We start from the raw sequence: 62,437 nt of genomic DNA, 5'->3' as shown, positions 1-62,437 counted from the left end.
TGTCTTTGCCATTTTATTGGCTTATTTGATTGTCTATCGTACCAAACACCCGCCCAGGCTTCCTTCCTATTAGCTCTGAAAGGAACCCGCTAGGTTTTATGTGCCAGAGATAAGAACAGCTAGAGGCTGAGACCTGGCACAGATTAAGCACTGGTGACAGGCTAACATCTGGGGTAAGAGACACTCCCTCTCTTCAGCCACTCAAACAGGCAGAGTTTGGATGATGCCCATTAAGCAGGGGTCAGGATGTTGGGTCTCAGATGCTTCTGTGGTAGTTTAGAAGCTGGATCCAGTGAGCCCGTGATAGGGGCTGCAGCTGGATGGTTCCCCCATCCCAGTCAGACGGCGGGAGATGGGATAGTAACAGAGGAGAAAGCAGAAGAGCTGCGTCCTGCTGGGGCTGGAATCTCTCCCCCCCACTGGCTGGCTAGCTGGTTTGTTATGAAAGTTTAAAAAAAAAATTGCTTGAGCCCCAGCATCTCTTTCATTACAAATTAAGCATTGCATGACACCCCCCCCCTGAGGGTCGAGAATAGAAACTGAAGTGTCTCTTCTGCTTCTCTCTAAAGGCCAACATAGTGCAGAAGAAACAGATGGTTAGTTTCCCAAGTCTCCTACTCCTTGGCTTTCTCTGGCTCCATTCAACCTGTTGCTTCTCATGCTCCACTTCAGGACAAAGGCACATGGCTAATTCTGCAGGGTTTACAGATATATGAAGGAAGAGCCAGCTGGTTTGGTAATAGGTAGTGTGGGGAAAGGAGAGTGAATGGGTGAATACAATACCCAGGTTGTGAGCACTAGATATGGAGAGGACAACAGGGGATGGTGTACAATGTTAAAGGAGATGTAATGGTGTACAGAAATGGAAAATCAGCTACAGAAAGATCAGCGCTGAGCAGTGCGTGGCACGATGAGGTGGAGAGAAGCGCCAAGGCTGCTGACCCGGGATCACTGGTCAATCGAATAGGACAGGGAAAGGAAGTGAAGGGCCATGCAATCAGGTGGGGCAGCAGCCTGGAAACTGAAGTCACCCAGGATAAGGATGAGTGGAGGAAGGAGAGTTGGAGAGCCAGGCTGTCAACAGGTGAGCACCACAGGCAGAGAGAGGGAGCGAAGCTGGCAGGAGGGAACCTTCTTCAAAGGAGGGGAAGGTTTGAGAGGGAGGAGCTAGGATAAAACCTTGTTTCTGATGCAGGACTCAGTCCTGTGGTCCTTGGCCATATGTGTCACTGGAATCACTAGCTCTTCTGAGGTAAGAGCTGCAGGTCCAGCCCCAGGAATCATGTCAGAGAAGGAGGGACTGGAATAAATCCTTGGTCCTGTGGCTCTTGGCCATGTGAATGTCCCTGGAATTACTGGCCCTGCTGAAATAAGAACTGTAGGAAGGAGGGAAGGTATCATTCCAGGGATATCACTTAATATGTTTGCCTGACAGTGGTCTCAGTCTTACACAGCTGTAGTTGATACACATGCAGGGAAGCAACAAGGGGGGTGGGCACAGGTAGGCACTTGACCAGAGCTGTCGTAACAGTAGAGCCCTTCTCTGCTGGAATGACAGGAAAAGCTTCTTTCCTGACCTCTGTGCCAGTCAACTGTTGCCTCATATGCCTCATAGCTTTTGAGAGCTACCTTCTCTTAACAAATAGGTTAATAATAAAATTTAGCAGCTCCTTTTAATATCCAGCCACAGTATTTAAACTGCTGACCTCCTGAAAAAGCAAAATTCCATGGGTTGATCACCCACTGTGTGAAAGAGCATTTATTCTAAATGTAGACAATATTAAATTTCACGGAGTGGCCCTGGGATATCACATTATGGGTTAAACAGAGGAAATAACTAGTTTTCATTGTCTTACATACCATGTTTCAACAAAACCCACTCTAACTCTTCTCCTTAGCAGACTAAATATTTGAAAAGCTGAATCATGGGAATCTGGTTGTTCAGGAAATGAACCGCACTGGGTTTGAATCTCTCTCTCTCTGCTTTTCTGTGGTTCAACACGTGAGTCTGTGAAAGCTGAGCCCCAGTGAAATACAAACACTCTCATTGCCCTCCTCTTTGAGGCTACTGGAGGGAGTGTAGTACGTTTCTATGTTGTTAAAACCCCTTTAACAAAGTATGTAATGCTTGTCATCTACTGCTACTTTGGATTACAAGAGCAGTTCAAAAAAAAAGAGGTATTTCATGGAGACTAGACAATTCATCCCACTCTGAGCACGGAAAGATTTGGGGGCCAGATACAGATTACAGACTTCATAACAAACTACAGTCTGTCAATAATGGTAGATCTTCCTGCACTTGTCATACAATGTTTCAAAGGGCCTCACAAGGCAAGAATGAGACCTTTGTGATGGAAGCAGCAAGAGAAAAAACGGCTGCCAGTGCCATTACACACACACACTAGCATCCTACATCCAGCTGTGACCATCTGCATTAGCAGAGAGTTTATCTGTGATGAGATGGCCTCTGCTTTTCCAACATTTTTAACTTTCTAGGTCTCTGTCTCTCTGTTCAGTTGTCCTTCCCCCACTTCTCTCAGTTTTCATTTTGATAACTTCATTGACCTAACAAAATATATAAAATGTAGCCAGCATTAGTACATCCAGTATATGTTCATAGGGAAGTTTTCCCAGTGAGAATGGGGTGGGTAGGTTTTATACACAGTGTCCATTTGGCATTACTGTTTTTTTCTGATTCACTGGCAGGAGTCAACATACTTTAAGGCAATTGCTCCAGTCTCTTTCCTTTCTCCCAAAATTGTAGTTTCCCTTCCTCCCCTTTAGCAGGAAGCTGTTTACTACTCCTGGAAGGCTGAGAAATTTCTAGGTCTGTCTTTATATTTTGGGCTGTAGATGTGAAAGTGTCTCTCAGATTCCATTTTTCTTCAGTCATACGGGTTACCAAATCTCACCTTCTTGGGCTTTCAATAGACTGTATACCGCTCAGTTCCCAGTTTCACATTGTGATCCTTGACTCTATATTTGGTGAGAAGCTGTCTAGGTCTGATCATATCTTCATGTATAAAAATAATGTGCTAGCCCATACTATTTTTGTTATCTGGATGGTATTAATTGTTTCCTGAAAGTCTTTCAGCAAAATCACAAGATAATTAAATCATTTGAGTATGACTCTCTTACACTTCTTATTGAAATTCCTGTTTAAGTTGTACTTTCCACCCCCAAAATGCAAATCAAGACAAAAATAATTCTGTTTTCTCCATGGCTAAAGTAAAATTAATGATGTACCCCCAGCTGGGTCCCTCCCTTCACCATCGTACACTATATACTGCTAGTTTCTCCTCTGGGATGGAATCAGAATGACTCAAAGTGTCACAGACCCTGTACTGCTAATAGCTATCTAGTGGAGAGCCTCCTTCAACTCGAGCACTAGGGACTTACGATTTTGGAGCAGAAGAATTGGAGTTTTACTCTCACTATCTCATTGAAGTTCCCAGTGGTCATAGTATATTGCAAGTGGCATCTGTGCAGTCCTAGATTTCATACAATACATTACATACAGATTTCATACAATATATTAAAGGTACAATCCTGCTTCTATTGAATTCAGTGGGAATTTTGCTGTTGACTTTACTTAAAGTAGGACCAAACCAAAAGGACCATATTGTTTCCCATGGTCCAGCCCTTTTTCATTACTCTGGCAGTGCAAAGGAGCTGAAAAGCCATTTGATCTGCCGACCTGGGGATTTCTGCAGCACAATGATCACATGAATGACACAATCATCAGTGTGTGCATTGGACCTGATATCTGCTAGTGTGAGTCTTCTGTGCAGGGATAGATAACCACCTACACTGACTTGTTATGCTTTTTCCTCTCTTCTTTCCAGAAGGTGACAATGTTTTTTAAAGTATGAAGTCTTATTCTTCTGTGGTAGCAATTTCAGGGCAGGGAGGCACTCTTATGCAGAGATGGGAGAAATCAGGCCCAGGTGTCTACATCATTGTTAATTTCTTACAAGAAGGAACTGTAATCTTTATGCTGCTTGGACTTTGAGGGGCAAGGATTACTAGGCATATGCAAAAGATACCCAGTACTTAGCCTGGATTAGCCCTAAAGGACATCTAGAACTCGCGTATTACAGAAGCTTCTATTCTATTACTTTCTGAAACTTAAGATTGGAACTCATTTGTATTTATATGTGTTTATTATCTGCTTTAAGCTTGTAAATAACTTTCTTGTTTCCTTTTTCATGTATCTTCAGATAGTTTATTATATGATTGACTATAAGCATTGTCTTTAGTATGAAATCTAAAGTGCACTTGAACTGTGGTAAGTGTCTGGTCCTTTAAGACTGGGAGTAACCTGAATATTGCTGTGATCCTTGGTGTTAGGGACCATCTATCACAAAGGTAGGCTTACCTGGATGGCAAGACAAATTGGCATAACCAAGGGACTGTCTGTGGCTCCACAGTAAGGCTGTTATAACGCCTGAGGAGTTTACACTTGATAATTGGTTGTTGAAATTTAAGTATAGAACTCACAACCAATTTGAGGTTTGTGCTCTGGTTCTTGATAGTCTGCCCCGAGGCTGATACTCACGCCTTTGAACCACCACTGGAGAGCTTGACACAGCCTACCTGGCCTGATGGCAGTTCCTGACCTCATTCACGAACATGTCAGCAAGGCTTTGTAAGGCAATCATCTGAGCTGACATCAGGTGGACAGCTGGAAAGAGGAGAGAGGAAATCAGTTAGAGAGTAGGATATTGTAGGAAAGTTAGTGAATTTCAAGGGAGTCAGATCTTTTGGAGAGAAGCAGAGGAGTGGCTCATCAGCCAGGAGACATCCACACTGCAAGTCTTGGGGGGAGACGGTTCTGAGGATGAGTATCATACTTCACTTTGGTTCATGTCCTTGAGGTTCTAAGTATAGCATTAACACTTTGCCAAGTTGAGCAGCAAGGAGTCATTTTGCTAAATTGTTCAGATTTCAAAGCAAAGTTTGAAGGTTGGAAGGGGAACATGTTACAGCTGTTGATACTCACAGAACGTAAGGAAGATGAAGTTCTCATTAACAAATTAGTCTATATTTACATCAGTACTGACCTTTATCTAATGCAGTTGCCAGTAACCAGGGCTTTTCTTCACAGAAATAATGACGTAGTCTGTAATTCCATAGTTAAGGAAAATAATCCAAATAGTCTTAATGTCAGAATCTTTTAAACAGAAAGAGTACATTTCCCCAGTCCCACAGAGAGTGGACATTCCCCTGACTAGTGATACAACCACATAGAAAAAGTTGGAGAGACCAGGAGTGAGAACGTATTAATCATGCAACTGAACTGAACTGAAGGGGAAGTCCCCAGGATAGTGAAGAGTTAGGGGACAGTGGCCTCCCTTAGTGACTGCACCAGTGTTCCTGGTTCCCCAAATAGCAAATATCCATACCCTGGCCTCTGAAAAATTAATATCAGAGTTTTGTCATTTTGTAGCACTTGTCTTCTACCATACAAAAATTTCCCAGTATTCTTCGATACTTGGCATTCATCTGAGACAAAACAGAGGGAGCACGAGTTCACATTAAAGACCTGTACTCATGAGGGGCTTTTATAGATGTTCTTATCCTATCTACCTTTCCTGAGCTGTTGCTATGTTGACTGTTTCCAATCAAAGGCATCTGGGTCTTTATAGGGCTTTAAAATGTTTCAGTATCAAGGTTATACCAAAGATTGGTCTCACCTACACAACTAGCTAAGATGGATCATAACACAACTGGGCAATACTGTAATTATAACATGGTGTCCCAGCTTGGTAAAATATCTTGTCTAAAGAGGGCATCAATTTGTGATGTTCCCTGTGTAGGATTCCCTTCCAAGTTTGTTTCTTACTATTATGGCCATTTGATGTATTACATCTTCAGAAATACTAAATAAATAATAATAATGTTGGATGTCTTGGTGGAGGTGTGACTTTATAAATAAAGCAATTATAATTATTCTAATTAATACCATTTCTGACAAAAGATATGTTTTGAGTTGGTAAGACAAACATTTTCTGTCTTTTTCAGAGCCTCTTCTAAGGGTCAAAGAAGGGAAGGACTCTGCACAAAGAAACATTAAAATAGATGTGTGGGAAATAGGGGACTAAACTCTGCTTTCTTGGCATCCAAGGCAGCCTGCACTTTGACCTTGGTAATCCGCATGGCTTATCCAATGCCCATTCTGGAATGTAAAACTCAGGCCAGCAGTGAAAACACAATGGGACTTTGTCTTCTGTTTGTTGGGCTTGTATAGCCAGTCAGTTCCAGCCCAATGTCTCATGGCTGAGAAAAGCAGTGCCAACTCAACAAGATTTCTACAAAGGGCTGGAATATGTCACTAGTTGGCACCACACATAGTTTGGATTTAGTTTTGTCCTCAAATCAAGCAACAAAAAGTATAAAAATACATCAGCCTAGAGACCGATAATGAGCCAGAACCAGTACCTGGGTAAGTGCTAGGTAACAATCCAGAGACAGCACCATGGGTAAGCGCTAGATATCCAGTCAGAGCCGGAATCCAGGGTGAAGGCTATATATGTGATCAGTGCCATTTACAAGCACTACCACAATACCCAGTCTGGGGTGAATATTAGATATAAATTCTTGTGTGTCTAACTGTTAAGCTCCAACCATTAAATCCCTGTGACTAGGAGAAATTTTACCCCTTGAAATGTTATTGTGTAATTGCCTAGTATGGAGGGATTAAAGTTTCTTGTGAAGAATCTTAAACTGGCAACTGTCAGAGACAGGACTGGATGGACCATTGGTCTGATCTGATAGTAACACAGAAGTAGCTATCATGCGAGAGTTGCTATTCAGGGTGTGTGCTAAGTATCCAGACTAGACCCAGTACCTGGGCACTGGAAACAGAGTCTGTAATAATGTGTTTGGAATGAGGAGATGGAGGGCAACTGAGGCACTTTCTCCTGTGACATGTAAGACATTGTTAAGAATTGGTATGTTTAAATAAGATACTTCCTTTGCTTTTCACTGAAATGACGTCCCTTGATTGAGTTAAATGGAAATGTAGCTCTTCATCTCCATTCTCTCTCCCATGTCCATTCGCTCTGTCTTGGCCTCAGTCCCCCAATCTCTTGCTTTCTAACGTTTTTAGAACCAATCCTTTTAAAAAGCCAGTCTATTTACCTACTGACAAAGATACCAACATGCCTCAATACTTTCCCTCCAAAAACAGACTAATCTATGCCTTCAATTTCTTTCATTTCTCACTTGTATATTTCAAATTCCCCATAACAGATTATACAAGTACATTTCATCACAGCAACATGAATCCCTGTGACTACCTCCCAGAGATAAGTCATCATTGCCAAACTTCTGAACATGTGGTTTCACCAGGAATGGAAGAAGCATCCCTTCACAAACCAGACACAGCATATATATCTCACTGGATGCCTTTTCCTCTCCGGTCTCTGTCACTCTTTTCCTTTTGTTCTCTTGCTCTCTCCCCACTTTTTCTGTATGTAACCCTTCTGCCAGACCAAGTCGGCAGCAGCAAGGGCCGGGTTCTATATCTAGGGGTCCCTCTCAATGATACAACACCAAACTGGCTCGAGCCCCCACCCAGTCACCTGGGAAATTACACACTATCCCCTGGGCACCTTCCAAAGGGCAATACTTCCCCTCTCGCAAGCACAGAGTCTGAGTGTAGAAAGAAACCTTTTAATAGCAAAACAGAGATAACACCGCACTGGTTTGGGAAACAGTGCAAACAGAGTTCATGAACTCAATGAGCCCAAACCCATCCCAGAGTACAGGGCGTGTCCTGCGCCTCTCCCTTCCTTCTTGCCCCTGTACTGACCGTCGTAGTTGCAATATCCACCTCTCAGGTGTGGCTCCACCCCGTATGCCGCACCAGTCCAACACAGGCCTGTCCAGGCCCCCTCTGCTGCCGTCTCCTAGCGCCTGTGGGCCTCACGGAGTCCCCCACTGTTGGCAATGACCACGCCGATCTCCCACCGACTGCGGGCACCAACCGCACCTGGCTCCTGCTGACCACTGGCTGGGCTGGCACCGACTGTGCCGATCCCCCTTGTTGACTGGGCTGGCACCGACTGTGCTAGCCTCCCACCAGAGTTGCCTGTTACCCACTCAGTTCTGTTAGTGGTCAGGCAAAGTTCAGCTCTTAGTGATTTCAGCTCCTAATGATTTCAGCTCATAGGTAAACCTTCTGCTGTCATACAGGAAATGTCCCTGCTTTCAAGAGACAAAAGACTCCAAGGTGAGTTATTAAGTCTACCTTTTAACAATGGGAGGTGAGAGTCACTCCCTGCCTGGGGCAGCCCTTTCACTTGGCCCCTGCAATCCCCATGGGAGACTCCTCTACCTCTCTTTTTCCAGGCTGAAACATCGGCCTGCCACCCTTGGGGAGCTCTGTTTAGTTTAGGGTGAAGTGTTCTATCATAACAGACTAAACACAGTTTTGCTGACATCTGTTCATACAATTGAAGGACAACATTTCATTACCCCAGCAGTTAACACAAAAGTGGTTTGTAACCCAAACCCAGCCATGCTAACCATTTCCCATTATGCTCCACACCTAGGTAAATTATGCTAAGTACTTAATTGTACTCATGCAGATACCAAGCCCATGCAAATAATGTGCCCCCTTTACTCAGACACTCAGACCTTGCTTTCCTCTCCGGTCTCTGTCACTCTTTTCCTTTTGTTCTCTTGCTCTCTCCTCACTTTTTCTATATTTATCTCTCTTTCAGATCCACTCTTTTTTCTCCATCTCTGTCTGGTCTGAGTTTCTTGGAGAAAGAAAAAGACAACTAAATGTACACAGAAACAGTCATCTGTCCTGATGTAAGTAACGCTGGGAATACAAGGTTCAAGTCACGTCACTGTGACATGCTAAGGCAAAGAGCTCTGCAGCCTTAAAATCCTCTGTCTGAAGGGAGTGAAACAAAGGTCCCTACCCAGAGACAGGGTGACAGCTGAAGAGCAGAGACCTGACTGGAGACTCCTGGAGTGGACCACCAAAGGGAAATACAGCAGCAGTTTTCCTTGAAACTCTGATGATACATTTGTAATTGGCTATTGGAATCAACTGCTGAACAGGTACATTTTAGAATACAAAGGCCCAGTTCTGAAATCAGATATTCTTGTGAAACTCTGCTACAATCAATGCGTATTGCATGTGGATATTTTAAGTAATATATATATTATTTATAGGTCTTCTGGGAACAGAACTGAGCCTTGGCCCCATTCTTCTCTCACTTACAACACAGGTGTGAATCAGAGTTTATTTCAATGAGTGCTAACTGTTTCATGCCATGTTTCTCATCAACAGAACTCTTAAATATTGAAGTTGCAAGGATTTTTCCCACTCATGCAACCACATTGTTTCCACTCAGGCAGCACTGGTGTAACTGAGGGTAGTTTGGCCTGCAGAACCTTTATTACCAGTCATGATACACAACCTAAAAAGAACCCAGCTTGATTTTCAGCTCCTAGGGTGAGTTTCTATGGCTGACTGTGACAAAAAAATCCCAGCTTTTTACTTTTAACCAAGTTAATTTATTCTGGAGTCACTGAGAGACAGTAATCATGGAGCTTCCTGATGCCATTTTGACAGGGTAAAACCACACTTTTAAATGGTTATAGTCATATAAGTGACTATGTAATTACAACACCTTCTTACTCATGTCTGCCTCCTGTGTGTCAAATCACATTTACTTACTTTATAAAAGTTTTACTACTCTTGGAGCTACAGAAATAACATAGCCATGGAGGTGGTAATTGCATTCTATTATGTCTGATGAATCATTTTATGAGCTAAAATCTTACTACAGAATCTTTGTTATCATGAATATGCCAAAAGCAGAAAAGGAACACTTGACTTTTCAGATCTTTAACTGAGTTTCCAGCAGTTAAACAAATCATTTTTATTTGCAAACTGAGTGTATTTTATATAAAATAATTTAAAAATATAAATATGTTACGGAGAACCATAATGAACTGGATGGGCCTAAGTCCTTTGTTTCACAGCTTCAGTTGCAGATGACTTGATCCAGAGGTAGATAGGTGGCTGAAACTGAACAGGATTGAAGACAAAATGGATTCCAAGGCTTCTGCCTTATATATCCTCTGGCCCTTGCCATGCTGCTTGTGGAATTTTACAGGAACCAAAATGGAGTCCAGAGTCACATGGGCAAGTCCTGGTGACTCATCAGGTATATCTCTGGCTTCTCCCCCTGGGCCCCTTGCATTTGGGAATGTCTTAATGGGCCATTAAGCAGACTATTGTTCTGCAGCCATCCTGTCTGGGCTGTGTTCCAGACAGCACAATTTGAAATACAGATATCTCAAACATATCCATAACTTCCATTACACATATAACACATGAACATAAACATCCTCATCTTACTTAGCACGTTATAGCCTTTCTAACAGTACCTGACATGGCATATCTTACATGAATTATTATGATTTTGACAAACTGATGTCAAACAATATCATAAATGCTCCCCATTCCCCTCCCCCCCAATCCAGCCAGTGTGACAGTGTGTTTCAGTGGTTAATCACCTTCACTGTTAAAAATCTGTGCCTGATTTCTAATTTGAATTTATCTGGCTTTAACTTCTAGCCATTGGTTCTTGTTTTGCACTTCTCTGACGGAGTAACAGCCTTTTAGTACCTGGTACTTTCTCCATGCGAAGGTACTTATACCATACCATTTAAATATCATAATCAAGTCACCTTTGGGGTTTTGATCAGATAAGCAGATTACAGATGGCATTAGAACAGATTCAACTACTTTGGCACTGGCAGCCTTTTTTCTAGGCTCCTCACATCCCAGTTTTCAAATTTCACATGCTCTCTGGACACACTTCATTCGGGCGCTCACAGCCCCAATGTGCAAAACAGTACAAGAACAGAAATTAATATGCAATGTAATAATCACATATTCACAATAAAATCAAATGAGGTCTCAGGAAGATAGATGTACAGAAGTAAGGTGGCCAGCCAGGGTTCAAACAGGGCTGATTTTCAAACACTGTAGCACCCCAAAGTGTAGAAAATGTCATTGTTTTAGATCTGGAATTTTGATTCAGCCTTCTCTCTAGTTATTAGTATGTACTTTTATAATTTATTATTTGTATTACTGTACTGCCTAGGAGCCCTAGTCATGGAGCGGGACCCCCACTGGGCTAAGTGCTGCACAAAAACAGAACAAAAAGACAGTTCCTGCCCCAAAGAGCTTGTGATCTAAGTATAAGACAAGAGACAACAGATGGATATTGACAGATGTGGGAGAGGGTACAAGTGAACAATGAGGCAATCCTGGTAATGGTCTTGGTTCTAGTTCTAATCAAATATATTCAAACTTTAAATGGACCAACATAGGAGTTAATAAAGACAAGTTTTAGCAGGCTGAGTTTCCTGTGGACTTTTTATTGAAACAAAAGCTACATGGGGAGTGGCTTAATGTGCCTAAATAACTTTGTTAATACTCAATAGAATTGCCAAGCCATGCTCCAGGTGGAAAGGAAGCTGAAAGGAGATCTCATGGTAACATGCAGTGGGATCATTAAACATTCACATAAGCAAAAGCCCCTCCCCTTGGACCTTCTTAAAAGGGAGCTGAACCTCTCCTTTGGCCCTATATACAGTTATGAAATATTTCCGGCAGGTGCTGTCTCACCCTGCCCCTTTGAAGGGCTCTAATATCATCCCAGCACAAATTATTATTTTCCTTTCTTTGGCCTAAATAAAGCCAATCTGGCAGCCCAGCCAAACAATGATCCAGTCCAGACAAGTGAAATGCTTGGTAATTACTGCCTACTCTCAGTACAACTGCTGACCTGCACCTAAATTTCTTGGGTGCCTTTCTGGGTGACTTATCCTGATGGCTACCTGGCTCTGAATTCCCCACAGCATGCTACACATACTCCTCTGGACTATAGCATTGACTCTCAAGCCCATTTGTCTTGTCAGCGCAATTCACTGCCTGAGAGAGAGGAATGTACTCAAAGTGGGAGGAAGTATTGCATTTCAATTATAATATTCATGCTAGTAAAAACCACAAGATAGGTCAGGAGATCATTCAAAAACTCTCAATCCAGGATCGGGCAACCATTCCAACCCCCAACCCTCCTGGGTCAGGCGGCCATTCCAGCCCCTCCCACCTGTCCCAATTAACCATTCAACTCCCCTTAGTCCCAGGGTCAGCAGCCCTTCAAAGCCCTTCCCCTCCAATTGCAGGGAGAGGCAATAACCCAGCACCTCTTTCCCAGGTGGGTTTCTCAGGGCTAGATTTTTTAAAAGTGTTTGGATGCCTGAAGATGCCGATAAGTGCCATGGCCCTTTTGAAAATCCCACTAGGTGCCTCTCTGCATCGGTAGGCGCCTAAACACCTTTAAGAATCTAGCCTTCAATCTGCGTTTCTCCCACTTTCTCCCTGGGATTGATGGTTTCCCTTATTCTCCTTCCCCATTCCTCATATCCCTGCCCACCCCCCCACACACATGCCCCAGCTCCTTATTCCCTCCACATCCCTCTCCCCATTCCCATGTCTCCATCCTGTGGCCCTCCCAATACTGTCTTCATGTTCCCCCCTCCAACTGCCACTCCCAACTGCCAGGGAACCTTCTGGCCCCAACGTTCTGCCCCATCCTCGGCTAACGGGGCATCACGCAGAACATGCCGCCACCTGTTTGAGCGGCTAGAGGGAGGGGACATGTCACGCCCTCACACACTCATACCAGCTACTCACATACTGGGTGGGATTTCACCTTGGTGTAATGGACTGTGAGGAATGTGATTTAACAAAGCCAGTAACCATGGATACACTCATAGGCTATGTACATAGTTGCTCCCCTAGTCCAGTTTTTCTGGAGCTGTGCTGTTTATTTCACAGCACTGTAGGAAACCCCAGTTGGTCCAGTTATAGCTCAGGCCACACACCTGCTGTCCCCTATCGATGCTGCTTGAGCACAGCACACTTTACATTCTCCAAGGTTGCAGGGAGAACATTAGGTACATTGCACTCCAGGACTTTAGGACAATGTTTGTTGCATGTCTTTGCTACCCCCTAGTTTAATTTACACATGTTTACTTCCTCCTATTAGTTGTGTTTTTGCCACACTCTTCTGATCCCTTAGCCTGGTGATACACCAATTTAGACTCCTCTAGACTCACTGAGCCATATTCCTAGGTGATGTGTAAGGTTGCATAAGTGACACCTGCTTACTGATGGGTATGCGTGAGTCTAAGAATCTGAGATGCTGAGTGAGGAGTCCTAGAAGGTATAAGTTCCACCAGTTTGAACGCCATAGAATCATCTCTGAATCTCCCTCGCTCCTCTCATTTTCATCCATCTGGAAAAGTTTTATCAAATTTCATCAGAATGACATCTATGGGGTTTTACTGAAGTTTAATAGGATTCTGCAGAAATTATCCTACAAACTTTAAAAGAGAGTGAAATCCTTTCTCATTTTTTTAAACAATTCTACCAAATGCTAGAGCAGGAATAAAAAATTCTATAGATGAGATTTAAAAAATAACCTCACTCTTTCTTTCTTTTGCTCTTTCCTCTCCATGCTCATGTCCTCCCCCATCTCTATGTCTTTCTCCTGCCCTCCAATACACAGGATCTTGTGTGTAATTAAAGCTACACTGTGCCCAGCTCCCAAGTTGCAGCAACAATTAGAGCAGCCTTTCATCTAGTTGGCTGCTGAACCTGTTGTCAGAATAAATAGGCAGTTGATTTCCACCTCTCCCCTGACTGCTTTCTGCTGATTGAACCAAACCAACTCATGTCAAAGCCTTGATGTTGGAGAGGGATGCAATGCTTCCTGACAGTGCCAGAGGGCTGATTTGTATAATGATGATAATGCTGTTCCTCTGGCAGTTACTGCCAGACAGCTAGGCACCTTTCAATTATTTCTGATTAAATTAAGTAGCCACCACTGTAAATCATCCATCATGACAAATGGACAGGTATGTGCACAGGTGCTACAGCTACTATATCTGCTTTCTCATCAGCTTGTTTATTTCAAGAGAAGATCTGCTCATGCAGAAGAGGCCTGAGGCTCAGAGATTAAATATGTAACCAGCCCCGCTTGGACTGTCAGCACGTTTGAACTGAGGGCTTTTGACACTAGAAAGTGGAACCACCCCAGACTAAGTCCACTAGTTGGAAGAAATAACACTCAAACCATTTATGCAGATCAGCCTCTAGTGGGGGACAAAGTTGTGGGAATGGCTATTCCCTCATGCTTAGCTTGTCCCTAGAGAGAAAGAGGGAACTTGATCTGCATGGCTTAGGACCGAGCTTCTGTGGCATTGTGGGAAGGTGGTGCAGAGCACTAGTCCCTCATTCCCATGCACTTCGGGGGAGAGTCACTGGACCTGGGCTACCAATGCTTACAGAAGCAGAGGGGGCGATCCAGCTCTAAATAGCCTGAGAAGACCACTCACATGAGATATCTGACAATTTCCTTACATGTCCTCTGAAACATCATCAGAGAAAAGGAAAGATGAAATACTGCAAACCAGGAAAGTAGGAAGAGAGATCATGGATTCAGCTCTGTAAGCTACAGGAACACAGAGATTGCCATGCTGGATCAGAATCAAGGTGCATCTAGTTTAATATCCTTATTCCTGGGGGAATTCTGCACCACTGCACACATGCAGGATTCATGTCCCCTGCAGAAAATAGATTCTGCTGGGGAGGCGCTGCAATTACACCTTTCGCTGAAAGTGGGCTGCTGTGGTGCCAGAAGATAGGGCAGCTAGCCACGGAGAAGGAGGATGAGAGGCTGTTTCCTCAGAGTGCCCGGTCCAAGCCCAGGGGCCAAGTGAGGAAGCATGGGATGTGGGGGATGAATAGCACATATGGCTGCTGGGCGGTTCAGAAGGACTAGTGAGGGAAGAGGCTGAATGGGAGTGGAGGTGCAGGGACATATGGGAATGGGGCAGGTGCAGGGACACATGGAGACAGAGGGAGGAGATGCAAGACCACATGGGGAAAGGGAGGAGGGGGGTGAAAGGACACATAGGGCAGGGGGAGGAGAGGTGACTGAGTGTGGGTGTGGGGAGACATGCAGACGGGAGGGGGGTGCAGGGGCACACAGGGACAGGGGCAGATGTGCTTGACTGAATGGGAGAGGCTAGGGATCAGCCAGGGTCTTAATGGGGGAAGATCCTCAACTCCCTAACAATCCACCCCTCCCCCCACAAAAAAAGTGTGGTCTCCCAACCACACCCAAAAACTCTTCAGGTTCACTCCCAGGCTCTTGCCCAGCAATTACTTCCCTGTCTCTCAGCTTCTCTATTATCTCTGTCTCCCTCAAGCCTTTGCACTATTACTGAGGGGTGTGAAAAATACATTTCTGTATTGTAGTTTAAAGGAATTATTACTCAAAGTTCTGTATTAATATGCCTAGTAAGGAATCTATTTGTCAAAAAACATTTCCTGAATCTTTTTTGTTGTCTGTATTGTTATAGACAGGAGTTTTGAAATACATTACCAAAATAATTGAAACGGGCATGATTATATTATGTTATTTTGACACATAAGATATGCAGAATTTTAAAATATTGTAAACAGAATTTTTAATTTTTTGGCACAGAATTTTTAACTTTTTGGTGCAGAATTCCCCCAAGAGTATATCCAGGCTCCAACAGTGGCCAGAATCAGATGCTGCAGAGAATAGTGTGAGAACGCAACAGTAAGCAGACGTGGGATAATCTGCCCTCCACATAGATCTCACTCCAGTCTCAAATAGTTAGAGATTGTTTTAACCCTAACGTGCAAAGTTTAATATCCTTTCCATAATTTTTGTTGTCATTAATTATGATAACTTGAGATATTCTGTAGGCCCAACATTGCCCTTACCCGCCCTCTCCACCCTCACCCCCATCCCCAGCTTCTCAGTTACAAAACACTCAAAAATCCAACCTGAGCGAATTTTGTTGAAATAGGTAAGATATCAAGATGCATCTGAATAGATTTAGCCATGACAAGGAGACTATACAAACACACAGACATTTCCCTTGTATTTGAATCTCCATTTGCATAGAATTGATGTATAAATTTTAGCTGGCAAAGCTGGAATATCTTATTTACAGTTTATGGTCCTTACCTGCCATGTGACTCCACCAAAGAGGCTTCCTCTGCAGATGCTCAGCCATGCTCCTCAACCTGCCATCTTGAAGATATAGAGGGCCTACTTCACCTCTTATTTATGGCCTAATAATCCAAAGCCCATTGAAGTCCCTGGGATCAGGCCCTTACATAGTAACCAGGAATAACTCCATTGAAGTCAATGGAGTGACACGTGTCAGATTTGTTTTAGAGGAGAATCAGGTCTGTAGCTTTTCGTACAAACTCTCCATAGATTAGAGACAATCTGCTCAATGAAGGAACTGGGTTTTCCTTAGAGAAAGAAGCCAATATAGCCAGAATCCATAAACTAGCTCAACAGCAGCTAGGAATAGTGGTTGTTGATATGCAAATTGATCACATGCCTACATATCCAGCAGGGAAAAGAAAACAGTGGGGCACATGGAAGTGGGCACAGGGAAGCAGCAGCCAAAGCCACAGAAAGGGCTTTTGTGCTATACAGAAAGACATATGAGGATAGAAATTTGCCCAGCAAAAATGTTGTCTCAATGGAAAATGCAATAAATGGAGCTCACTTTACAAAGGGATCTGACTTACACAAAGCTGTGCATGCTATTGACCAACAGGTGGCACAGATCCACACTGGTTATGTCATGCACAGCCAGCCCCTTCTTTTCAAAATACTCTTCCAAAATACTCTGTTTTAGAAAACCAATGGACACCACCCATTATAATCTGGATCATGGCCTTATAGCGGATAGCCTCTCAGAATGGTAGGAACATTAGCAGTTAGCCTCAGCCCATAGACACTGATTAACTAGTATTTTATTCCTTACTATTTCAGCTTGTAACAACACAGACATGCCATGTGTATTTATCTAGGTGGTTATATGGCCCTCAACATCACTGGCAGACCGACAACAAAGATTAGGTCCTATCATAGATACAGGAAGCTTCATGCTATTATGCTCAGCATCTTGCTGGACTGGTTTATCTAAAGCAGGAAGTCATCCAGAAAAAGCCTCTCTATCTGCAAAAGTTGCAATGATGTTGAGTCTATACACAGACTCTAACACCCCCTATTGATGCTGATGTGACAACACATTTGATCTACTCATGGCTCATTTTGGACTCCAAAATAGGAAGTGCTTCTCACAAACACAAAGTACAACAGTACAATACACAGTTGACTTCAACTCAGTTCACATAATGCTTTCATCACTCTAACACTGATGTGGTCTTTGTTTCCCCATTGCATTAACTGGTGTCCATTTATAGCCAGGCCCTCTCAATGCTGCCACAAAACACAAAGGACCAGATCTTCCGTTGGCATGAACTGGCAGAGTATTGAATGACGCCAATGGAGCTACATCATTTTACACATTCTGAGGATCTGGCCGTAATACTTTGGCAAAATAATGCATGCAGAGTCTTTCAGGACTTTGTTATGGACAGCTGTGGAAAACATAAAACAGGAGTAGTTCATATCAGCCCACAGACATCATGTAAATCAGATTAGAAGCAGCAAGTCAAATCCTCAGATGCACTGGAGCAGTAGGGACGAGCATAGGCAGGTTCCTACCACCTTTCTGCATTGTGCAATCCTGGAGGCAGCCAAGGGACATTTCACTGATCCAGGATCACCACAGCACAATACACTCTACCCACGTCTCTTCTTTGGTTGGGCCAGAATTGGGTGGTGTGCAGTTGATTATGCTAACTTTATTCCACCTGGAGATTCCCCTACATCCTCATGAAAGAATGCACCCCCAGAATACAAAAGCTGGAGAAACACTGACATGAAATAAATGAAAGAGTTAATATTTATTGCGTGACATCACTATAGAGCAGAGTTAAGGTTGTTTGGGTGGCATTTCTTACCTTAACGTGTTTGGATTTCTTTAAGTATAACATTAACTCTGAATTCCCTGGATTTGTAATGCTTGAGTTGGGGACAATTACAACATCTCTGTAGTGTTTTTTATCCTTATGTTACTGATCTATAAGCTCAAACTTAACTCCACCTTAATCTCATTTTTGTCAAGGAATATTATTATACTTGTGGGCAGTCTATTTTCTTTCATGCTGAGCTAAATAGAATAGACTAGGGTAAATCAGGAATGTCTCCAGGAAGTCAGTGGAGTTACTGCAAGACGAATCAGCCCAGCGTGTATAAAATCAATGCAGCATTGTGGTGACTTCTACAGGGGGATATTGAGTTAATTCAGGATAAGCCACAAGACATTGCTTTGAACATGAAACTCCTTATCACAAAAAAAACAGAGTCCATTGCTTGCCTTTTTAACTCTGCTTCCATTAAAATGATATGGAATTTTGCCATCAACCTGAGTAGGAGCAGAATTGGGCTCGTGTTGGAAGCGAAAGAATATTTAGGCCTGATAGAAGCCTGCTGTGAATTTTGAGTCAGTTCTGATAACATTTAACAGTGTAAGCATATGTAGAACTGCACATGTGTAAGAAATTGCAGGGTAATCGTGTCTGTGAGAAAAAAGAAAGTAAATAAAAAGCTAGAAAAGTCCAGTTTGAACTAACACTAAAGCTATACTGACAGGGGAGGAGAGTTAACATGGAAATAAAAGACTAATATATACATATAAGAAAAGATAACAAGAAGTTACAAATAAGTTTGTGTGACAAAGTAAGGTTGAAGCAGTATTGTCTGGTGCTGGAGGCAATTATGAAGAGATCATCCTGATGAGGTCCTACTTATAAGCAACTAATTACCACTTGCCGAGTGTTTTGCCTTAATACTCTTCTGAGTAAGTCAATCTCAGTCCAACAGCTCATAGAGTGCAGATGCATCTGACAATGGACCTGCTGCAGTTCTCCTCCAGGAAGGTTGACTGCTATTGTGCAAATCAAAATTATCCATACCAAGCAAGGAATATTATGCTCAGACAGAAAAGGAGCTAAAGTCAATTGCATTTGAGTGCAGGCATTTTTATCAGTATTATTATACTACACTTGAATGGGACTATAAACCACTTGAATCAATTATTGAGAAACCATTCTTTGCATCACTAAACAGACTACAGAGCTTGGTTCTCCATTTACAGAAATACAAGACTCACATTCTTTAGTGCCGAGGAAGAAGTATCCTAGAGTGTGATGCTCAGTCAAGAATTGCATTCACTGGTAGCAGTCAGGGAATGGCATGTGGGTACATGTCATTCTGAAATATACGTGCAAGTAGACTGAAAATAACTAGTATTAAAGAGGCAACTACTGAACAGAGTGACACAAGTAAGGCCACGTCTACACTAGAGAGCTTACAACAGTGCAGCTGTACTGACACAGCTGCACCGCTGTAAGATCGTACATGTAGCCAATGGCATAGAGTTCTCCTGTTGTCATAATAAAGCCACCTTCACAAGCAGTCGGGAGAAGAAGCTGCCCCGCTGCCATTGCGCTGTCCACACCGATGCATCTGTTGGTGTAACTTATGTTGCTCAAAGGGGTGTTTTTTCACCCCCCCCGACCGACATAAGTTATACTGACAAAAGTGGTAGTGTAAGCATGGCCTAAGTATGAATGGATTGCTATACACTAAAAGCAGAGCAGACTAGAGTATTGGAACCATACTCATTCTTAGATGGCATCAGGGCTGATGTTAGGGATAGATCTTATAGGCAGCTGAATTTTCCCGGGTTGCTGCTCCCACAAAACAGTGCAGCAGCAGCAGGGCTAGGTGCCACTGCAGCCACACAGCTCCCCCCAAGCCACCACTCCTGCCAGGACAGCTTTCAAAGGGAGGTGGGTCTGCCCCTTTATGTGTGCCCACCCAACACCAGCAGAAGTGGTAGGGAGCTGTTTTGCCAATGGAACTTTGAACTAACTAACTGTTTCCCCAACCTCTAAGCTTGTAATAATAAAATAATAATAATAAATAAATAATAAAGCTTGTAACAAGCTTTATAATAAACGTTTAGTGTCAGTTACTGAAGGATTGGCTGGCAGTCTGACATTTTGGGTAAGATTCAAACTGAGATTGGTCTGGTGCTGTGGCTGACCCTTTGGGGATCAAGATAACCTTTTTGGTAAAGGGAATATAATTTAATAATTTATCCCTTTACTGGACCTTGTGGCTGATTGGGAGCCTGCGACTGAAATGCAATAAGGGGGCTGTGCAGCTTCTTGTTTTTACCTTCTTCATAACCAGTGTGGGGGATTAGAAGCACTGTTTGTGACTGGTTGGTGAATTTATTGCAGTGTTAGCCACCAGTTTGGGAGACTCTGCTCTCCTTTTGTAGCCTGCCTTGACCTTGGCATTTTCAGGTGACTAGCCTACATGGACAGGTCACAAAGGGGAATATTAATGGTGTGAACACCTCCATGGATGACCTCATCATCTGGGGCTCAACAAAAGAGGAGCATGATCGTTGACTTTGGCAAGTCTTGGATACAACTAGAGCTGCAAACCTAAAACTAAATAGGAATAAATGTGTCTTAGGAGTTAGAGAACTGACTTTTGTAGGGGACATTACTTCTCATGAAGGTTTAAAACCCGATAAGAGGAAGATTTCAGCCATTGAAATGATGCCACATCCCCAGTTAAAGAAAGATGTCCAACGGTTCCTAGGAATGGTTAATTATCTTGGAAAATTCATACCCAATCTTTCTGCCAAAGCAGCAGCATTGAGACAACTCCTCGAGGACAAAAATGAAAAGTGTTGGGGTGCTGAACAGGAGGAATAATGGGAAGATTTAAAACAACACCTGATACAAGAACCAGTATTGAAGTTCTATGCATCAAGAAGGCCTATTAAAATTTCAGCGGATGCATCATAGTCTTGATTGGGTGCATGATCTTACAGAAGCATGAGGATTGCTGGCAACCTGTGGCATATGCATCCAAATCACTGACTGACGCAGAAACTAGATATGCACAGACTGAGAAGGAGCTTTTAGGTATCTTAGATATTTAGCTAATTGCTGGCATGAAAGGAATTTTTTCCAGACATGGAATTCCAAATGAGGTCTTTAGTGATAATAGGCCACAATTTTCCAGTGCAGAGTTTAGGCAATTCGCCTCAAACTGGGATTTTCATCAAAAAACCTCCAGTCCAAATTACCTCCAATCAAATGGACTGGTGGAAAGGTCTATACAGATGGTAAAGAACCTGATGAAAAAGACTTTGACAGTGGGGGCAATATGTATAGAAGGGTGTTGAAATTAGCTAAAGATGAAGCACTGCCAGTAGCAAGCAACAGTTTATATGTTGAGAGACTTGGTTATCTTTCTAACTGGCAGAGTCTTTCAAATGTATATAGCCTTCCTTCAAAAGGATCCAGTGTGGATAACTTGGAGAAGATTTCTTATAAAATGAAAATTATTGGAGGTTTGAACAGCCCTGTAACCAAAGGCTGTTTGGTCAGTATATTGGGGAGACAGTGTTGTTGGAGCATGACTGTCTCCATGCTGACTCTTTAAGTAAATGGATAGTGTCTCAGGTTCAGAAGGAAAACTGGGTAGCTGAATCTACAGAGCAGAACAGCTGTGAAGCTGATCTCTCAGGAATACGGGGGTGGCAGGTAAACTCTCACCTCTAAACACTTCGAATGTGTCTTTCAGTCTCTTAGTGGACTCAGGTACATCTGACTCCATGTGGAAGCAAAAGTTGGTGATGAACGGACATCAAAACCCTAGTTCTAACATGCTAGTAAAAATGATTGGTATCTCTTTAAAACAGAGTCCAACCTGGAAATTGGTCTCAGGACTCATGGTTGAAAATTTGAAACAAGTTAGTAAACAAGTTAGTGTGTGTGGTGATGTAATTTACCTGACTGAACAGGGGGAAGATTTGCTCATGGCTGTTAGCACAGAGGACACACCTTACAAGATCACATAAATCATCCTGTAGCAAGAGCAGATCCAATCCACTATTGATCTAACTAAACCCAATGTAATGTTTGTAAAAAGATTCAGTAACATTGTTACCTCCATAATTAAGCTTACAAAGAAAAAGCCTGTTTTAACCAAGTATGATTCTGATGTTAAATTTAATGCTGATGTTAACTCTTGTAATTAATTTGTTGCCAATGCCAAGAACTGTAAAAATGTACCATGTGAATGATCTTTTGAAAGACCTTTGAAAAATGTTAGAATTTATAATAATACAAAACCAAGAACAGAAAATGTTTGTGATGCATTCAGCAGTGCCTAGGAATACTCCTTTCTGCATCCATTTTGCACGGGGGGGGGGGAGGGGGGGGTGTAATGCTGTATGGATTGGGGGACCTTTTATAATATTTAACATCAATCTTTCAAAATTACAATAATTTGTACAAAATAGGCCATGTCTAATGGTACCTGTACCATTAGAAAGGTTATAATTTGCTAAGTATGATGATATTATTGAGGAGTATGTGTTATATCTGTACTGTAAGTTATGGATATGTCATATATCTGTATTTCAATTTATGCTGTGTTTCTCAGACACCCCATACAGGATGGCAGCAGCAATAAGCCTGCTTAATGGCTCATTAAAGGAACTCACCCAGAGGCTACACCTTATGAGTCACCAGGATTTACCCAGGTGACCCTGGTCTCCATCTAGTTTCTGTGAATTTCCTTTCCATTCCACAAGCTGCACATGGCTAAGAAGGGACATAAAAAGTAGCTGCTCCGAGATCTCCATCACACATGTTGTCTTCGGTTCTTTCCTGTTTCCTACTCTGGATCAATTCATCTGCAACTGAAGCTGTGAAACAAAGGACGGAGAGTAGACCCATCCAGGTACTGGACGTACACCACAGGGACTATACAGACCTGCAAACTCCACAGTTCTCCTGAAAACCTGATATATATGTACATTCAAATCACTTGTCTGTATCTAATTGCTTTGATCATACAACACCTCTCACCTTGTTAATTTCTTTCCTTTTATAATAAACCTTTAGTTTTAGTTACTGAAGGATTGGCTGGCAGTGTGATATTTGGGGTAAGATCCAAATTTATATTGATCTGGTAATGTGGCTGATCCTTTGGGAATCAGGAGAACCTCTCTGGTAAAGGGAATAGAATTTAATAACTTATCCCTTTACTGGACCTATTGGCTGATTGGGAGCCTGCAATTGAAATGCAATAAGGGGGCTGTACAGCTTCTTGTTTTTACTTCTTGATAACCAGTGTGGGGGATCAGAAGCACCGTTTGTGACTGGTTGGTGAATTTACTGCAATGTTAGCCACCAGTGTTGGAAGAATCTGCTCTCCTTTTATAGCCTGCCCTGATCTTGGCATTTTCAGGTGGCTACCCTAGGCATGGACTGGTCACAGAGGGGAATAAGAATGAAATGATAGGGCTGTTGCAAGTGAGGAGTGAAGTATATTGGCAGAAATAGGCAGGTCAGGAAGAGAAGGGTATGTGGCGGGTCAGGATTGGATTGTCCTGGAGAGTTGTCATAAATGTCCTCAGACCCCTGGGGGCAGGTAGTGTAGCTGCTGTGACATTCTTTTTGCCTGTAAGCTGCAAACCCTGGCAACTAAGATATGGGGGTTATTTTATAAAGAAGTGCCATTACTCTAAAGAAGAAGGGAATACTCCTACCCATTAATGAAATTGACACAAAAACATGGCCCAAGGCAGTGAACTATCATGCAAAGAGATGAATAGTCTTGGCTATGGGTGTAACTGCAATGCACGATAGCGATCCTGGCTATAATTCAGCATGATCAAAGGGACCATGTCATGCTAATTTCAGTCACAGTCCAAATGTCTCCTTCCTTAAACCGACACTAACGACCAGTGAGATGCCAGCCCTGATACAGCTTTTTAAAATTCAAGCCAAAATACAAATAAAAAAAATGTACAAGAGCCCTAGAAATTACATTTTAGACTTCCACCCATCCCTTTACTAAGTAGCCCCTTCTTGTTGCCTCTCTCTGGAGGGAGCTGGCCTCAGTCCCAGCCAGGGGGATACAATGTCAAGGACGGCTTCTTCGGGTTTATGTTGGAATTCAGCCGGCTTCTTTCTCCTTCGCAAGATCAGCCCCAGCCAATGGCAGGCTCCAGCTCTGCCGGAGGAGAGCTGGGATTGGTGTAGGAGCTCTGCTGATCACTGTGGCAAACACATCAGTGATGAATGGAGGGGGATGCGGGGGGGAAGGAAGGAGGAGGGAGAAGGTGGAAGGGCAGCGGCTGAAGTTCCCACAGACCAGGGTTGTTATAGGAGAGGGGAAAGTCTCTCCCGGTGCCGGGAAGAGCAACCTAGGGGGCACTTCAGAGCAGGCAGCGGGGCTGGGTGACTGCAAAGGGACTGGCACTCTGGCAGCAGAGGGGGAGAGGGAAGGAAAGACAAAGAGAAGAAAGAACATGAGAGGCGGGAAGGCGAGAGAACAGGGGATCAGCTGAATTCAACCAGGAGGGAAAAGCTCTTTCCTTCCAGCCACCCTCAAGGAGGCGCGGGGAGCAAAGGGGGCGGGGGAGACAGACAGCGAGCCGTTCGGCCAGGAGGACAAAGGAGCGAGGCTCGCCCATGGGGAAAGGCGGGGAGAAAGGTGAGGAGGCAGGGGAGCGCGAGGCGCAGAGCCGGCTCTACAGCTGGGAGGAGATCCAGAAGCACAACCTGCGGACGGACAAGTGGCTGGTGATCGAGCGGAAGGTGTACAACATCACCAAGTGGGCAGCCAGGCACCCGGGCGGGCCCCGCGTGATCAGCCACTACGCCGGCGAAGATGCCACGGTAAGGAACGCAGCCGCGCACGCTGCCTCCGAGCTCCCACCTGCGGAGCCGTGGGCATTTCCCCTCCCCGGCAGCCGGGAGAGCAGAGAGCCTGGGGGCCAGCCAGCTCCTGGGCTGACTGAAATCCGAGCAGGTATCTCCTCCTTCCCGGTGTTTGTCTGTCTCTGGTTTGGAACAGCCCAGGCCCTTGCATTTTGTGATCAAGCCAGACCCAGTTATCTCCCTGCCTAACAGGTTGCAATTGCATGTGGAGTCCCACCAGCCAGCCCCCAAGAAAGGGGGAAGCAGGAGGGACCGGTGCAGGCTCCCAAGTGGCTTTTGCTGGAGGGTGGGCTTGAGGGGGCAGCAAAGGGAGCCGCTTGGCTCTCTCCCCAGGAGGCAATTCTCTAGCGGGTTCTGCCACCGGTTTTGGGGAAAAATAAGAAAGAAAGAAACGGATCCATTTATCCGAGGCTGCTGCCACAGCTGCTGCCTCAGTTAGCAGTTGGTTTGCCTCCGCGCCGTCTCCCGTTTCAATGGCTTCCAGCAAAAGGCGAGCTGAACCAGGATCGCCCTGTGGCTTGCTGGCGGCGGGTTCCCAAACCACCTGCTCCTGGCTGAACTAACCATTTTTCTACCGTGGCTGTCGCTCCTCGGGTCTGACATCATGAACTGGTAGGAATTACTAGCAGCTGGCTTTCCCCAAAGTCTGCGTTTGCTGCAGGTCCCTGGCTGTGAGGTTATTTCCAGGCATTCTCCTTCAAGTGCAATGATTTGCTTTGCTGCCTCTGTACCCTTGGGAACAAAGCCTCTGAATGGGCTTTCCATTGCTGAAGGAAGCAATGAACGACATTCTTCTTTCAGTTGCATTAGCACAAACTCACTGGAACTAGATGGGTACAAATGAGAGAAGACTTCGGCTCAGATGTCTCCAATTTGTAAATCAATCAGCATTTGGTCTTGGTCTCACTTTCGGCTTGTCTTTGCGAGGATTGTGACCCGGATTTGTGGTTCTAGCGCTGTGTAGCTTCTCCAGCTACATCCCACTCCATAGTCCTCAGTGCAACACGTCCTATAGGACAGTGGTTCTCAACCTTTCTAGATTACTGTAACCCTTTCAGGAGTCTGATTTGCCTTGCGTACCCCCAAGGTTCACCTCACTTAAAAACTACTTGCTTACAAAATAAGCCATAAAAATACAAAAGTGTCAGAGCACACTACTACTGAGAAATTGCTGCCTTTCTCATTTTTGCCATATGATTATACAATAAATCAATTGGAATATAAATATTGTACTTGTATTTCAGTGTATAATATATAGAGCAGTAGAAACAAGTCATTGTCTGTATGAAATTTTAGTTTGTACTGACTTTGCTAGTGCTTTTTATGTAGCCTGTTGTAAATATCTAGATGAGCTGATGTATCCCCTGGAAGACCTCTGCGTACCCCTGGTTGAGAACCACTGCTGTAGGAGGCAGAATGATCTTAGTGTAGTTCCAGATTCAAGCACTTGCCCCCAAGCCACGTCAGTGAAAGGGACTTGATCATGCATCAGGCTCACAACTTTTCTATGTACCTAAAATCATCAGCCACAAAATGCCCCACTCATGCAGCTGTAAAATGATGCCAGAACTAAACTGATGTAGTTAACTTACTGTTTCAGTAAATTATAAACTGGGAGCACTCAGGGGAAGGAGGTAGTGACAAAAACATAACTCTGCAATGTAATTTACATTCCTGAGTCTTAAGGTCCCCAGCCTTACTGGTGATCACACAATCAGCATCTGCACATCCATCCCGGGCAACCCCATGGCAACACTCACCAACAGCACCTGTACATCGTCATGGGCTATCCCTTGGGAACACACCAGTAGTGTCTGTACATCAGTCACAGGCTGCCTTGTGGCAACACACACCATCAGCGCCTGAACATCCATCCCAGGCTGCTCCATGGCAACTATCACCAACAGAGCTTGTAAATCTGTCATGGGCTGCCTCATGGCAACACTCACCAACAATGCCTGTACATCCATTATAGGCTACCCCTAAGGACCCACATCAGCTTGTTCACTTGTCATGAACCAACTCCCAAGGGAATTGACACCAGCAGCGCCTGTTCATCTGTCACAGACCACCCCTAAGACAGCTCATGCCATTGCTACCACACTGACCCTTTCAACATCTCTCCTGGGCCACCTCCTATGGACACCCACACTGATGATGTGTGATCACATGTTCACTCATCACAGGATGTCCCTGAAGCTGCTGACATTGACAATTCCTATGACAACCCATTCATTCAGCATGGGCCCACCTCTGAAGAGGTTCATACCAAGAGTGCTCATGCCAACCTGGTCATCTATCATGGTTTGCCCCTAAAGTCACTGACAGTGCTCAGAGTTCATCCTAAACAGGCCACATCTCACTGTGTTCTCACTGTTGGTGCCTGCAGCATTCTTTTTATGCATCGTTTCATGGACGGCTGGCATCCTGCCTTAGATCTTGAGAAAATGGGCTAGATTTAGGGTGCGTTTCATGGTGCCTTTTGGACTGTTGAGTGCCCCAAAGGCTTCACAAAGCAAGAGCCTGGACACCATAATGCAGTGACTGTGATGGCAAATAGGGCACCCATTTTGGTGCACAGCTACAACTCATGCACCTCTGGAGATGAAAAACTATTTTACTGGGAGAGGCCTGGACAACCCCTTCCACTGACATGTTAACACTGCCAAGGAATTTTCAGCTTATCTGGACAATGTCCCACTGGAGACAGGCAGAAAAGTCCAGAATGTAACATAGCCAAGTATTTCATAGCCCATCTACTGGTACAGCACAGAGGCTTATTCTAACTCCCAATGTGAGACTTGAACCGATGACCTGCTGGCCAAGAGAAATTGCAGATACAAGAGGTGTAGCTGATGACACGAGAACTTGTCTGTCATTGTCTCTTTCTCTTTTCTGATGGCAAAAGATGAACTTGGTATTAAATATTCAGGAGCTGGTGTTCTCTAGGCCATTAGAGGAGTATATTGAAACATTTACCTCTTTGCATAAGTCAGTGGCATACATACTGTATCTCAGCCATGCACAGATGGAGGGAATCTACACCCTCACCTTCCTCCTCTCATGGGATCTCCTTTAAGAAACATGCTAGGATGGGAGTAAGGTGCGAAAGCCTCAGGGATCTCAAGAGCAACCTTTTGGCTCTGACATTTTGTGTGTGTTCAGGTTTCTAAACCATTCCATCTTTTGTCTTTTCCCATAGAAACGTGAGACTATTAAGGTCCACAAAGGAAATGGACTGAAGGAAGGATCCAGGGCAAGCTCTTTCCCAGGAAGCATTGTGAAATGCACGTAGTGTAATTGGGAAGCACATTCTAAGAAAGTGGAGGGAGTAGTGGAAGGGTAACCCTAGGTGGGTGAAAAAACCTGAGTAGCAGGCAGAAGATGCTTCTTTGAGCTGCTCTCCAGTAACACCACATGGATCAAAAAGAGACAGCTCCCTGTCTGCAATCATCATGAGAGCGAGCCAGCCCCTAGAAAACTCATTTTTGCCATGAACTAAATGATGCTAATCAGATATTCTTTATCATTTCCTTTGTGGTTCAGGCTTTCCTTTTTCCTCAGAACCTTTGCTCAGAGTGGCTGATTCTCCATGACCTAGCAGCAAAGGTCATTGGATATTCACCCCCAAACATTAATTCTGGTTATCCCCTCCTCCCTTACTTTCCTTCTGGGACATCTTCTAAAGCTGATTTCAGTCCCAAAAGGGAAGTGAGGAGGAAGGAGTCTAGTGACCAGAATTAACATTTTGGGGGAATACCCGGGGAGGGTTGTTGTCATATCAGAGGAAGGATGGTCCAGGGGTTAGGGCATTAGCCTAGGGCTTGGGAGCGCTGGTTTTAAGTTCCTGTTCTGCCACAGACTTCTTGTTTGACCTTGGGCAGGTCACTCAGGCTTCCTATGTCTCACTTCCCCATCTGTAAAATAGGAATAATAGCACTTCCCTACTTCACAGGGAGGTTGTGAACACAAATACAATAGATATTGTGAGGTGCTCAGATACTACAGTAATGAAGGCCATATAAATATCTAAGATACATAGCTAGAACTAGTGACTCAGGACAAAGTTTGCTTGGGATGGGTCAGAGGACTAAATAGAAAGAGTTCCAAACTGTACCCAATGTAAGCTTGTGCTGAAGGCCTGTTGACACGGGTTTTATCCCAGCTGTAGCTGTATTGGTGCCAACCCTTAGAGTACACAAGGCAAGCTACAATGGGAACCAGTGGGGCTCACCCATGCTTGAATGTGCTTGTGCAAATCATGACTCTCCTTGTCCACATTGGGGGTTTGCACTGGTGCAGCTGGTGACTGAAATCAGGGCCAATCTCAAAACGTAATAAAGGCACAAACTGAACCTATCTGACTGCAAATCATCTCTTGTGGGAAGAGACTTTCACTTTACTCCTCACTTGATTCCAAAAAGGGATTGTTTAGACATGTTGGTACACACAAACCCAATAAAAAAAAGCTTTCCCTCTCCCTGGTTGAGGTGGAAAGGGATCAAATTGCTCTCAGAGCTAATGGGGAAGTCCTGACTCCATGTAAAATGTACAGTATGCAGGTCAGATTTTTTTGTTTTTTGGCTTGCTTTAATCTGTGCTATTAGGCTGCACATTCTGCCTCTCCCCCTGCTGAGACTCTGGTATTTTATAGCCTTCCTAATCTCTACCTTATTTCCATGGACTTTCTTTTTCTTTCATGCCTGTAGCTGGCTTTCCTCCCTCCCACAGCTCCAGCTAATATCCCCGCTCTGTGTTTCTCTAGCGCCAAATTAAATATCTCAGGTTGACGTTCCCCTTTCTTCCTCCTTTCTCATCCACTTTCTTCAGCAAAACTGATGTGGACAGAGCAGTTTTAGGCCTGATCCAAAGCTTGTTGGAGTAAGTGGAAAGACTGTCTGACACCAAGGAGCTTTGAATCAGGCTCTTAGGCCAGTATATTCAGAAGGGGTCAGAACCCAAAATTTAGGACAGATTTTTCAAAAGAGCTCATCTCTCATACAGGTCAGTTGTAGATAGTGAGCACTTGAAAATCTGACCCTTAGTGTTTAGAGCAACAGGAACACAGGACTGGAAGGGACCTCCTAGGTTACAGAGCCAAGTCCCCTGCTATCATAGGCAACCCCATCATATAATCCCATTCATTAATGTTTCAAGCTCCATCTTAAAACTAGCTAGGTTGTTGGCCCACTCTACTCCTATTGGAAGGCTGATCCCAAACCTCACTCTGGGGATAAGAAGCCTTCTAATTTCCAGCCCTTCTCTGCACCTATTCCAATTTGAATTCATTTTTCTTGAACATAGCTGATCATAATTACACACAGCATTCTTACCAGTGCCTTGTACAATGGCATTAATACTTCCCTATCTTTACTAGAAATACTTTACCTAATACATTTTAGGATTGCATTTGCCTTTTTCAGAGCAACACCACATTGGTGGCTCATAGCCATCTTGTGATCAACTAATACTCCCAGGTCTTTTTCCTCCTCTCTCGTTTCTAGCTGATGAGGCCTGAGTTTATAGCAGAAATTCCTGTGTTCAATCCCTACATGCATGACCTTGCACTTTTATACTATTAAATTTCATCCCATTTCCATTACTCCAGTCCTCGAGATCGTCCTTTTCTTCCAGTATGATATTCCAATCCTCCTCTGCATTCACAATGCCTCCAACCTTTGTCCTCTTGATTTGAGAGCTGAGGCAAAGTACTAATTTAGTTTTGGGGAATAGCTAGATTATCTTTAATCTCTACCCCATCTTCACTGCGTAGCAGCTCTACTTTTCTTTTCTTATTCTCTTTTCAGTTACATGGCTAAATAACCTTTTACTGTTTGTTTTAATTTATTGGCAAAGTCCAACTCAGCTTGATTTTTGGCAATTTCCACCTTCTCCCCACACTTTCTGATCTCCACAACATAGCTTTTTGATCTGATTAATCCCTTCTTCTATTCCTTGTAGGCTATCTGCTTACTCCTCATCTCCTTTATGAGGTGATTGTTCATCCAGTTAAGTCAGGAGCCCTTCCCTACAAGATTTTTCCCCTTGCTTGGGATGCAAATTCCTGATAATTAAAGAAATTCCAAGCCTCCTTCACATTTAAGACCTTGAGCTCTTTGGTCCAGTCGACTAGTTCCCTTAATTTCCCAGAAACTGCTCTTTTGAAATAAAAAAACATAGATGCCAACCTGTTTTGATTATCCTTCCATTTAATTTAAACCGAATCAACTTGTGATCAGTTGATCCAAAGTTTTTTCCTACGACCAGCTCTTCTATAATGTCCTCACCACTTACCAAAGCCAACACTAAAATAACATCAATTCATGTGGGTTCAGTGACTGTTTGGTGAAGAAATCTGTCAGCTACCACATTCAGGAGTAAGTGGGTCTTACCATTATTGGTAGCATTTGTTCTCTAATCTATATTTGGGAAATTAAAGTCTCCCATAATGTCACAATGTCCAATAGTATTTAATGATAATCTCTAATGATATTAAAGTTCTCTATTCATATCCAAATCCAATCCTGAGGGTCTATATCTGATCCCTACACCATCCCAGTAAAATGTCTTTTACAATCCTTCGCCAAAGTGATTTTGACCCAAACCGTGTTATCACTTCTTGTGTCTTCACAGTCCCTCCTTTCCTCTGTCACACCTTCAAATCCACATCTGAACTCCATCATCATCCCCAGATGGATATCTAATGCTCAGATCTTTTCTGCCATGAGTCTATCAGGTGACATTTCATACATAAATAGCTTCCATCAGGTACCCACTCAGGGATACTATACAACCCACAGCTTCTATTTCCAGTGATTGTCTTTGTCTCCACTTCACCGGTCACTTCTAGTGCTACCTCAATGTCTTCTCTCCTAGTCCCTCATTTTTAAAGAAGAAAGGATGAAAAGCCCCCAAACTCCCTCCTACAAACTCTCCTGTTTTCTGTCTGCTGTTCACTAGGCCCCTTTCAATAGATGGGACTTAACACTCCGGGTTCTATTCTTGGCTCTGAGACCTTGGCAAATACCTTGGCTCCTTTGAAAATCTTAGCCTTATTTCCTTGGGTGACACAGTGACCACATTAGCAGTCTCATTGTGTGATTAGTGAAAGCTCACACATTGGCAATAGGCTAGATCACTAGGCAATGGGCAGCATCTAGGGCAAAAGAAAATAAAGTCCTGAGTTCCCTTGTGATCGGTCAAGCAAAGGGAAATGTCATAGATTAGGAATTTGGCAATTTAAACAGATAAGCAGGTTTCTAGCGGTGGCTTTTGTGACAGTAGATCTCAGTAGCATGTGGAACTGTTGAAATTCCCTGGGTGGGAGTTCTGTGAAGATTCTGGAGTGAATCCTAGAATTTTACAGTAACAGAAATGGCTCAGCTGGAAGGAGGAATCCTTGCCATTGAGAAACTCCCCACCCCACTGCCACTTTGGGCCAGATTCTAGCCAGATCCTGCGGAAGGAGGAGTGTGTAACACTAAAGTGCCAGGCAGAATCCCATTAGCAGTACAGTCTCTTCTCTCTGCCAGCACCCTGTGGGAGCTAGGTACTTGAAAGTGAGCAGGAAAGGGTAGGATGAAGGAGGAGTCACCAATGGAACTGGTGAAGCATAGAGAGGGGCATTTACCACACACATGCAGTGTGAACCCATGGGGAAGACCCATGCAGAATTCTGGCTGACTCAGCAACTTGGCCTGTGCACCTCACCCAGGGTCTCAAGGTAGCAGAGCCAGAACTTTGCATATTGTAAAGAGGAAACTATCCAGACCTTGAAAACTCTGAAGAAAACATCTCTGACAAATGGAGTTATCATCTCCAGTGCACTGTGTGGGAGCAGGCATGTTCTGTGTGCATAAGTGGGGGTTAATTTTAGGAATTTGCTGAGATTCCAGTCAGATTTTAAAGCTGAAATATAAGATTTAATAAATCATAAGATTTGCCAATTGGATTACTATTACAGCCTGTATCTGAATAGAATTTAATTTGGATAACCCTTTTTTATTGAGTCCAGGGAGCGTTCGCTTACTAGTTTTAACACAAGGTTTTTCTCAGGTCAGCTTTTACCCTGGACAGTGTTTCTCAGAGCAGACTGCTTAGGGTGTGCTTACACAGAGACTTAGTATGTGGTAAGACAGTGTGTTAATCTACAGCATGCTAGCTTGCCATGCACTAACTGGCTATGTGGATCCTGCTATTGCGCATTAAAAGTTCCATAGTGTGCTTTGATATACCATTGTTTCAGTACAAGGATGTTTTAGGGCATGTCTACACTGGGAGTGAGCCTCCCAGCTCGGGTCCACACACTTGTGTTAGCGGGACTCAAACTAGCACATTAGAAATAGCTGTGTAGACTGTGTTTTGATGTTGCAACTTGGGCTGGAGCTCAGGCTTGGGGGTTCAGGTTTTCAAGCCTGGAGTTACAATTCCCCCCTTTTAAGCATTTTCATTGAATATTGTCGGGCTATACATAGGTCAGGGGGCTGATACCTGTCAATATTCTTTTTCTTTCTGCAGCTGTACAATTCATATCACTTTTAGAGTTACAAAGGCTGTTGGTATGCAGAGACCACTGCCTATCATGGTGACCAATATTGTCCCATTGCTTACTTGTAGTTGTACATCGCTTACTTGTACTAAAATCTGGCAAGCTGGCCATAGTATACAAGTACTATATGCATCTGTTTTCTCTTTCTTATACTTTGCTGATAAATTCCTTGGGCAGGGATTGTCTCTTTGTTCTTGTGTTTGTACAGCACCTAATGCAATGGGATCATATTTTATTATTTTTTTATATTGTTGGTAATACAACACTTAGAAAGAAAGCCCATCAAAATCTTTTAATTGTTCCTCTAAATTTAGTGGACATCATCCACACATTCTTTGATTATATCTAATATCTTTCTTTACATATTCTTTAGGGCTTACAAGAGATATTATATTGAAAGAATGAGATTGATCATCTGCATATAGAGAGATGTATTTCTGATACATAAGGCACACAAATTCACTTCTTCTAATTGGGGTGAAAGATATATTGGACTTCTTTTTGCCTAGTTGCCTAACTCCCATTGAAATCAATGGGAATTAGGCACCTAGGAGCTTATGAAAAGCTCACTAGGCACCTATCTGCATCTTTAGGCACCTAAATACCTTAAAAAATCTGGCCCTTAATCCATAAACTGCATATTCATTCATCTACTTCTAGCAGCATCTGCTAGAATCAGGAGCACTGCACGGAAAAAGTTGCATACCAGTCTGTGGGTACTGACAGCAAGCCGACACCAGAGTTGGGGAAACTGTTGGGGTAATACGGGGGAACCCGGAGGACAAGCCATTATTGGGGAAAGATAGAAAAGGACCCATGTGCAGTGAGCAATTGTTTTTATTGAATCCTATCTGTCTGCCTGTGTTTCCACTCCAGGATGCTTTCCAGGCCTTCCACCTCAACCCCAGTTTTGTGCAGAAGTTTCTCAAGCCATTACTGATTGGAGAGCTCGCCCCAGGGGAACCTAGCCAGGACCGAGGCAAAAACGTGAGTAGCTGCAAATCCCTTTCTGTGGGCTCTGTTTCTGAACAGGAGTCTAATGATCTGTTCATTCCACAGTTTATCTATCAGGCTGTCCTCCAGGTTCCTGAGTGAAAAGCCACTACAGACAATGCACCAAACCCTCTTCACTATAGGCAGTTCTAGCAAGTACAAGAAACTACAGGAAAAGACACACACACTCAGACAGCTTTGTGTGGCCATGTGTATGTCCCAGTATTGACTGGTGCACTTAAATAAACTTCTCCTGACCTGCAGTATCCCCTGTTATTCCCCTCCTGCAGGTCTTCCACAGCTCTGCCTGTCCAGCTCAATCCTGATCTGTGACAAGTAAACATGAGTCTAGTCCAAACTCACAGATTTGAACACTTGCAAACTTTGAGGAAACATGGATAAAGTTCTAGATCCAGTCTTCATCTCTAGCAACAACCCTGCTGCTCAAGTTCTCTTGGCCTGAGTCTGCTCATTGTTCCATAATGCATGTCAGTTTTGTACAATGGACAAAAGGCCATGAGGGCACCAAAATGAGCCTGCTTGCCATCTAAATCAGATTTGAACTCTCTTCCACCTTCTGCTCCATACCCCCCCTTTGACAACTCAGTCCAAGCAAACTCCACTCAGAAATTCATATGGGCTTATCCTGCTTAACTGTCAGTGATGTAGAAGTCCATGAAAATGGCCATGTTTGTGGAATAGGTAGCAATAACACCAGTGTATGAGATGAAACAAACTGCTCGATCTGAGTGCTCTGCTTCTGAAGCTGTAACATAGCAAGGCCCTTTATCCACCCCATGTTGGTGTGTCCAGCACTACACAAGACCCAAATGTTCCATTCATTCATTATTCAGACCTTGTACACTGCACGACTGACTGCTAAAGTAAAACTCTTTCTCTTTCTTATTGTTCTTTAGTCAATAGAGTTTACGATATGCCTGTTTCATACATAATAGAAGTGACTACATTAACCTGCATTACCTCTTGACCTGTTTTCTTGTGTGACTGCATGCTATCTGAACCTATCCCAAAAAAGAATGGAACTGCTTTGGCACTATATTCTTTCATCAGCAGAGGTTCATGGCTATGCATAAGTGAGGAAACTGAATTCTCTATTCCCCAAGGAAAGGAGAGATGTCCCTTTATAGCCTAATGAATTATGGAGCACTGAGAGTTGAGATAGAGAGATATTGGGCCAGATTCTCAGCTAGAGTAAATTGCCATAGCTATATTGCGTCTCAGGTGACTTACACCAGGTGAGGATCTGGACATTAATTGCTTTCCCACTGCAAGGAAGTAGGTCAGAAAGTGAAGTAGGGAATAGGATCGGGTTCAGGGGGAAGGGGCAGGGCAGTGTAGAAATTTGGAAGACTGCATGAGTATGGAGACTAATTCTTCTCTCATTCTGGGGAAGCTGATGGCTCCAAGACAGGCAGGGATTATTAGTGTGGAAGCCCAAACTTGAATGAACACATATAAAGAAGGTGCACCTTAAGTCCTGCATTTCCATTTTGCAGCCCCAGCTGGTGGACGATTTCCGGGCCCTGAGAAAGACAGCAGAGGATATGAACTTGTTCAAAGCAGATCCCTTGTTTTTCTCCCTTTACCTGGGTCATATCATTGTGATGGAAGCTTTGGCTTGGTTAATGGTTTCATACTTCGGCACCGGCTGGATCACAACCTTGATCCTTTCCTGCATCCTTGCAACCTCCCAGGTGAGAAATAGTGAGCACGGAGTAACTGGGATGCATGTGCTTCCATGACAGGTGACCTGTCAGTGCACCCAGTCATTCAGAGAACCTCATGCTGGGACTATCACAAGCTCACTTTGGAAGAACACTGATGAACGCATGCACCCCACAGCCCCCTCACTGCCTTGCTCTTACACATAGTGAGCCTACTCACTGCCTTGCACTCAGATGCATTGAGCCCACTGCCTGTCTCTCATCCCCCTTCCATAGATGCAATACCACTGAAATGAATACAAAACTCTCCCCTTTCCACACTGTTGCCGTGGATAGGTCTGTATACATTTCATACAGACACAGACGCACACACACAATAATTGCCTTCCACTCTGTGTATCCTTTCTTACTTACCTTTGATTTCAGGCAGCCCTGTCACCCCGATTCCTTTTTCCTCTGCAGGCCCAGGCTGGGTGGCTACAGCATGACTTTGGACACCTCTCTGTCTTTAAGAAGTCTAGATGGAACCATATCGTCCATAAGTTTGTCATTGGGCACCTGAAGGTAAAGGTCATGTGCTGGATGCCAACACACACTGTATAGAAAGGAAATAATTGCAGCAGAGGAGACTGGGGATCCCACTCCATCCCATTTCACATACTGTAGATATAAAAGCTGTAAACCCCAGCCCTCCAGTCTGATCTCACCCTTTCAGAGGAAGCAGATGAAGGGAGGAAGAATTAGTGACAGATTCCATTGGAATTCTTGTGAGGCTCAGATAGGGGAGCCAAATCTTCAACTGATATAAATCATCATAGCTCCAGCAACGCCAATGGAACTATGCTGATTTATACCAGCTGGGGATCTGGCCCATAGGATTGTTAAAATGAAGCATTATACAATCTCCTTTACGCCTCTTCCCACCACTTTCTCTGCATAAAACACGAGTAACGTGTTTATTGATTAAAATGACCATCCTGCCATTTCTCATCCACTCTGGACAATTTTAGAACTTCAATCCAGGATAAGGTCCCACATAAGGGACCTATACAATACGGCTGGCAAGAGAATCCACTTACAGTGGGGAATCTTGTAGGAAGGGATGAAATGGTAGGCATTATTAGATGCCTATTTAGTTTAGCCTTGGCCATTTTAACCACAGGTATGGAATGACCCCACTAGCAATAAAAAGTAGTAAAAGAGAGCAGTAAGACAACACTGTATTCATTCCCAAGGTGGGGCTTCATCTACTGAAAACCACAGCAACAACGAATCTCCTTTGCCACAACTCTGTTCTCAGCTTGTGACTGTGTCCCTCCACCCCTCTTTCTTGATGCCCATCTTGAGTGGTATCGGCCAGAAATTTTCTAATTTGCAAGCAGCACAAATAATGCTCAATTGCTACCCAACATGCTTTAATGCAAGGAGAGGAAGTAGGGAGTCCTAGCAAAAGAAGCCCATTCTTCTTGGAGCATACAAAGGGATTAAACATGGAGATTAACCTTGTTCATGCAAATGAGAAACAAGTTGCCAAGTTTGTGGTCTTGAAGATATTTCTCCTCCACGCCATATTTGGCAGTATAGAAAAAACAAGGCAGGAGGCAGGCAAAATATCAGAGTAAAGAGATGATATCTCAGAGAGAGAACGAAGTTGGCAGGGATCTGGGGTGAGGAGGCAGGATTTACCTTCCTCTAGAGCACTGACCAGGGATAATCTTTTAGGATTAGATGGGCATAGCCTACATGATACATTTCATTTGATTTAGGGGTGGGGGGAGGGATTGCTGGACTTTTGCACTTCTCACAATTCTCTCTGTTCCTCTTTTTTCACTTTATAGATGATCACTTGCAGGTCCTGTACAGGGACCACCAAAAAAAAGCCACAAAGCAGTTTATTGCAGCTATCTAAAAACAAGGGCTCCCACTTTGGGGTGGCTACTCCCTCAGTGCCAATTTCCCAACAATGCCCCATTATTCGTCACAGCCACTGCCCTCAGATCGCCTAGTTCTGGGACAGCCAGTTTCCAACATGTGTAAGCAGGGGAGGGAGGAACTAACCTCTGAATGCTCATTAACATGACTGGACTGAAGGCAGCTTTATGAGATGGAGGCTATCTGGCCACTCTGAATTCTTGGAAGCTGCCAGCAGCCCACAATGCTTATCATTAGTCACAAGGCAAGTGCTTTGCTGGCCTTCTGCCTGAGCCTCCTTGGCAGCTTGGTGGGATAGCTTAGTGCTGTTTCACAAGTGCCAGAGGAAAAATGAGGATATAGGACCCTTATGGGACATTGTCCAGTTCTTTTGGTTTGGTTTTGTTTTTAAATACGCTCCTTCTTAGAAATTGGAAAATAATATTTCTTCCTTGACCAGTTGTGTCTTTTTTTCATTGGGCAAAGAGTGATTCTTTTCACCTTCTTTCTTCCACTGTGCAAGCCAGCGTGCCTTTGCCTTCATTACATCATTATTGGCATCATCAATGACATGGGTGATGACACTGATGACAACAGAGGTCTGGGTAAAGGATGCTGTTTATCATATGCTTCCCTGCTGGTGGGATGTTTGTCTGCCTGTCTTTGCAGAATATAAATATTAGGGGTTACATGTAAGCAGGGCTAATTTTTTTTCCCCTCAAAGTGACTGGCATTTTTTAAAAACAATATAATAATCCAGAGGATACTCCTTGGGACAGATTGTCAGCTGGTGACAATCAGTTTGTCAGAGCAGAAGATTTTTTAGCCCCTTAACTCTTACAACAATTTCAAAGGTAGTTAAGAGTTTGGACATGAACTATATGACATGGGCAGTTTAGATTATACAAGTGAATGGATATCACAGCACGGCGATCATCTCTACATTTGTGGGAACCATGCCCCTTCATGGACTAAATACTTCCCCTCTTTTCTCCCCAGGGTGCCTCAGCAAACTGGTGGAATCACCGTCACTTCCAACATCATGCCAAGCCCAACATCTTCAAGAAGGACCCAGATGTGAACATGCTGCATCTTTTTGTCCTGGGAGATTCTCAGCCTGTTGAGGTAAAACAAGGAAGTGGTGACTTCTGGTGGGCTTCAGAGAATGTTTTTGGTGAGAACAGGGGTTGATCAGTGTTTGGAGGACCAGACCTCAGCTGGTAAGACTTAATCTTTGAGGAAATGTTGAAGGGAAATGCTCCAGTCCCCTGCATCTATATTTTCTGACAGGAGTTTAGATCAAAATTTGAGAGGATGTGAGAGCCAGAAAGTTCAGTGGCCAATAGAATTTCTCAGGCATGTTTTCAGTCCAAAGGTGATTATATTTTTAGGCAGCTTGGAGGAATGGGTGGGAACAAGAGTGAAGAGAACATAGAAATATAGTAAATTTTCATTCAGTTGTTCTGAAATATCCAAGTGTGGAACAAATGGTGCAGAAATACTTCAGACACTCCTTACTGACTTAGCCCAAACAGGCCTTCTTTCTGACATTTACAACTTGTCATGCATGGGTTTATTACTTCTGTGAGGACAGGCACCCTCTTGTGAATAGTCAAAAAAAATTCATTTAAAAAGTTGATCAAAAGTTGATTCAAAGAAGTGCCTTATGATATTTGTGTATGAACACTTAATTAGCTACTCACTTAATTAGTGCCTTTGCAAATTCTGTTTAGAGCAGATTGCATGGTTACATCAGCACACTGGTTTTCTCTTGTGTTTTCTGCTTGGGGAAAAACATGAAGAAACTGTATAGGGGGGAAAACCTACACTAAAGCAATTGCAGTGATGATGTGTTGAATACCAAAGGCTTGGTTGTACTGAACGCCCATATAGGGACATAGGAGAGAGGAATCCCCCACATGTGCCTCTGCATGGGCAGTCCAGGCTTTGGGTCTGGGCATGCAGGGGTAAGAGCCGCTGCATGCTCAACTACTTCCCCACTGGAGCAAGTAGAGATGGGGCAAAGAAGCTTTGCCTGCATTTCCCAATCCACCAGCTAGCAGAGCTGAGCCAGCATGGCAGGGTGAACGGTAATTTACTGCTGATATATTATACACCTGAAGCAAGCAGGGAATGTGGAGGGAATTGTGGCCGAGATGTAATTACTTCCTGTGGCAATTCAGCTTCAGCTAGCCCTACAAAAATCCGTAAATTCAAAGACAGAGGGCCGGGTTCTCAACTATGTAAATTCATTAAATCAACGGGAGAATATTGATTTACAATAGCTCAGGTTCTGAGCCATGGTTCCCACAGCAACTATGAGTCAGCCACAGTGCACAAGTAACTGTATCTATTAAGGTAGTGCAATTAAATCCAGCTCTCTGGGGCCACAATATTTACTATCTGTATTGTACAAAAACCTAAGGGAAGGATATAAAGATCAATAGTGGTATATGACGTACCAGCATAAGGATTTGCAGAAAAAAAAGCCTAGAAAGCCAATGTATGGATCTGAAACACCGCCACAAAGGCATTTGTAACAAACAGAATGCAGGGAGACACAAAGAAGCTAATTCCAGATACATGTTAGAGAGGGTGCCTAAAAGGTGCGCTACCTGCACCAGTACTGGGAGTCTTCTATGAATACAGAACTTTTAAAAAGACAGAAAGGTCTAATGTGACCAGATTGCAAATGTGAAAGATTAGGACAGGGTTTGGGGGTAATAGGCACCTATATAAGACAACGCCTCGAATATCGGGATTGTCTCTATAAAATCAGGACATCTGTTCACCCTAGAAATGTCTAACCATGTCACTGAAATGAGTGACCTCAGTGGACTATCACAAACCACTAACTAACCATAACTCTATGGTAGCTAAATATCTGGGGTCAGATCTTCAGCTGGTGTAAATCAGTGCCACTCCACTGAGATCAATGAGCTATGCCAATTTATACCATTTGAAGAGCTGGCCACTGATAGCTGGGTTTTGTAAAAGGATGCAGGTCCCATCACTGCGCAAATAGCTGAGCAGAATATGGGTGCTTATAGCAATAAAGGAATTGATTCTGTCTTCCAAGAGGAGCATCTGAAGTATGAGCATTGTATCAGTACTTGGATGTACTTAAATTCTTGTATATTGAAACTTTATCTTGATGCAGCCTTGCAGGACTTGGACCACACTTAATTCCCTTATCATAAATCTGTAATTCCTGAAATCACTAGTGCCCCACAGGCCATGTGAATTGATTACCGCTGAAAGGCGTTAGTTTGTTTGAACTCAGTTGAAGATATGAACTCAGTTGAAGATATGGACCAGGCCCCTGGAAGAGACCTCATCTGGAAAATGCCCCTCAGTCAAAGGGAAGGGAACAAAATGGAGTTGGGGTCAATCAAGATGGAAATGAACCAGGGAGTGGGAGGAAATGGTGAGATAAACAAGGAAGAGAGGAGAACCAGTGTGGGAACACTAAGCAAAGAACCCCAGAGAACTGGTGACAGGGACTAGACTATTTCTAAGTCTGGAGGTGGCAGGTGGAGCCCACCAGGAACTAAAGGAACACCCCCTCAGATGAGGGAGGGGGACAGAGGACCCAGATGTCAACTGATTACTTGGGACAACAAAAAAAGGAAATAAGAATGAGAGTGCAGGTCAAAGGTTTAAAACAAGGAAACCAGATGGGGTCACTGAGCTGAGAACCCCAGACAACTGGTGATGAGTATTGGATTGATAGCACAGGAAACTCTCCCCTGCCCACAGAACAGGCAGCAGCAGCCCAAGCCATCGTTGTGTAAAGAAGTACTTCCTCACACAGCGCACAGTCAACTTAGGGAACTCATTGCCAGGGGATGCTGTGAAGGCCAAAATTATAACTGGATTCAAAAAAGAATTAGAGAAGTTCATGGAGAATGGGTTCATCAATGGCTATGGGGCTAAAAATAGCCGTGTAGATGTTCAGGCTTGGGCTGGAGCTCAGCCTCCAAGACCTGGGTCTTAGACCCTCACCATCTACACTGTTATCTTTAGCCTCACAAGCTGTTCAAGTCCGAGTCAGTTGACCAAGCTCAGGGACTCACTGCCACAGGATGTTTTTGCTATATAGACGTACCCTAAATTACTTTAGTTGCAATTACTGCATCCTGTGACCTCTCTTATTAATATGTTAGCAGTGCTTAGAGGCAGAGATTGAGATCAGGCCCCCATTGTGCTAGGCACTGTACAAATAGTGAGCGACTGTCCCTACCCTGAGACATATACAACCCAAATAGAGAATACCAACAAAGGGGAGGAGGATGAGAAAGGAGGAATTATCATCCATGTTTTTCAGATGAGGACTGAAGCACAAGGAAATTAAATGACTTGCTTGAGGTCACACAGGAAAGTTGTATAGAGCTGAGAATGAGCCCCAGTTATCCTGAGTCCCACTCCAGTGCCTTACCCATCAAACCATCTTTCCTCTGACACTCATGCATGTTTATTAGAGCTGGTTGATATTTTTTTCCTCAAAATATTTTATTTGGTGAAATGTGGCTTTTTGACTAAAATTTTCATAGTACCTTTTCAGTGTGGTCATAATTTTCCATTTCTTTAATGAAAATTGGAAGCTAAAATCCAGCCATTTTTAGACAACTTGCCTTTCAATGAGACTCAGGCTCCTAAGTGCCTATGTCACTTTTGAAAATGAGACTTAGGCTCCTAAGTCAGTTAGGCATTGCAACGCTGAGTGGAGCAACACCTAAATACCTTTACAATTCTGGGCCTCAATCTCTGTGCCTCAGTTCCCTCTCTGTAACAGAAGGATAATAGCACTTCCCTACCTCACAGTACATGAGAGACTGTGAGGTGCTCAGGTACTATGGTAATAGGAGCCAAATAAGTATCCAAGATAGATTTTAAATGGGAACTTGCACCTAGTGTAAACAGGGAAGCCAGTTAACACATCTTAAAACATGACCTATTTTCCTAGCCTAGACATAGCTTTGGAGAAGAAAGTATGCTAAGACAGTTTTCTAAGGGCTTGCTCCTGCTCCCATGTAAAGCAATGGTAGAACCCTAACTGACTTCAGTAGGGTAGGATTAGGCTGTAAAATCCCCAGTTCCGACAAAAGAGAATTAACAAAATAAAGAGGTGTTATTGAGAGTCTCCTCCCATTGAGCATTTTCTCCCATCCATGGGCATAATGAGCGGAGACAGTTCTCTGTCATTTGTCTCCCCCTCCAGTATGGCAAGAAGAAGCTGAAATACCTGCCTTACAACCACCAGCATGAGTACTTCTTCCTAGGTGAGTATGCCCCAGCCCCCAACGCTTCCCTATATGCTGAGAAGGAGGGAATGCATCTTTATCTTTCAGCTCCCTTTTGCCTGAGCAGAGCTATTCACTTCCTACTTCATCCCTCCCTGTCCAGGGCCCACTATCCCTTTCACATCTTAATTGCGATAGAAGCAGACACCCCAGTTTCTTCATGCAATCATCGCTGAGATCCATGGATCCTTAACACCACCAGCAAGATTAAATAAAGTAAGGCAAATGTCTAAGTCTAGGAGAAAGCCCTCAGTAGATGAACATGTCAGCAGAAGTCCTGGGCTTGTTCATGGTTAGTCTAGATACTTCCATACCTGGAGGTGAGCAGGACATGGAGGAGATGCCTCCTCTCTTTGCCGAGCAACAGTGGCAGAGCACAGCTTTTCTCCATTACCAGCCCTTGCTTCAGCTATTATTTTCAGGCCTCCAACATGTCTGTTCACTTCATGATACTCACCTGTCTTCCTCATTTGCTGTCTTTTGTTTGCCTTTCAGTTTTCCCACCTCTCCTCATCCCCGTGTACTTCCAAATGCAAATCATGATGACCATGATCAGACGCAGGTTCTGGGCGGTGAGTGAAAGATTATCTCTGCTGTGTGTGTCAAACCATGACCCATGTGGATGGTGGAGAGAACCTTATCTGAGGAGGGAAAGAAGAGGATTCTGTCCACTCTTCAAAGAGATCTGGCCTAAGGAGAGGGTGTTGGTGGGGGAGGTACGTTGCCGGTACTGCATTATCTCTTCTTTCTCTCCCTAGGACCTGGCCTGGGCCTTCAGTTATTACATGCGCTATTTCATCACATACATCCCTTTCTATGGAGTTCTGGGATCCCTGTTTCTCCTCACCTTTGTCAGGTAGGAGACACTGCTCTCCCCTCCCTCCAGACATGGGCACCATACATCCCGAGTGATGTCAAGTTAACTCATTTACCCCATGCCATTCTCCCTTATTAAATCAAGATTCTCTCCATTTACCTACCCCAGTCTGTGCTGCATCCCACTGCCTTGACTAGCTTTTCTTGTCTCAATCTCCCCAAGTCTCACTCCCCTTTGTATTCTCTTTTTCACCCCCCTCCAGTTGATTTGATTCTGGGGTTTAATCTCTTTCATTACCAGGAAATCCCTAGTGATAGTGATGGCAGGCGGAGTTGGGAATCTCCATTCCCACCTCCCTTCCTCACTCATCCCCAACCATGTAAAGTTCCCACACTGGGTCTAAGTCACCCGAGGAATTCTGGATGTGGTTCCTTCCAGAGCCCGTCAGTGTAGCTTCCTCCCAGGTCAACTGGGATGTAACTCAGGAATGATGCAGGGTGCTCCCTCCCTCCAGGGACTGAATGTGCTTTCTCCACATTACGTCCAGCTCCTACTAGTTCTGGGAGCGAGAAGTCAAATGCTGTCCCCCCACTTAGATCCCCAGCATGCAGCATATTTTACTGGATGGACCCTAGCTCATGTACTCACAGGTCATTTGTTTTACAGCCTAGTACAGAGATAGTGCTATCACTGACTGGACTGATGTTCCAGACCATAAGATTGTATTGAGGGACAGTCCTGATATTCGGGGCTTTGTCTTATATAGGCACCTATTGCCCCCACCCCCTGTCCTGATTTTTCACACTTGCTATCTGGTCACCTTAACCACAGAGCAGATCCATTGTCCAGAATCAGAAAGCTGGCTTCTACCTCATCTTGGGAAATACTCCTTTAGTATCCTATGCATCCTCTGTGTACAAGGTGGCTGCTGCCTGCATATCCCTCTTCCCCCACTCCCTTTACTATCGCTGTTGGCTTTATCTGTACTCTCCTGGACCAGGATGGTGATCTGCATGGATTATATCCTGACCTGGCTGTGAATTGTTATGCTTCCTTCTGAAGGTTTGTGGAGAGTCACTGGTTTGTGTGGGTCACGCAGATGAACCATATTCCAATGGAAATTGACTGTGAGAAGCACAGAGACTGGCTCAGTGCTCAGGTAATGGCAGGGGTATTAATGTCCCATAATGGATTAGAAAGTCATTTGCCCATCAGAGAATGGATTATCATTGTCCCATTGATCTCACCCCAAAATTTAGTCTGAGCCCAGTTTAGCACTTTTATAACATAATAGCCTGGGGTATTTGTCCAGGGCCCTTCCCCCGACACTCTCCCTATAGGAAGTCAAGATGACTATGAAGAGATGGAAATCCAAATCTGTCTGCTGAATTTGGCCCCTGAATTGTTACATTTTGACAGGAAGATAAAGTATTCCTCATTCAGGTCTGGGGGAGTGTAAGGTTCCAGGGGTGACACAACAACCTTCCTGCATAAGGTGTGTTGGCACACATGTATGTAAATTAGGAGTGACACCATGGAAGTCAACGGGCCATAGGTGTAAATTAGTTCTTTTACTTCAGTGAAGATATACCAGACCAGCTGAGGACTTGGCCCAATGCCTTTCTAACTTTTACTGTTCAGGAATAATGAATTCTGAACACATCTTGTGAAAACCAGTCATAGCAGCTGCAATGGCTCAAAATGCCTTTCACAGACTCTCCAAACATATGCACCCAGGGAAAGAGATACAATGCAGTGTTCTGAGCCTAATTCAGTTCTCACTTGGCGTGTGTCTTCTCTCACTTACACTGGTGTAAATCAGGAATAACTCCAATGGCATCAGTAGGAAGCGGTATAACTGAGTTGAGTGGAGAATCTGCCTTCTACATTAGGTTACAGTATCTAATGAGGCCTCAAGGAATAGCTTTAAAAGTCTGGCAGTCACCTTCTCTCTCTCAGGCCCTGATCCAGTAAAACACTTAAGCATTTACTTAACTTTAAGCATGTAAATAGTCGCACTGTAGTCAACTACTCATGTGTATGAAGTGAAGCACATGCGTACATGCTTTGTTGGCTGGGGGATCTGGAGAAAGAGCAAGGTAAACCTCTCTGACGCTGGTGTGGTTTTACACGGAGTTCTTTGGAAACACCTACTTCTCCTGCAGTCACCATGCAGAATTCACTGCCATAGCTTAGCAAGGAAAAGAACGTAAGAGGATTTTAAGAAAGCTGCCTTTGGTATGAAGCATAAAAATACATGGAACATTTGCTTAGCTGGCATAGGCTGCGGGCGTTCATACCTCATGCTTCAGGGTTTGAATGATGACCTGTGTGGGGCTGGGAAGGTAATCTTTTGATCCCCTTCTCCCTTCCAGCCCCACCTTCCACAAAGTCATAGTATTACACAGCTGTCTAGATACATAATGGCCTTTTGTTTGGCCTCGCTCTGAAACATTGGGTATAGGCCAGCAGTTCTCAACCTTTTTTTCCCCGAGTACCACTCGGGCCAGGTACAGTCAGGTCAAGTACCACTTGACTTGACTGTACCCGACCCGAGTACCACTCGGGAAAGAAAGGGGGGGGACTTGCGGCGGTGGCGAGGTTTCGCGGCGGGGAGGGACTTGCGGCGGGGTTTCGCCGCGGCGGCAGGGAGAGACTTGTGGCAGGTTACATGGGAGAAATAATGCCCTCCGCCAAAACCCTTCCGCCATTTGCCCCTTTTCGGCGGCAAGGTTTTGCAGGGGCGGGTGGGAGGGCACTTCTGGCGGTGGATTCGGCGGTGCGGTACGGCTCGTGTATCACCCAGCCTTCTCATGCGTACCACCGGTTGAGAACCTCTGGTATAGGCCATGCTGAAGGCAGGATACCAACTAGATGAACCTTTGGTCTGAGGCAGTATGGCAGCTCCTGTGCTGCCTCACATGGGCAGTCCACTTTCTGAAACTTGAGAGAATCCCTGATCAAGCTTCTCTGATGACAACGACCTGGGTTTGACACCTTACAGCCGTCTCTCCTTCCTAAGGTAGTGGAGCCATGAAAGAGAATGTGGTTATTCCCTAAGGATCAGGGGAGTTGGTCACTCTTTTTTTAGTGCTCCTAGCCCTCTCTGTCAATCAGCCTGTGGTTCAGAAAGATGTAGGTCTCAGGAGCAACTTGCTATTTCATTACTATAACTAAAATAAGAACAGATAGGGATCTAAATGAGTGGGAACATCCTCACATCAGCCCTGTTATCATGAAGGATCACACCACAACTTGGAATGTGGTATTCTTCATACCTTGTAGCTAGGAGCCATTTCCAAGATAATCTCAGCCTATGAACACCCAAGTAGTTTAACTGGCCTGGCACCATTAGCCTCCTTGCCAGTTACTGAGGTAGTCTTCCAGGTCTTGAGCCCTATGGTGCATCAGGGGAATATATAGCAGATCAGCAGTGGCCAGATGGGATTGGTTGAGGAATACAGCGGATACAGCCAGTGCAGGAGAAGCTGCATGAGAGAATATTTCATCTGACAGCTCGGTAGTGCAGTATGGTGTACATGACTGCTTGATTTAAAGTATCACCTCTGCCTTTTGTATCTTGCAGGAGGAGCCCTGCACCAATTGTTTTTAGGCCAAGGCTTCATTAAAAATTCACTGTTGGCATCTTGTCTTTGCAGTTGGCAGCTACCTGTAATATTGAGCAGTCCTTTTTCAATGACTGGTTCACTGGGCATCTCAACTTCCAAATCGAGCACCAGTGAGTATGGACCCAGGGATATGGGCGACCAGTCAAGGCAGGGTTTGGGGGAGGAGTACGAGTGCTATGGGGTGGCAGTGAACAGGGAAGGAAGAGGAACCCAGGAACATCATGAAATCAGAAGAAACTACTGCATTAATCGTCTCATTTCACCACTAAACACAAATATCTTTCACCTGTTGCCAACAGTAAATTCCCCTTTCACCTTCACAATCTTAATTTAGAGTCTAATCCAGGGCTCACTGATTAAAATGGCCAAGAATCAGGTCCTTAGGCTCATTTTGTTTGGAGTGTTTCTACTCATTTCACTAATTCCCTCTGTCTCTTCCCAGCCTCTGATTTATGTAGCCTTTGTGCAAATGGGTAAGACTAACTATTTTCAATTCTGAGTACCCTAGTTCACCAAAGATGTCAAAAAATAAGATCAATTATGCAACGTGCTTTCCATGATAATACAAAAATTAGAGGGGAAGTCCTATGGGGTAAGACTGAAGGACCTGGATGTTGATTTAGGCAATGAAAGAGAACCCTACTGAGCAGTAGACGATAACGAGACCACAGATTCTTCATCTGTTTGTCTGGTCTATGAGCTTCCAGACAATTCAGCTTGTCAGTAGACAATTAGTTGTTGTCCAAAGGGAATGGACAGCTATCTCAGTAGATAAAGTGAGATTTCCTCACTCCTCATTTTCCTAGCATTCCCCCTTTCTGTAAATGCAGCTCTCCCTCTCTTTTCTAGCTTAATCTTTCATTCTTTCTAAGTAAATTTTTTTTTTTGGGGCATGACACATCAGGAATGGGAATCAATATATTCAGTTTTCAAGAACATTTCTTTAAAGGGTGTACTTCAAAGCTTGGATTTCTCCCTCTCTCTGTGTTCTGTCTGCCTGTATTGCTTGGCGAAAAGGAGGCAGTAATTAACCCTAAGAGAAAACAGAAAGAAGTGTCTGTTCCCAGAGATCAGTCGCTAGATTTTTCTCAGGCTCTCTCTATTTCTTTATTCAAGCCTGTTTCCCACGATGCCACGCCATAATTACTGCAAGATTGCCCCACTGGTGAAGTCATTGTGCACCAAGTACGGAGTCCACTATGAAGAGAAACCTCTCGGGAAGGCATTCATAGACATTGTTGGGTAAGGGGCCTTCAGTACTACTCATGGGTGAATTCAGGCTGTAATGCCAGTGCCAGCCTTCCAGTAATCGTTTCTCTATTTTAATAGAAAAAGCTTTGCTTCATAGTCCCTGTGCCTAGAGCAGTAGCATTAGAGCTGTAAAATGTTTGATTGATATAGGAGTGATAGCCTTTTTGCACCAATCCAAAAGGCACTCACATTTTTATTATAGAAATGAAATAGCTCCATTGACTTCAGTGGAGTGACAACAATTTATGAGCCAGATTCTCAGTTGATGTAATGTCATAGAGAAGAAAAGGACAAAACTATCTCAAAAACAGCAGGCTCCAGATCTATAACCCACAGAGTGCTTTCCATCCTGGTCCTCAGACAAGGGGAAATCAGGAATGACTTACTCTGTGATTACCAAGTCAGTACTGAATTCCCTGAAGAGAGATTCACCCCTTTCTAGCACCTTTCGTATCATGCTATTGTGGTAACTAACCCTTTAAATCAAGTAGCTACAGGCCTAAAGTAGCCATTTTGCACTGGCTATTGCAGACAGCACCTCTCTGTTGCTCAGCTGACATTCCAAAAGAAGTGGCATATCCTCAGGATGGGGGAAATGGATGGACTTTAAGACAAATGGGTGAGATCATGAGCCACACTGAGTCCTGATTGTGCCTCTCTAGCAGCAGAGGGGACTTTAAAGCATTAATATGCTCAGCATTTATGTGCTAAAGGAGCAGTTGAGGATTAGTCCACCACTGCAAAATCCTTGGCTGGCAAAGAGTTAGCATCACTGGTTCTGCAGCCCCTGTGCCATGGGGGTCTTTTGGGAGTAGGAGGGGATGTGGGAACAGCGTGCTGCAGTCCAATGATCCCCACTACTGTAACAGTCTCTAAGAAACCAATCCAAAACAACACAAGTTAGAACAACCTTTACAGGGGTGGAGAAGTGGCAGAAAACCATCTTTGCTCTTCCCCACTTGCCTTCAGATGCATCAAGTACTGATCTGATACACAGGGGGATTCTGCTAGCTATTTCTCAGGACTGTGGTCACATGGCTATAAATACAAATTCTCCGAAACCATGAAACATGGGTGTTGTCTGAACTCTAACTAGAGGGAGATCCTGCTGCAAGACATATTGAGCTACTTTCTGACACTGTATAAAGTCCACCTACTGCAAAGGGCCAGGAGAGTACATAATACCCTTTCCAGAACCCTTCACACGCTCAGAGAAAGACAGATTCAGGTAGCTTCATTCCCCAACTTGAAGTCAATGAGCCGAACTGTAGAGTAAGGGACTGAGATTCAATGTCAGTAAGAGTATCAGAATCTGGTCCATAATGTCAGCCCAACCAAATGTGGCAGCAGCAACCACCCGTATACAGTGAGGAAGTATGGGTGGTCCTCGTTTGGGAGAGTAAGAACCAACAATCCACTCTCCGGAAGTCCCTCACATTCACACATGTCACTTCCAGGCCATGCATGGCATTCCCAGCTACCTCATCTCATTGATAGGAATTTTTGATCCAGAATAGCCCAACTCCGTTACATTCTACATGTCTGATTGCCTTCAGAGAGCTGATGTGGAAGGGAATTCTTTGAGAGGTGATGCAGAGGGAAAAGGGGGAAAATTCTTGTATATGTGCAGCTTGTGCTGCATGGTTAGGTAGTGATAGTTCCAGTTTATGGAGTTACCATTTATTTTCTTTTGAGTCAGATCCTCAGTGGGTGTAAATCAGTGTAATGCCAGTGAAATCTGTGGAGTTAATCTGATTGTCACCAGCTGATGATTTTGTCCATGGTGTTTTAAATCAAGTTGTGTATGGACTGAGATTGGCACCTCTTTTCACTTTATAGTTCCAAGGTGTGGGAAGGAACAATGGCTGGATTCAGAAGTGGGCAACTCGTTGCACAATCTCTGTCAAGGTAGACCTATGAGTCTTGCTTCCTAATGCCTCTCTTCTCTTTCTGTAGGTCCTTAAAGAAATCTGGAGATCTCTGGTTGGATGCCTACCTCCATAAATGAAATTGGATCATAGGGGGGAGGTGCGAGTGAATGAATGTGGGGTTTTTTGGGTTTTTTTACTGTCAGATTTCAGTCTGTATCTGCGTGCACAGTTTAGGGGGAATTTCCTGTCTTGTGAAATGCTACAGGGGTGGGTGGGTGGGAGGGAGATTCAGGAGACCTTTTAAAATGTATTTGGCACAATCTTCAGAAGACAAGTCAAAAGATCTCTCTCACACTACCTGGCTGGAAAATGTCCAAGCAGAGTGGGGTTTTCTGTTTTAGGGGTGGAGGATGAGAGGGCGGGGTGGGTAAGCAGAGGAGCAATTTCTTCCCTCCCCTTCCTCTTCCTGAGCCATTCATTCCAGCCCCAGTCCTAGCCCAGACACACAGGTACTTGATTCATACACACGATTAGGCCAACTTCAGAGAGCTTCTGCATCTGTTCCAACATTTACAATCTCAATCAGTTTACACCCTTCTCCCCCCACCCCACCTTCTGCTGCAGAGGAGGAACAGGATTGGTTTGTATTTTAAAAACAAAAAAAAACCCCCAAAACCTGTCTGATCACCCACGCAATGGCAAATTCTCCTGAGCTGCACTGCCTCCTGCATTCTACCTAAAGAATTGGGAGGCGCAGCTGTGAGCAGCAGGTGTTGTATTATGAGTCTGTCTGCCTCACTCAGAGCCCTGCTGTGGCTTTGTCTCTCTCTCAGCCTCTTTCTCTCTCTGATTGTAGTCCTCCTTTAGTAAAGGCCACAGCACCAGTCCTGTGCTCAACTCCCCCATTAGCTTTGCTGGGACTCAACACAGGCACAGGTATCCAACTGCATGGACCTCAGTGCTGGATCATTCTCCATGTGCATGTTTTTATTGCTAGCCCCCTTTTTCAGGGTTCTGCAACTGAGCTGTGGCCTGAAACAGTGAGAATGATTTAATAATCAGGTCAGGTTTAATAATGGTCAGGTTTTCTTTCTATGTGGCCTATTAGCAGGCTAAGACGTCCAGTAACTAACAATAATATTATTGTGTATAACAAATTGACAGGCCCATTCCAGATGCCTTATTGTGCTCCTATACAGTTCATAAACTGCCTTTTATTGTGGGAAGGGGGGTGCAGGTGCTTAACACAAATACAGCTTAGAACCAAGCTGGTTACATTTGGTGTGAAACTTTCAATAGAGCCCTGGTGTCAGGAAGGAATTGTTCCTGGGGTCAGATTGGCAGAAAACCTGGCGGGTTTTCCTCTTCCCCTGCAGCATGGGGCATAGGTCACTTGTAGGTTTAAACTAGTGTAAATGATGAATTCTCTGTAACTTGACGTCTTTAAACCATGATTTGAGGACTTCAGTAACTTAACCAGAGGTTAGGGATCTATTTCAGGAGTGGGTGGATGAGGTTCCGTGGGCTGCAATGTGCAGAAGGTCAGACTAGATGATCATGATGGTCCCTTCTGACCTGAAAGTCTATGAGAAACATCTTAAAATTGTCTAGACCTATTTTCTGTCAGATACATAGTTACCCAAAAACAATTAATGGCTCTAATGGAGGGTAGTGGGCAACATTCCGTTGCTTCTATGACACAGGGCCTGATCCAAAGCCCATTGGTATTAATAGAAAGTCTTCTATTGACAGCAGTTGGCTTTAGAGTAGGCCTAGAGATTTTAATTTAATACAGTTGAAAGCAAGACAAATGTGACATTCCTACAGTAAGGGCCAAGGTTTCCAAAAAGTCCTCTAAACTTCAGCCCATCCCTCTTTGCTTGTTCAAAACCCACATTTCTTTGTGCAAAATGGGTATTTAGTCATGGTTACCTAATGGCAAGTTTGCAAGCACATCGTTAGGTCCCACTCCCACAACTATATTCCCACAGGCAGTTTCTGTCACCAGAAGGTGCACCACTAAAATCAACAGGGCTCTGCCTGAATGGAGGCAGCTGCATTTTTGGGGCTTGACACCTGAGAAAGTTTAACCCATTTTAGAAAATGTCTCCCTGAAGATCAGATTTTACTGCACTAAAGCTAAGAAATTCATAGCAGAGATTATAATTTAATCAATCCACTGATGCCTGAAGTTTGTTGGGGACTCTAAAAATTTGGGTGATCTTACACACCCTACAAATTGCAATACTTATATATCACTAAGGGTGGTTATAATGAAGTTTTATTGTCCTGGTGAGTTTCAGTTTCAACCAGACCTTGCACATCTTTTATATTGTGGTCAGTAGGGTTCCAATCTCTACTAGCATAAGGAATAGTATCCTTCTGTATTGTGTAGCCACCTTGAACAAAGTAGTAATGAGTTAGCATGGGATTGTTGATAACACCATTGAAACTGCCTTAATTTCTGTCTCCTGCTGATTCAATGAATGTATCTCACTTTCTCTACTCCAGTCAAGATGAGCACAAACGTACTGTGACACCTTCCAAACCAGCAGCTTGCTTTCCCTGAAGGTTCTTTGCTTCTCCAGTTCTTGTTTACAACACAAACACTTTCTGAGTCCAATTGCTGCTTCCTCCTTGGCTCTGGTTCCTTTCTCTTTGCTGTCTGTCTTGTTGGAATGTTGTCCATTTGCTTGGTAAACATCCAGAGGAACCTCAGGAGACTGGTGGCCCAACAGACCCATCCCAAACCAGTAGCCTTATTCCAATCACTTGCTTTTGCACTTATTGATCAGCTTACTTGAGGGACTCATGTTTTATTAAAAGAATAATGCAATTCCAATAGGGCACCCTGCATTGGCAATGCTTGGGAGATGGCAGCTATCACTACTGACAGCTGTAGATTCTTGAAACATTTTAGAAGAACATTGAGGCTGGGGCACTCTGCAGAAGGATGGGTCAGTCCTTAAACAGAGCGATTGTTTCATTTATCCTGAACAACTACAAAATCATAAGGGAACAAGTGGAGACAGGCAAATGCCTGATATTGGCTCTTCCCCCTCACCCTAGCCAGCTGGGTACTTTTGATCAAACCATAGAAACATTCTTGTTCACAGAAAACTGAGTCACTATAACCTGCAAAATAAAAACTGTCATTTTACAGTTGGGAGAGATTTGAGTGTTGTATTGTTACATCTATTGGAAGATGAAAGTCCTCTCTCCACCGATAACTGAGTCCACAATAACTTGCAGGTGTTTTTATCTTACTCTATGTAAAAACATAGAAACCAAATTCCTGTCATGAAACTGTGCATGTTGGGAACAATGTCAGATGTATTATCTGTCAGTTTTGCCTCGGAGGCCAGTTCCAATTAGTCACCTTCTCAAAGAAGCAGTGTTCTTCACAAAACTTCTCTCTCTCACTGGAACTGAGGCCTCTCTCTCCCTTCCCCAACTCCAGAAAGTCTTCTATTTGGACAAACGTGTGTTCAGATGCAGCAATTCAATACACTGATAAGGTCTCCATGTATACATTGGAATGAGTCAGACTGATCCCTGGTGTAAAGGGTTGAATCAGGCTCAGTGTATTTAGGGAAGTGAAAAGTTTTCATGATGAAACTTCGAGAGTCCTGTAGCACCTTAAAGATTAACAAATTTCTGCAGGCATAAGCTTTCATGGGCTGCAACCCACTTCGTCAGATGCAACCCAGTTCGTCGGGGCTACCACTCTGGAACTTTTCATGATGAAACTTGAAATTCTAGCCAGGTAGCCTGAAAGATTCAGTGAAATTTGCAACTCTGGGCAGAATAGAGTGATCCTGGCTTTATTGAAGACTTTGGAAAGAAAGCCAAGTACACTGAAGTAGCGTTGCATGGCTTTGGCCCCAAACCAGCCTACACTCAGTGATTTTAGCTGAATTCAACTTTGTGTTTGCAGGTTTGAACTTGACACTCAAAGTGAAATTCAGGGGTGCAAACATGGAAACTTAAAACCTAGTTTGCCCAAATCCCCAGAGAACAATCAATCAATCAGCCTCCCCCCCCCCCCCCCCCCCCCCCCCCAAGAGCAAGCAGGGGAAATCTCTAATGTGTTTTCTCTTGATTATTTATTGCTTTTGAATGAGAAACAAGCACACCATAAACTCTAGGACATGCAGGGAACCTGTTTGGAGCTTTCAAGAAACAAACCTGAGCCATGCCACTGGTGACTCGGCATTTGGCAGCACACAGGCCATTTCCAGGGGCCCTGGGTTGGAGCTAAGCAGCTTGTTTCAGACAGGACAATTAAATGGGTAGACATGGAGGGACAATCTTTGCTTCCCTCCAGTTAGCAAGGAGTGGGATGGAATGTTGGGGGCGAGATGGTTCCGTGGCAGTTGGAGGGGGAAGGAGTGAACTGCAGAAGGTGCAGCAGGAGCCCTGGGCGTGGGGGGAGGGGGGAGAGATGGGGAGTATGTGGGGGAAGGGGGAGGTAAGCGGGAGCTAGGGGATGTGTGAGGGAAACATGGTCAGGGATGTGAGCATGAGGGGGAGAAAAAACCAGCAGGGGAAAGAAAGGAAGAGGAAGCCAGGCTGAGATCAACTGTCCCGCCTCCTCTCTCATCTCATTGTTACCTGACCAGATAATGGCTTCAAGACTGGATTGTGGCTAGCCCTGCACGGGTGCATGAGGGGGGAGGACAGCACTCCCTTTCACAAGGAAGGAGAAGGCAAACTCTCAGTCCTTGATTTCTCTGAGTAAAGACGGGGCACGTCTAATGCAAGCAGCAATACTAGACAACCCAAAGGGAGCTGGGTTTTGGATCCATGCTACTCCCACCTAGTTAATAGAGCAGGACCAGTACAGGGAGAAAACACACATGGCATCCTTAAAAGGGGTGTTTTAGTTCTCTCTAAGGTGTGTGTGCTTCCCTAGCGCTCTGGGAGTCATGCTGGGTGAGCCAGCTAGGAAACCTTCTAAAAGCTGTGGGCTAGATTCTCAGCAAGTGTAAATCTGTGTCGCTCCATTGCTGTGAATAGATCTGGGCCAGTTTGCAGCAGCTGGGGATTTAGCCTTCTGAGTAAATCCTGATGGTAGTCAGTCAGTTTTGGTGAGGGGTAAAAAAGGGTCTGGGGATCTACTAGTGCTGAGGCTTTGTGTATCATGGATTAGGGGATTCAGCATCATACCACCACCCACATCAATAGAGGTCTGTGTCCTTTCTGTAACAAGCTGCTCTACACCAGCCATGGCCTCTTCCAACAGATGCTTTTCTAAAAGCCACCCTAACAGAGCCCTAAAATTTAGAGTGCATCTAGAGGTAGTTAAAAAAAAAAAAAAAAAAAGCATCAATTAAAAAATCATAGAAAAGCTCCTGATTGTATCATTCGTCAAATATTTCAGTAAATCAAAAGAACTATTTTTTCTAGTGTATCTACTTCTCAATAAATTCATAACTGTTTGTTGACTATAAAAATGTTTAATGTGGTTTATTCACTCACATTCAAATTCATTGCTATACATAGTGAAACCTGTGGATGTGTATGCATCTTGAGCAGCTGCAGATATACAAACACACTCAAGGCATGCAACAAGCAAGAGCTATTTAACCTAGCTAGGGCATTTCTAGGATATCCATCATTGAATTATTATCTGAACACCAGGGCAGCATGCCATTCCTTATGTCTGGAGTTGGGTCAAGGATGCATGTTCAAATCCAGAACTGGCTTGGATTTAGGACTTGTCTATTCAGGAGATTAATGTGCACCATGAGGTATGATTTCTAAAGTACACTATGTTGCATGTTAACTGGTCTGTGTAGACCCTGCTGGTGCACACCAAAAGGTTCCCAGTGCGTTTTTACACAGTACTCTTTCAGCCTTACTTATGCAGACAACCCTTATGATTTAAGGCTGAATCAGGTATATGGTTCAGGGTCAGTTTTGTTAGTGCTGTTCTTTTTGACTGCTTCCAATTCTGATCCAGAGAAGATGCTCTTTCCTGTTTTGAATCCCAAAACCAGACTCCCAAGCAACAGGATCTGCTAAGGTCCAGATCCACCTGGACCTCAGAGGGGTTAGGATTTAAGGTTCCAGTTATGGTCTCTCTCTGCTTATTCCAAATTACAACTTTTTAACTAGCCATATTTAGCAGATGTGACTTTTGTGACCATCTAGGGAAAACCCTCTGTTCTAGGATAGTCCCAGTCCTCCCGGTTTGGGGAGGGGGATGATGAGTTAGAATGGTGACTATTTAAGCCATTGAAAATAGACATCTCTGCACACCTTTGTATTAGAGGATTTAAACCTTGAAGAGCAGGAGTGTTCCTTCATCAGTGAATGAAGCTGGAGCCATGAAATATTCTTATGTTCCTAATACAAGAGTGTGAGCCACCCTAAGAATTGTTTAAGCAAATCACATTCCTGGTTCACTATGAATTGTATAGGCAAATCAGATTTCTTGTTTAATTGCCTAAGTAAAATAAAAATGTAAATAATTTTTCCCCCTCGTGCGCAGCCTACTTAGCCAATAAGCTAACTCAAACACATAATAAAAACTAATTATACCAATTTACAAAACTCTTAATATATAAATATAATAGCTTTTTAAAAATTTATATTTACAATAAACACGGCATATTGCCTTATCCCCCTAAATAAAATCCTGCAGTCTTTTCTTTTACAAGTATAACATAAGAAACTATGAACTTTACTGAACATGCCTGCACCTTATGGGTATCCACACAGCACTGATTAAGTGCTCAAAGCCCTGTTGTCACCCCCTCTCCCGCCGCCCCCTCCACAAAATCGGGGATGGATTTTTCAAACAGTTCCATCTTCTGTTGTGCTAACAATTCTGGTAGGGGATCCCTTTATAGTGCCCATAACCACAGAATCTAAACTCTTCCACGGTAAACTAGTGCAGCATAGAAAAAGTCCTATTGGACTCCATGGAGTTAAATGTGAAGGGGACCTCCCCCTTGCATAATTCTCAATACTGGTTTTAAAATCAAATAATATAGTCAATATATAGAATCTGCTAGTGTGAAAGGAATCAATTCTCATCAGGACTAAACTATAATGTTATGTATATTTAACATACAGCTTTTTAGCTACAATTGTTATTTCTAAGCCACTTAATGGCAACAGCCATCTTTGGTACAAAGAGAGAAGTCTTTGTAACACTGGCATAGGATGTAAAGCAGTCTCCATCTTGCTACAATAGTGTTTCAATAATCCCCTCCTAGTGAACTTTAATCTGGACATAAAATTTTAAGGGTTAATTTCCAAAGACAATGCAATAGGAGTCAAATTAAATGTACACCCAGAAACAATAGCAGTTTTGCCAGCCAGGACAGAAAGTGTTTTCAGCACATCCCCAGCATGAGTGGCTGAGTGCAAAAAAAAAAAAAAAAAAAAAAAAAAAAAAAAATGCACACAGAGCTGGCCAATAAGTGATGGGAAAAAATAAAGAAAGCCCAGCAGCACTGAATCCCCCAGAAATTGGTGCCCAGGGTGACTGCCCTGCTTGCCCACCCTAGATCTGGCCTTGTCTACACCCAGAATACTGCATTTCTATGCACCAGGCATTTTACAACACCCATCTGTGAGTGCAGTTATCTGACTTTGCATGCACAATGCTGAGATGTTGCCATTTCAGTGGGAGAATGTGCATTCTCACTTGGCTCTCCCATTGCAAGGGACTTTGAAAATCTGTTCCTAATGGTATTTTACATAAAAAGTTTAGTCTTTGAAGAAACATACCTTGTGGTTAAACTACCGGACTGGGACTCATGTCTCCATCATCCTCCTGTGTTAAATCAGGCAAGTCACTTAATCTCTTTGTGCCTTAATTCCCAATCTGTGAAAAAGGAATTATAGTACTTTTCTCCCACACCTTGTCTGTCTTGACTACTCAGATTATAAAGTCTTTCCAGCATGAACTGTATCTTACTATGTGTGAATACATTGCCTAGTACCACAGGGGTTTTTGATAGACTATGTGCTATTCTAATATTAAAAATTAATACTAAAATTGCTGTGCTCTTGTAAGGACATTTCAGTCACATTCACAAACCAAGACTCTCTTCAACCTGAAAGCTGTGAATACAGTGCATTCATTTTTTAAAAAGTATTTTGAGAGAACATTAAGATGAAAAATTTAATGACTCAGAAGTTAAAATGAGTAATTTCACCATAACAACTTTAACTCTGCCCCTGGTCCACACATTCAGTATTACAAGATCTCAGTTACACAATTGTCACAAAATTCAGTGTCCCAGATTGCCCCTTCATGATATATTGGGGAGTTTCAGCCAGGTCCCAAGCATTTTTTCGGGCCCAGTACAAACTTGTAACACGGGCCCCCTCGCGCACACATACCCATGGGGGTTGCAGCTGGGCCGGGCCCCCCAGGACCTCCTGGCCCCAGTAAAGTGTACCCTTCCCCCCCCCCCATGTGGGGGCCCTGGTTGCAGCAGCTGGACCTCAAATGCGCCTTGATCTTTCACGATTCCATCCAGTTGCCAATGCTTTCTGAGCTGCTTTTGTGACTCAGCCCTTCAGCTAAGTCACATTTAGTCCCATCTCTTCCAGGGTACCAAGGTCCATAGGTTTTACAGTTGGGCCTGTAAATACTTCTTCCTCTCCTGCATCAGGGCACACCACCTTCCTTCTTTCCCTTGACTCCAGGGGCCCTCCACAATCCTCTCACCAGGGTCTGTGAATGGTTCTCTTCACTCCCATCTTAGCTCCAGGAGTCCACAATAGTCCCAGGCAAACCCTCGTCCTCTCAATGGCCTCTGGCCATAGGCTCCCTAAGACTCCTTTCACAGGCCCTTGCCAAAAGAGACCTAACAGCCACAAGCCCTCGGGTCTTTCAATGGAAAGACTCCCTACTCTCTCCTGGCTGAGGGTCTCTTTCCCAGCCAACCCTCTACAAAGGCTTTGACCCTCAGGAAGGAGCACTCAGTCCATATTGTTCCCCTAGCCAGCCCTCTACTACTGGGCTTTTTTTCTTTTAAGTCACACACCCAGCTCAGGTGTGCCAGGGTGGACTAATTGAACAGGCCTGGCTGGCATCAGGTATACTAGGCCTTATGGGGTATGTCTACATTGCAATTGGACACCCGTGTGTGGCCCATGCCAGCCAACTCAGGCTCAGGGGCTGTTTAATTGCATGGGTTTGGGATTGAGCTCAAACTCTAGGACCCTCTCCACTCACGGGTCCTAGAGTCCAGGCTCTAACCTGAGTGTCTACACCACAATTAAACAACCCCTTAGCCCAAGCCCTTTGAGCCCATCAACTGGCATGGGCCAGCCAGAGGATTTTAAGTGCAGTGTAGACATACCCAATGTGGCAGGCCGCCCCTTCTCAAAAACATGCATATGTTAATACAAAATGCTGCATAGTATTACTTACATTTATAGAATAAGGTGCAATTAAAACATGAAACATTGCACAAATTACAGTATTTACAGTGTCATCTTGAAGAAGCAGTACAGAGTTCCTTTCCATTATATTAGATTGCATAGTTTGCTGGCTATCCTGAAAACACTTACTATTGAAAATAATGGGTAAAATTTTCAAAAGCACCATGATGCCATGGGAATCCCATGACTCACTGCATTAACTCAGCAAAATAGGGGAGACTAGTGCACCACAGGAGATGTAGGCCAGTCAGGGAAACTGGCTCATAGAGGACAATATGGGCCTGTGGCACCCAAATGACAACTCCCATCAAGCAACAGAGTAACATTTCCAAATTGACATCTTCAGTTTTCAGCTGAAAACGTTTTAATTTTGATTTATTGACCCAAAAAATATTTTTTCTGTGGGACCTCCCCCAAATTAAGCAGCAGTTCTTCTCACTCTTAACAACATATTAATGCTGGTTTTACATTTAATTTACATATTATTTTATAACAAGGCTGGGTCAGATCCTCAGCCAGTGAAAGTCAGCATAGCTTCATGGTCAATGAGTTTGGCCAAAATTTAAAAGAAAAAGGGAACATGTTTAATTGACTTATGTAACGTGCTTGGCTCATTCACTCCAGGCACTGAAATGTAATTAAACTAAAAGCAGCAAAGGTTAAACAATATACTTTTGACCTCATGTGGAAGTTGAGTAGCACCAGAACTTTCCAGAACAAAAGAAACCAAACCTGTAAACATCTCCCCACTGTTACAATGTTCAGCACCCCACCAACCCCACAACACATCTTTCAAGATCCATGGGTCCTACACATACCTATCACAACATATGATCTATCTCATCCCGTGCACTAAATGCCCCAATAACTATATGGGTGAAACTAGACAATCACTATGCATTTGAATGAATTCACACAGCAAAATAATAAGAGACAAAAAACACCCTGTCACTGTGGGTGAAAACTTTTCACAAAGGGATCACTCCATATCTGACCTCTCAGTGCTCATCCTCAAAGGAAACCTGCACAACACCTTCAAAAGATGAACCTGGGAGCTTAAATTCTTTATGTTACTAGATACTAAAAATCATGGACTATATAAAGACACTGGATTTATGGCTTATTACAACAATCTATAACCCATTAGCAACCCACCCCCCAGCTTTTTTCCCCACCCCCCTTCACCCCCACCCATCACTGGAAAGATGTTAATGGGTCACTTCACCTTGAATAGTCCCTTGAAATGTATGTTTAGAATAAGTGGTTAATCTTCTACACCTTGTATTTAGCTGTGACACTTGGAGACCTGCAGAACAGCTCTGTGTAGTTCAAAATTTTGGTCTCTCACCAACAGAAGTTGGTCCAATAAAATATATTACATCACTCATCTTGCCTCTCTCTAGTGGAAGAGGTGGATCATTGCTGGAGTGCCCCTTGTGGCTGTGTGTGATTTAGCAGGCTCTCCTCATCTAGAGTCCCCTACCAACAGCCACTCCAACCCTACAATGATCCCCATTTCTTGTGGTTCAGCCCTCCAGCCAAGCCACATTGTACTCCCACCACTTTGGGGGTAACAGAATGTTCAGGAAACACAGTCCAATGTCTTTACAAAAGGTCCTGACTCTGGCCTCTTCTCTCAAGATTCTGTCATCCTTGTCCCTTTCTCAGGAGCTCCCTGCTGCCTTACCAGTGCACCGGGTTCCAGTCCAGGGACCCTAAAACAGTGCGCCAAGGTTCACTGCTAAACTCCTTCCTGCCACCTCCTGGACTTCTTCCTACCAAGCCTGTCAGCATGTTTCTTCTACAGCCTCTCCAAGTTCACTCTCCTTTCAGGGCCAGGAATTGGAGGGATCTTCCCTGAACTCCCCCAATAAACCTCAAAGCAAAGTATAAACTTTAACCAACATCTATCCTCCTCAGACTTGACCTTTCATACCTCTGCTCCTCTTGCTCTGTTCCTCCACTGAACGTGTCACAGAGCTCTCTTCCTGAAAGTCAAGACCCTGCCCTTTTATCCTCACTGGAGCCTTTTCCACCCTAAGTGGCTGCTCCATGTTTCTTCTAACCTCTTGCCACATTTTGCTACAAAGGAGAGGATCCCAGGGTCAGCTCTCCCTCTGGGCTGACTCCTGGTCTTTCTAATTCCTAGAGAGTGCATAATTTCTCTCTACAGCCCTCTTCCA

The 62,437-nt window shown here is 43.9% G+C and overlaps 1 protein-coding gene across 2 annotated transcripts; it reads left to right on the top strand.

The window, feature by feature from the left end:
* Positions 1-24,014: 24,014 nt before the first annotated feature.
* LOC137148602 (acyl-CoA 6-desaturase-like) lies at positions 24,015-51,691 on the top strand. 2 transcript variants are annotated; one of them, XM_067541497.1, is made up of 12 exons: positions 24,015-24,793; positions 34,260-34,370; positions 35,894-36,091; positions 36,524-36,625; positions 38,972-39,097; positions 43,194-43,254; positions 43,771-43,847; positions 44,034-44,131; positions 45,155-45,251; positions 47,752-47,831; positions 48,838-48,963; positions 50,929-51,691. In XM_067541497.1, the coding sequence occupies exons 1-12, from the start codon at positions 24,587-24,589 to the stop codon at positions 50,978-50,980; spliced, it is 1,335 nt and encodes a 444-aa protein (XP_067397598.1). In that variant the 5' UTR covers positions 24,015-24,586; the 3' UTR covers positions 50,981-51,691. The 2 variants fall into 2 exon arrangements, with proteins under 2 accessions (XP_067397598.1, XP_067397597.1); XM_067541496.1 differs by lacking the exon at positions 50,929-51,691 and adding an exon at positions 49,504-49,588.
* The last annotated feature ends 10,746 nt before the right edge of the window (positions 51,692-62,437 follow it).

The sequence above is a fragment of the Emydura macquarii genome, unplaced genomic scaffold, assembly GCF_026122565.2.
Source record: "Emydura macquarii macquarii isolate MOO-44397 ecotype Brisbane River unplaced genomic scaffold, CSIRO-AGI_Emac_v2 contig_670, whole genome shotgun sequence".
NCBI classification, from domain to species: Eukaryota; Metazoa; Chordata; order Testudines; family Chelidae; genus Emydura; species Emydura macquarii.
Note: the sequence above shows the minus strand (reverse complement) of the source record. Positions and strands in the feature narration are given on the sequence as shown.

Bases quoted from the DNA above. Each gene is read 5' to 3' on its own strand.
- LOC137148602 (XM_067541496.1), top strand. From the start codon at position 24,587: ATGGGGAAAGGCGGGGAGAAAGGTGAGGAGGCAGGGGAGCGCGAGGCG. The intron at 34,371-35,893 runs GTGAGTAGCTGC...TCCATTTTGCAG, and splicing joins GCCAGGACCGAGGCAAAAAC to CCCCAGCTGGTGGACGATTT. The intron at 44,132-45,154 runs GTAGGAGACACT...TTCCTTCTGAAG, and splicing joins TTTCTCCTCACCTTTGTCAG to GTTTGTGGAGAGTCACTGGT.